This window comes from Anomaloglossus baeobatrachus, chromosome 8 (genome assembly GCF_048569485.1).
Source record: "Anomaloglossus baeobatrachus isolate aAnoBae1 chromosome 8, aAnoBae1.hap1, whole genome shotgun sequence".
NCBI classification, from domain to species: domain Eukaryota; kingdom Metazoa; phylum Chordata; class Amphibia; order Anura; family Aromobatidae; genus Anomaloglossus; species Anomaloglossus baeobatrachus.
In genome coordinates, this window is record NC_134360.1 from 218,451,503 (window position 1) to 218,522,713 (window position 71,211).

General features: G+C 48.4%; 3 protein-coding genes across 6 annotated transcripts in view; 2 read left to right on the forward strand and 1 right to left on the reverse strand.

Moving 5' to 3' along the window:
* Window positions 1-1,163: 1,163 nt before the first annotated feature.
* LOC142249447 (uncharacterized) lies at window positions 1,164-15,443 on the reverse strand. 3 transcript variants are annotated; one of them, XM_075321108.1, is made up of 3 exons: window positions 14,983-15,443; window positions 4,322-4,427; window positions 1,164-2,436 (listed from the first exon to the last, which is right to left on the reverse strand). In XM_075321108.1, the coding sequence occupies exons 2-3, from the start codon at window positions 4,326-4,328 to the stop codon at window positions 1,175-1,177; spliced, it is 1,269 nt and encodes a 422-aa protein (XP_075177223.1). In that variant the 5' UTR covers window positions 4,329-4,427; window positions 14,983-15,443; the 3' UTR covers window positions 1,164-1,174. The 3 variants fall into 3 exon arrangements, with proteins under 3 accessions (XP_075177223.1, XP_075177222.1, XP_075177221.1); XM_075321107.1 differs by having other exon boundaries at window positions 14,952-15,443; XM_075321106.1 differs by lacking the exon at window positions 14,983-15,443 and adding an exon at window positions 11,281-11,383.
* Window positions 15,444-37,998: 22,555 nt separating this feature from the next.
* Window positions 37,999-60,301, forward strand: MCOLN2 (mucolipin TRP cation channel 2). Its single transcript, XM_075321110.1, has 14 exons — window positions 37,999-38,215; window positions 39,090-39,249; window positions 40,219-40,392; window positions 41,018-41,168; window positions 41,971-42,061; window positions 42,138-42,234; window positions 42,439-42,538; window positions 43,702-43,814; window positions 47,239-47,388; window positions 47,594-47,695; window positions 49,967-50,089; window positions 57,017-57,223; window positions 58,312-58,448; window positions 59,878-60,301. The coding sequence occupies exons 1-14, from the start codon at window positions 38,154-38,156 to the stop codon at window positions 59,912-59,914; spliced, it is 1,704 nt and encodes a 567-aa protein (XP_075177225.1). The 5' UTR covers window positions 37,999-38,153; the 3' UTR covers window positions 59,915-60,301.
* Window positions 60,302-69,209: 8,908 nt separating this feature from the next.
* Window positions 69,210-71,211, forward strand: part of LPAR3 (lysophosphatidic acid receptor 3) — a 19,864-nt gene continuing 17,862 nt past the window's right edge. The window contains exons 1-2 of one of the 2 annotated variants that reach the window (XM_075320206.1): window positions 69,210-69,397; window positions 69,533-69,586. The gene's annotated coding sequence lies outside the window, so the exon portion shown is untranslated. The remainder of the gene's footprint in view (window positions 69,398-69,532; window positions 69,587-71,211) is intronic. The other variant, XM_075320205.1, reaches the window with a different exon arrangement.

Genomic DNA, 71,211 nt, shown 5'->3' on the forward strand with positions numbered 1-71,211 from the left:
GATGCAGGAAGCTGAGTATCAGGGGGATTATAGCAGCGGGGGGCCGCCATACAGTGCACGGACCTTATTGTCAGTGTAATATAACCTGTGGCCAGTGCGTCACGAGGCGCGGTCAGTGCATTACAGGGCGCGGACGGCGCGGTCGGTGAGTCCCAGGGCGTGGTCAGTGCGGTCAGTGCATCATGAGGCGCGGTCAGTGCGTTACAGGGCGCTGTCAATGCGTTACAGAAGGCACGGTCAGTGCATTACAGGGCGCGGTCAGTGCATTACAGGGCGCGGTCAGTGCATTACAGGGCGCGGTCAGTGCGTCACGAGGCGTGGTTAGTTCGTCACGAGGCGCGGTCAGTGCCTTACAGGGCACGGCCAGTGCATTACTGGGCGCGGTCAATGCGCCACAGGGCGCGGTCCGTGCATCACAGGGCGTGGTCAGTGCGTCACAGGGCGCGGTCAGTGCATTACAGAGTGCGGTCAATGCGTCACAGGGCGCGGTCAGTGCATCACAGGGCGCGGTCAGTGCGTTATAGGGAGTGGTCAGTACGTCATGAGGTGCGGTCAGTGCGTTACCTGGCGGGGTCAGTGCGTTACAGGGAGCGGTCAGTGCATCATGAGGCGCGGTCAGTGCGTCACAGGGCACGGTCAATGCGTCACAGGGCGCGGTCAGTGCGTCACAGGGCTCGGTCAGTGCGTCACAGGGCGCGGTCAGTGCGTCACAGGGCGTGGTCAGTGCGTCATGAGGTGCGGTTAGTCCGTTATCTGGCGGGGTCAGTGTGTTACAGGGAGCGGTCAGTGCGTCACAGGGCACAGTCAGTGCGTCACAGGGCGCGGTCAGTGCGTCATAGGGCTCGGTCAGTGCGTCACAGGGCGCGGTCAGTGCATCACAGGGCGCGGTCAGTGCGTCACAGGGCGTGGTCAGTGCGTCACAGGGCGCGGTCAGTGCATCATGAGGCATGGTCAGTGCGTTACCTGGCGGGGTCATTGCGTTACAGGGAGCGGTCAGTGCATCATGAGGCTTGGTCAGTGCGTTATAAGTCTTGGTGGGAGTATTATAATAAATAGGGTCCCGGTTCAGCACTCTCTGACCACTGTTAGTCGCATCAGCGGTTTTGCTGGACGCATTCATGGTTAGTCCTTCATCACGATATTGTGTCCATTGTTTTTTGGCCCTGGAGGCCGCTCAGGAGAGGTCGACGCTCTCATACTCACAGTGGTCAGAGTCCTCCAGCTCGATGTCTGGCACCAAACTGTAATAGTCCAAAGTCTGGTTCAGATAAAGCTTCTCTCGATCACTGGAGTCCTTCATCACATCGGTCACACTGACAGTTTCCACTTCCGGTTCATCTGGCATCATCTGCACTTCTTCCTCTTCTTCTTCCTCCTCCTCCTCCTCTACAGCCAACATCAGACCTGGACCTGCGTGGCCATCCTGTCCATCACCCACCAGGGAGTCGGCAGAGGTCCCCATTTTGATCTCCACCTCTTCGTAGAGGTCTCGGTTGCTCCCCAGAAGGGCGGCGGACGGTCTCAGGAGAATGGGGTCCTTGAATTGATGGGCATCGTGATCCCGCCGCTCTTTCTGGAAGTTGTCCCGGGGTTCATAGTGATGATATTCCCCCGTACTCCCGACTCCATTCCGATCCACGGTGACCAGGCTGCACTCGCGCCTTGTGCTGGGGTACGCACCTTTTTGTTTTCGGCAGCAGACGTACCAGCATGTCAGCAGAACCAGCACCACCAGTGGGATGCAGATCAAGGCAATGGTCAAACTGTGGGACCGGCAGAGGGAAGTTCTCGGGATATCCAGAATTTTCCACCCATTAGCGTCTTTTGGAGAAGCACAGACAATGTCATCCAGCAGGAGGCGGGAGTCGTTGTTGCGAATCCTGGGCTCCAGTTGGTCATAGAGGGCACAAGTGCAGTCCAGGGAATTGTTGAGGAAGCCAAAGATGGTGAGAGAAGGTCTCAGGAGGCTGGAGGGGAAGGATCTCAGGTTGTTGTGGCTCAGATGGAGCTCCTGGAGGAAGTTGGACACTTGTAAGAAGTGGGAAGGAAGGTGGTGCAGCTTGTTAAACTCAAGGTGGAGAACCCTCAAGTTGGGTGCGTTGCTCAAGAAGCCATCAGGTAGCTCCGTCAGATGATTGTGGTCCATGTACAACATCTCCACCAGCGTCTGGTTCCTTCCTCTCTCAGAATCAGTGATCTCAAGAATGCCAGAGTTGGAGAGGTCAAGGACCCTGAGGCTGGGGAGGGCAGTGAAGAGGTTCCACTCCAGGGCGCTCACAGAGAGAGTGATGTTCACACAGCAGCGATCAGACGTCAGCAGTGACCAGTCCACCTCCTCCTCAAGGACGATGCATGTACAGGGGTCTTCTGCAGAAATCCCAGCCAGGACCACCAGAAGAACAAACAAGGATAACCGGCATCCCTTGTGGAGAGGACCTGCAAAGACACAAGGGCCCTATAAGACCAATGACCTGAACACTGGAACATTGTATCTGTTCCTATCCGGAACCAAGAATACAATGGTAAGGGACATTGCGGCCCCGCACAGCTCCGGGGCCCGAGAGCAGCCTGAACATGTCAGATATAATGCACAAGGAGGTGTGAACTGAGAGATAAGAGGCATATGGTATGAAGTATGAGGTGTGAAATACGAGGTACAAGGCATGTGGTATGAAGTATGGGGTGTAAGGTACAAGGTACAAGGCATGTGCTATGAATTGTGAAATGAGAGGTATGAGGTACGAGGCATGTGGTATGAAGTGTGAGGTACAAGGTGAAAGGCAGATGGTGTGAGGTATGAGGTACGAGGTGCAAGGCATGTGCTGGAGGGGGGCCCTTCGACACCAGTGCCTACTTCAGCTGTATTATAGGGGGCGCTAAGACCGGCCAGTTCCGGGCACTGCAATATATACTTCTGGTCCATCAGAGGCCGGCAGCTGACATTGGCGTGCCCATCACGGGTGGCGCACGGCCTTGACGTCATACGCTGCCCATTGCTTACATGTCGGTCATTTACCGCCTTCTGCATCGGCTATAGAAAATGATGCCCCATGCCGTGGGAGCAGGAAAGGTAAGCAGAATAATTTTTTCCATTTGTTAGAAAAAAGACATTATACTATGAAGGGGCCCAGGATGGGGAAATGATTACTAGAAGGGACCCATGATGGAGGACATTATTACAGGAAGGGATCTATGATGGAGGACATTATTATAGGAAGGGGCCCAGGATGGAGGACATTATTACAGGAAGGGGCCCATGATGGGAGACTTTATTACAAGAAGGGGCAAGGATAGAGGACATTATTACAAGAAGGGGCCCAGGATGGAGGACATTATTAAAGGAAGGGGCCCAGGATGGAGGAAATTATTAGAGGAAGGGGCCCAGGATGGAGGACATTATTACCGGAAGGGGCTCAGGATTGAGACATTATTAGATGAAGGGGCCCATGATTGGAGACATTATTACAGGAAGGGGCCCAGGATGGGGGACATTATTACAGGAAGGGGCCCATGATGAGGGACATTATTACATGAAGGGGCCCAGGATGGAGGACATTATTACAGGAAGGGGCCCAGGATTGAGGACATTATTACAGGAAGGGGCCCAGGATGGAGGACATTATTACATGAAGGAGCCCATGATGATGGCCAATATCACAGGAAGAGGCTCAGGATGGAGTACATTACTACAGGAACGGGCCCAGGATGGAGGACATTATTAGATGAAGGGGCCCATGATGAGGGACATTATTACAGAAAGGGGCCCAGGATGGAGGACATTATTACAGGAAGGGGCCCATGATGGAGGACATTATTACAGGAAGGTGCCCAGGATGGAGGACATTATTACAGGAAGGGTCCCAAGATGGAGGACATTACAGGATGGAGCCCATGATGGGGGACATTATTACAGTAAGGGGCCCATGATGGAGGACATTATTACAGGAAGGGACCCAGGATGGAGGACATTATTACAGGAAGGGGCAGGATGGAGAACATTATTCTAGGAAGGGCCAATGATTGGGAACATTATTACAGAATAGGGGCCATTATTACATGTATGTCTTTTAGGATCTGGAACACTAGAAGGAGCCCTACATCTGAAGAATATACAAGTGGAGCCTACATTGGGTGTGAGGTACAAGGCGTGAGGTGTGAAGTTTTAGGCCTCAGACATGAAATGTGATGTAGAAGGTGTGCTCATAGACAGGCCCAGTAATATGTACAGCATTTTACTTCTGATAGAAGAAAAAGTTACGCAAAGCACATGTAGGTAATGATGGGAGTGATAGTTCATGGGTGCAGGGCAGCACACACTCACCAGACATGATGGGGTCACAGTTGGGGGAGGACAGATCTAGACGGAGGTGCTACACTGTCACCTTCAGCAGCCGATCGGGGGTCACCTGGAGCTTCTTCATTGTGAGCTGAAGAAGAAATGAAAGAGTTAATCCCAACAGAGTTCACTCAGTGCGTGGGAAGAAACCTGAACCCAGAAGACTGTAGGAAGGGAGAGGCTGAGCGTTCATCACTGCAAAATATAGACCTTCACAAATATCATACTGATATCAGCCCCTCTTATTACACTCCAGTACTGATATAACCCCAGACATTACATATGTGACTGATATCAGCCCCCTTATAACACGCCAGTACTAATATAACTTCCAGACTTTACATATGTTACTGATATCAGCCCCTCTTATTATGCTCCAGTGCTGATATAACCCCAGACATTACATATGTGAGTGATATCAGCCCCCTTATAACACGCCAGTACTAATATAACTTCCAGACTTTACATATGTTACTGATATTAGCCCCTCTTATTACACTCCAGTACTGATATAACCCCAGACATTACATATGTGACTGATATCAGCCCCCTTATAACATGCCAGTACTAATATAACTTCCAGACTTTACATATGTTACTGATATCAGCCCCTCTTATTATGCTCCAGTGCTGATATAACCCCAGACATTACATATGTGAGTGATATCAGCCCCCTTATAACACGCCAGTACTAATATAACTTCCAGACTTTACATATGTTACTGATATTAGCCCCTCTTATTATGCTCCAGTGCTGATATAACCCCAGACATTACATATGTTACTTATATTAGCCCCTCTTATTATGCTCCAGTGCTGATATAACCCCAGACATTACATATGTGACTGATATCAGCCCCTCTTATAACGCTCCAGTGCTGATATAACCCCAGACATTACATATGTGACTGATATCAGCCCCTCTTATAACGCTCCAGTGCTGATATAACCCCAGACATTACATATGTGACTGATATCAGCCCCTCTTATAATTTGGATGTAAAGTTTATCTTTTTCTCCCAGTTCTCTGATTATTGTGACAATAAAATGTGATATTAAAAACCAATAGACTTAATTCCCTGGAAACTTTGGTAATTTTGGCTGCTGTTATTGGGGTGGAGGTGAAGGGGGGGGGGGAGATCATCTTCCTCCTAATCTTTTGTATCCAGTAGTTTCCCTTTATACATTGGATCAAGTAATCTCTTAAAGGGACCTCGCCCTTCACAATCAGGAGTTTCATGTTTGTAAACAATCCTAGTTGCTGGGAGACAGCATTGTTAACCCTTTGTTGCCCTCCTGCCATCTCCTGACACAATATATATGTTCTGCAGATTTTCGGTGCATATTACGTTGTGCGCTCAGAAGGCCTCTATATGTGCGATTTGTAGGATTTGGTGGCTACAGTGGATCATCCGCTGATAATGATCCTATATAATCTGCAGAGATCGTCACCAGCTCTGCTGCATCAGGTGTCAAGATATCCATAGAGACCAGATAAACAGCCGCAGCCCCTGGAGAAGTCAGGAGGATCCGCACCACAGCAAGAGGCATCAGACCACAGCCCAGACTGGCAAGGAAATGTCATATTAAAGGGGTCCCTCGCTGTAAATCCACCAGTCTGCAGTCTAGAGGGGAAGGGACACAGAGGCGTGCACACATGGGGGGACACACAGATTGGGACACACAGAGTGAGGGGGGATACAAAGGAGGTGCACATAGAAGGGCACAGAGGGGGACACACAGAAGGGTAACACAGCGAGAGGGATTTACAAAGGGGACACAGAGGGGGGACACACAGAGGGAGAGACATAGAGGGGGACACACAGCTGGGGGGACACACAGAGGAGTCTCAGAGAGGGGAAGGGACACAGATTAGTGCACACATGGAGGGACACACAGATTAGGACACACAGAGTGAGGGGGATACAAAGGGGGTGCACATAGAAGGGCACAGAGGGGGACACACAGAAGGCTAACACAGCGAGAGGGATTTACAAAGGGGACACAGAGGGGGGACACATAGAGGGAGAGACATAGAGGGGGACACACAGCTGGGGGGACACACAGAGGAGTCTCAGAGAGGGGAAGGGACACAGAGGGGTGCACACATGGGGGGACACACAGAGGGAGGGACATACAGAGGGGAAACACAGAGGGGGGAACACACAGAGGTGTCACAGAGGGGAAGGATCACAGAGGGGTGCACACATGGGAGGACACAGAGGGGGAGACAGAGTGAGGGGGATACAAAGAGGGTGCACATAGAAGGGCACAGAGGGGGGACACACAGAGGGGTAACACAGCGAGAGGGATTTATAAAGGGGGACACAGAGGGGGGATACACAGAGGGAGATGGGCACAGAAGGGGGGGACATAGAGGGGGAGGGACACAGAGTGGGGACACATAGAGGGGGAACACAGAGAGATGGATTTACAAAGGGGGACATAGAGGGGGGATAAACAGAGGGAGATGGGCACAGAAGGGGGGGAATAGAGGGGGAGGGATACAGAGGGGGGGAACACAGAGGGGGGGCACACAAAGGAAGAGACACACAGAGAGGGGGGACACTGTACAGTGAACAGGTCGTACTGCTCCTCACCAATTACGTCTCTGCCTTCTGATGAAAACTGAACTTTCCAAATTTGTAAATAAAAAAAAAAATCTCATCTCAAAGAGATTTAATGTAATAATAATAAATCCTGGAATTTGCTACAAATGAATCCAGATTCCAACAGTTTGTGAAGAACAAAGCAATTCTCTCTTCTGATAGTTCGTTACAATGTGTCAGTCTGAGGTCGGGCTCTGAGTGGATTATCTCTACTGGCTACAATTGTAACAAACCCTCAGCTGTGCAGAGGAGTCGACTTCATCACATAAAGGAGAATGAGCCGAGATCATGAAACATAAATGGATTCAACAGCAAAGATTGAGCAGTGCCATGAAGCCGGAGTGACGGGAGCGATCAGGACATTTCATACTTTCCCCTCATTGGGGCAGGGGCTGCAAATCTTCCCAAATGTCTGCGGGAATGTGGTGATATCTACAGATTCTGCATCTGCTACTTTTAAGCTTCGACTTTTTTTCCCCCAGTAAAACAGAGGCTGCGGATTCATGTATTATATTATTAAGGACAAATTCCTCGTTCTATATAAGGGTCTCGGGACATCAGGTCCCTTCTTCCCAGCAGAATTATCTCCCCTGGGCTATTTTAAGGAGAAAATATTTTCACTGTTTATAAAGAAAAGTTCAGAAGTGAAGCCCAGAATCCAAATCCTATAATATCCACACACGAGAGATATAATTAATAGCAACCGCAGAATATAGCAAAATCATGAGGCCAAGAAAAAGGAAAGTGGTGACTACAGTCAGCACCATCACTACAAAGGTCTACAAAGAATTCAAAATGTGTCATAGATTCAGGTGCAAAATTAATACCAACCAATAATACTCCCCTATATGCAAGAATATTACTGCTATAATACCGCTCCTATGTACAGGAATATAACTACTATAATACTGCTTCTATGTACAAGAATATAACTACTATAATACTGCTCCTATATACAAGAATATAACCACTATAATACTGCCCCCTATGTATAAGAATATAACTACTATAATACTGCTCCTATGTACAGTAATATAACTGCGATAATACTGCCCCTATGTACATATATATAACTACTATATATATAACTACTATAATACTGCCCCCTATGTACAAGAATATAACTACTATAATACTGCCCCCTATGTACAAGAATATAACTACTATAATACTGCCCCTATGTTCAAGAATATAACTACTATAATACTGCCCCCTATGTACAAGAATATAACTACTATAATACTGCCCCCTATGTACAAGAATATAACTACTATAATACTGCCCCTATGTACAGGAATATAACTGCTATAATACTGCCCCTATGTACAAGAATATAACTACTATAATACTGCCCCCTATGTACAAGAATATAACTACTATAATACTGCTCCTTTGTACAATAATATGCCTAGGGCGGCACGGTGGCTCAGTGGTTAGCACTGCAGTCTTGCAGCGCTGGGGTCCTAGGTTCAAAACCCACCCAAGGACACTATCTGCAAAGGAGTTTGTATGTTCTCCCCGTGTTTGCGTGGGTTTCCTCCGGGTACTCCAGCTTCCTCCCACACTCCAAAGACATACAGATAGGGACTCTAGATTGTGAGCCCCAATGGGGACAGTGTTGCCAATGTATGAAAAGCGCTGTGGAATTAATAGCGCTATATAAATGAATAAAATTATTATTACTATAATACTGCTCCTATGTACAAGAATATAACTACTATAATATTGTCCACTATGTAGAAGAATATAACTACTATAATACTGACCCCTATGTACAAGAATATAACTACTATATACTGTGTGCAAAATTATTAGGCAAATTAATATTTTGATCCCATGATGCTTTTTATACATGTTGTCCTACTCCAGCTGTATAGGCTGAGAGCCAACTACCAATTAAGTAAATCAGGTGATGTGCATCTCTGTAATGAGGAGGGGTGCGGTGTAATGACATCAACACCCTATCACACAGGTAGAAGAGAAGACCGGGTTTATGCCGCGCTAAAAACCACTGATGCGTGTAAAAAGATTTCCTTTTTATTTGACAGTTCCTACGCTTTTCAGAGACATCCGTCTCCTTCCTCAGGAAAAGAAATCATTATGATTTATTTTCCTGAGGAAGGAGACGGATGTCTCTGAAACGCGTAGGAACTGTCAAATAAAAAGGAAATCTTTTAATTTACACGCATCAGTGGTTTTTAGCGCGGCATAAACCCGGTCTTCTCTTCTACCTGTGTGATACAAACTTCCTCTCCCGGGGCTGCAGCTAAACCACCAGGCACTCACAGGCTATCATAAGGGGTTGTGACTGGCACAACCTCACCAGGTGAGTGCTTCTTTGTCTTGTCTGTCTACCCTCATACCGGGTAAGACCCTATTGCGCTTTTTTCCCCCCTACAGTTTTATCAACACCCTATATAAGGTGTGCTTAATTATTAGGCAACTTCCTTTCCTTTGGCAAAATGGGTCAGAAGAGAGATTTGACGGGCTCTGAAAAGTCCAAAATTGTGAGAAGTCTTGCAGAGTGATGCAGCAGTCTCGAAATTGCCAAACTTTTGAGGCGTGATCACTGAACAATTAAGTGTTTCATGGCAAATAGCCAACAGGGTCGCAAGAAGCGTGTTGGGCAAAAAAGGTGCAAAATAACTGCCCATGAATTGAGTTAAATCAAGCAAGAAAATCAAGTGAAGCTGCCAAGGTGTCATTTGCCACCAGTTTGGCCATATTTCAGAGCTGCAATGTTACTGGAGTATCAAAAAGCACAAGGTGTGCCATACTCAGGGGCATGGCCAAGGTAAGGAAGGCTGAAAAACCACCACCTCTGAACAAGAAACATAAGATAAAACGTCAAGACTGGGCCAAGAAATATCTTAAGACTGATTTTTCAAAGGTTTTATGGACTGATGAAATGAGAATGACTCTTGATGGGCCAGATGGATGGGCCAGAGGCTGGATCAGTAAAGGGCAGAGAGCTCCACTCAGACTCAGGCGCCAGCAAGGTGGAGGTGGGTACTGGTATGTGCTGGTATCATCAAAGATGAACTTGTGGGACCTTTTCGGGTTGAGGATGGAGTGAAGCTCAACTCCCAGACCTACTGCCAGTTTCTGGAAGACAACTTCTTCAAGCCGTGGTACAGGAAGAAGTCGGTATCGTTCAAGAAAAACATGATTTTGATGCAGGACAATGCTCCATCACATGCATCCAACTACTCCACTGCGTGGCTGGCCAGTAAAGGTCTAAAAGATGAAAAAATAATGACAGGGCCCCCTTGTTCACCTGATCTGAACCCCATAGAGAACCTGTGGTTCCTCATAAAATGTGAGATCCACAGGGAGGGAAAACAGTACACCACTTGGAACAGTGTCTGGAGGCTGTGGTGGCTGCTGCACGCAATGTTGATCGTAAACAGATCAAGCAATGACAGAATCTATGGATGGTGGCTGTTGAGTGTCATCAGAAAGAAAGGTGGCTATATTGGTCACTCATTTTTTGGGGGTTTGTTTTTGCATGTCAGAAATGTTTATTTGTAAATTTTGTGTAGTTATATTGGTTTACCTGGTGAAAATAAACAAGTGACATTGGAATATATTTGTTTTTTATTAAGTTGCCTAATAATTCTGCACAGTAATAGTTTCCTGCACAAACAGATATCCTCCTAAGATAGCCAGATCTAAAACCCCCACTCCAACTTCCAAAAATATTAAGCTTTGCTATTTATGAGTCTTTTGGGTTGATTGAGAACATAGTTATTGATCAATAATAAAAAAAATCCTCTAAAATACAACTTGCCTAATAATTCTGCACCCGGTGTAATACTGCTCCTATGTACAATAATATAACTACTATAATACTTCTCCTATGTATAGTAATATACTGGTTGGGGGGCTGTTGGTCATGATAGCTGAATACAGGGGAGGTGACTTATATAGAGGTGGGTGAATTCGATGGTTTTGATTCTCGGCTCCATCATCACATTATCAGTTGCTTCTCTCTCAATAAGAGACATTAGCATCAGTGGATAAAATAATCAAATAAATAATAATAATAATAATAATAATAATATTGAGCAGACTGTGTTTCCGCCTCGGTCTCTCCCCCGGGATTTGCTTTATTATTCCTCCATGTCGCCACCAGTTGGTGTCAGTGTGCGGTATACGGATCTCCTGGGTTTCCCCGATCTGGTCGCTGGGATCCTTGGTGTCGGCCGATTCCCGGGGCTGACGTCCTCCGCGGTCGGTTCTCTGAGGAGAAGTTCAGCGCTCCGGGTTTCCTCGGTGGCTCAGTGGGTACGAGCTCCGGAGATAACGAATATTAGGGGAGTCCCTTTCTCTTACCTTGTCCCAGAGATCCAGATCGGGTAGAGATCGAAGAAAGATCGTGGATTTGCCCAACTCTTGCCCGGCGCTCCCAGCCTCCTCCCGCTGGTTTTGCCTTCTCTCTTCCTCCTTCCACCTCCCTCTGCCAAACCCTCCCTGTAACGTCCCCCAGCACCAGCAGTGCACGAGTTAAACTGTGCTGCGTCGTGGGAGGAAAGAGTTAAAGAGGAAGCATCGCGGTGACGCCCGGTGACCCGAAAAAGTTCATCATTAACCAGGAGAAGCCGCAGCCCAGGGGGAAGGGCGGTCAGAAGGAAAGGGGCGACATGCAGGTGTAATATACAGGATATGTGTGTAATATACAGGTGTAATATACAGGATATGTGTGTAATATACAGGTGTAATATACAGGATATGTGTGTAATATACAGGTGTAATATACAGGATATGTGTGTAAATATCCTGTATATTACACCTGTATATTATACACATATCCTGTATATTACACTTATATATTACACACATATCCTGTATATTACACCTGTATATTACACACATCCTGTATATTACACTTGTATATACAGGATATGTATGTAATATGCAGGTGTAATATACACGATGTGTATGTAATATACAAGATACTGTATGTGTGTTATATGCAGGATATGTGTGTCTAATATACAGGTGTAATATATAGGATATGTGTGTAATATACAGATGCAATATACAGGATATGTATGTAATATACAGGTGTAATATACAGGAAATGTATGTAATATACAGGATATGTGTGTGTAACATACAGGTGTAATATACAGGATATGTGTGTAATATACAGGTGTAATATACAGGATATGTGTGTAATATACAGGTGTAATATACAGGAAATGTATGTAATATACAGGATATGTGTGTGTGTAATATACAGGATATGTGTGTAATATACAGGTGTAATATACAGGATATGTGTGTAATATACAGGATATGTGTGTAATATACAGGTGTAATATACAAGATATCTGTGTAATATACAGGTGTAATATACAGGATATCTGTGCAATATACAGGATATATGTTTGTAATATACAGGTGTAATATACAGGTTATATGTGTAATATACAGGATATGTGTGTAATATACAGGTGTAATATACAGGATATCTGTGCAATATACAGGATATATGTGTGTAATATACAGGATATATGTGTAATATACAGGATGTGTGTAATATACAGGTTATATGAGTAATATACAGGATATACAGTATGTGTAATACAGGTGTAATATACAAGATATCTGTGTCATATACAGGATATGTGTGTAATATACCGGTGTAATATAGAGAACATATTTGTAATATACAGGGATAATATACAAGATATCTGTGTAATATATAGGATACATTTATAATATACAGATGTAATATAGAAGATATCTGTGTAATATACAGAATATGTGTGTAATATACTGGTGTAATATAGAGAATATACTGTATTTGTAATATATAGGGGTAATATACAAGATATATGTGTAATATACAGGATACATTTGTAATATACAGATGTAATATACAAGATATCTGTGTAATATACAGAATGCGTGTAGTATACAGGTGTAATGTACAGGATATGCATGTAATATACAAGATATAAGTGTAATATACAAGATATGTATACAGATGTAATATACAGGATATGTGCGCAATATACAAGATAAGTTTGTAATGTACAGAAGTAATATACAGCATAAGTGTGTAATATACAGGTGTAACATACAGGATATGTTTGTAATATACAGGATATCTGTGTAATTTATACCGGTAAGTGTAATATACAGGATGTGTGTGTAATGTACAGGAATAATAGGGAGGATCTATGTGTAATATACAATATACAGTATATGTGTAATATACAGGATATATGTGTAATTTACAAGAGAAATATAAAGGATATATGTATAATATACAGGTGTAATATATAGAATATCTGTGTAATATACAGGATATAGGTGTAATAGACAACATAAGTGTGTAATATACAGGTGTAATATACAAGATATATGTGTAATATACAGGATGTGTGTAATATACAGGATTTGTGTATTGTACAGGTGACATAGATTACATGAGTGATATGCAGGATATAAGTGTAATATACAGAATATATACAGGTGACGATCATACAGATTGCACTGGTGATATACAGGATACAGGTGTAATATACAGGTGATCTTTTCCTCCCTGCAGAAAGTCAATATCATTGGGGCGGGGCGGACAGTAAAGAGGCGGAGCCAAGTCCAGAACTCTCTATATAACTTATATGGGGGTAAAAAAGATGCAGAAACGTGTCCGTCTGACACCGGCGGAGAGGAGTACATATCTGTCACCTACCAGTAACCAGCAGCCCTTATATCATTTACTTGCCCGGCTCCTCGCCCTGGGGCGTGTTGTGCTATCCCCAGTGGTTGGCAGAGGAATGTCGACATGCGGGTTCTGTGTCAATAGCTGAAAAGGAGTAACCAGCTCACCTTGTACCAGTCTCCACAGCCTGGGGCGGCGACATCTGCAGAGCAAACCGCCATACAGCAGTCCTACCTTCATTACACTCCAGAGCTGCACTCACTATTCTGTTGGTGCAGTCACTGTGTACATACATTACATTACTGATCCTCAGTTACCTCCTGTATTATACTCCAGAGCTGCAATCACTATTCTGCTGGTGCAGTCACTGTGTACGTACATTACATTACTGACCCTGAGTTACATCCTGCATTATACTGCAGAGCTGCAATCACTATTCTGCTGGTGCAGTCACTGTGCATGTACATTACATTACTGACCCTGAGTTACCTCCTGTATTATACTCCAGAGCTGCACTCGCTATTCTGCTGGTGCACTAACTGTGTACATACATTACAATACTGATCCTGAGTTACCTCCTGTAGTATACTCCAGAGCTGCACTCACTATTCTGCTAGTGCACTTAGGGTATGTGCGCACGTGTGCGTATTACATGCAGTTACGCTGCGTTCTGCACCGCAGCGTAACTGCATGCGTCCTGCGTCCCCTGCACAATCTATGGAGATTGTGCAGGGGCCGTGCGAACGTGGCATGTTAGAACGCAGCGATTCGGCTGCTTGCCGAATCGCTGCGTTCTAAGAAGTGACATGTCACTTCTTTCGTGCGTTCTGCATGCTGCATGCTGTCTATAGGGAGAGGCAGCATGCAGAGCGCACGAATCTGCCGGCACCATGCGCTTCAGAACGCAGCTTTTCAGCTGCGCTCTGAAGCGCACATTTTCCTAGCCTAGCCTAGCCGTGTACATACATTACTGATCCTGAGTTACCTCCTGTATTATACTCCAGAGCTGCACTCATTATTCTGCTAGTGCACTAACTGTGTACATACATTACAATACTGATCCTGAGTTAACTCCTGTATTATACTCCAGAGCTGCACTCACTATTCTGCTGGTGCAATCACTATGTACATACATTACATTACTGATCCTCAGTTACCCCCTGCATTATACTGCAGAGCTGCACTCACTATTCTGCAAGTGCACGAACTGTATACATATATTACAATACTGCTCCTGAGTTACCTCCTGTATTATACTGCAGAGCTGCACTCACTATTCTGATGGTGCAGTCACTGTGTAAATACATTTGCATTACTAATGCTAAGTTACCTCCTGTATTATACTCCAGAGCTGCACTCACTATTCTGCAGTCTTCAGAGCTGAAATCTCGCAGCATACCCTGCTTGCTCAGTGAGTGCACGGTTTTCTCTGCTTTCTGTGGCCACTCTGCCGCAGTCTTCCTCTGATATTTCGGCAGGAGTTCCTGTCCCTGAGGTGAATGAGTCCGGAGATGCTGGTAGATTCCTCTGTCTCTTCCACAGAAGCCGCGTCCTCTCCTATTCGTCTTTCTGCTCTGTCGCTCTGATCAATGGCTCCTGTTTTGTATTGTCACTGTCTCCATTACTCGTTTATTAGAGGTAGAAGCTGCCATGTCCGTCCCCTCTGCTTTACACTGCAGCACTGCTTGTTCGGATTACCTACTGTATTAAACACAAGTGCAGCAATGACTGAATATAAAATGCGACCGTCTGTAGCGGCAGCTCTGCGCGGCTGGATGCTGAGCTGATCCTTTCCTGCTGCTTCGGAATCTTAGGTGGAGTTTCCCTTTAAGAAAACTGGCGAATAAGTGAAACAATTCAGATTTCTCGTCCTGGAGCCGACATGTGACCTTCCCCAACCAATCACAGCAGAGTCCACGCACAATTCCGAAAAAATGAGAATATCCAGAAAATAGAGAAGTCTGCAGGATGGAGACCAGAATCTGCAGAGCATCGCTCCTCCACCTCCTGACAGATATATAGATATATCCTGCAGATTATTACACCACTGACCTCTCTGTAGAACATCCGCTCCTCCACCTCCTGATAGATACATAATGATATAGTCTGCAGAGTATTATACCACTGACCTCTACAGATCTGCAGAGCATCGCTACTCCACCTCCTGACAGATACATAGTGATATATCCTGCAGATTATTACACTACTGACCTCTCTGCAGAGCATCGCTCCTCCACCTCCTGACAGATACATAGTGATATATCCTGCAGATTATTACACTACTAACCTCTCTGCAGAGCATCGCTCCTCCACTTCCTGACACATAGTGCTATATCCTGCAGATTATTACACTACTGACCTGTCTGTAGAACATCCGCTCCTCCACCTCCTGACAGATACATAATGATATAGTCTGCAGAGTATTATACCACTGACCTCTACAGATCTGCAGAGCATCGCTACTCCACCTCCTGACAGATACAGTGATATATCCTGCAGATTATTACACTACTGACCTCTCTGCAGAGCATCGCTCCTCCACCTCCTGACAGATACATAGTGATATATCCTGCAGATTATTACACTACTAACCTCTCTGCAGAGCATCGCTCCTCCACTTCCTGACACATAGTGCTATATCCTGCAGATTATTACACTACTGACCTGTCTGTAGAACATCCGCTCCTCCACCTCCTGACAGATACATAATGATATAGTCTGCAGAGTATTATACCACTGACCTCTACAGATCTGCAGAGCATCGCTACTCCACCTCCTGACAGATACATAGTGATATATCCTGCAGATTATTACACTACTGACCTCTCTGCAGAGCATTGCTCCTCCACCTCCTGACACATAGTGCTATATCCTGCAGATTATTACACTACTGACCTCTCTGCAGAGCATTGCTCCTCCACCTCCTGACATATACATAATTAAATATCCTGCAGATTATTACACCACTGACCTCTCTGTAGAACATCCGCTCCTCCACCTCCTGACAGATACATAATGATATAATCTGCAGATTATTATACCACTGACCTCTACAGATCTGCAGAGCATCATTCCTCCACCTCCCGACAGATACATAATGATATATCCTGCAGATTACATCACTGACCTCTACAGATCTGCAGAGCATCGCTACTCCACCACCTGGCAGATACATAATGATATATCCTGCAGATTACATCACTGACCTCTACAGATCTGCAGAACATCGCTACTCCACCACCTGGCAGATACATAATGATATATCCTGCAGATTATTACTCCACTTACCTCTCTGCACAGCATCGCTCCTCCACCTCCTGACAGATACATAATGATATAGTCTGCAGATTATTACACCATTGACCTCTCTGCAGAGCATCGCTCCTCCACCTCCTGACAGATACATAGCGATATATCCTGCACATTATTACACCACCGACCTATATAGATCTGCAAATTATTGCTTCCTGTACATACTATCACATTTCTTAACTGATAGTTTATGTCCATTAGGTACATACCTTGTGGTTTGCCTCCCCCTGGTGGTGAAATATTAGAATGCAGTGGCAGGAGGGTGGATCCAGGTAACTACCGGCCAGTAGTCTGACATCAGTGGTGACCAAGATTTTTTTAGGGCATTTTTAGGCTATTTTTACACACGTTGCGTACAGTCACTGCAGAAACTTCTGAAGAGCACACGTGCGCTTCCAATCGCTGCAGAAAATGTCCGTAGTGGAAAAAAAACCCCCGATTCCATGCGCTCTGCCTGCAGCTCCTCCCATAGACAGAGCAGGAGCTGCCGGCAAAGCGCACGGAAGAAGTGACATGTCACTTCTTAGAACGCGCGCTTCGGGCAGCAGCCGAAGCGCTGCATTCTAAGACGCCACGTGCGCACAGCTCCTGCATAATCTCCATAGGTTATGCAGGGGACGCAGGACGCATGCAGTTACGCTGCGCTACAAAGCGCAGCGTAACTGCATGTAATTACGCAACGTGCGCACATAGCCTAACAGATGACATGCAACAACATATTTCAGAAAATAATATAATAACTGACACAGCATGGATTCATGAAAGATAAGTCATGTCTGACCAACATGTTGGGGTTCTGTGAGGAGGTAAGTGCAGATCTGGATATTGGTAATGCAGCTGATGGGATTTATTGGACTTTGCAAAGGCATTTGATATTGTACCACATAATAGCCTTATACTAAAGCTCCAGAAGCTGCGACCGGGCGAAACTATAAGCAGATGAGTAACAAATTGGCTAAAAGATAGGAAACAAAGTCATCATAAATGGTACATTCTCTAATTGGGCTATAGTCAGCAGTGGAGACCGCAGGGATCTGTACTGGGAGCAGTGGGGACCGCATGGATCTGTACTGGGAGCAATGGGGACTGCATGGATCTGTACTGGGAGCAGTGGGGGACCGCAGGGTTCTTTACTGGGAGCAGTGGAGACTGCAGGAATCTGTACTGGGAGTAGTGGGGACCAGGGATCTGTACTTTGAGCAGTGGAGTTTGCAGCAATCTGTACTGGGAGCAGTGAGGACCGCAGGGATCTGTACTGGGAGCAGTGAGGACCGCAGGGATCTGTACTGTGAGCAGTGGAAACCGCAGGGATCTGTACTGGGAGCAGTGGAAACCGCAGGGATCTGTACTGGGAGCAGTGGGGACTACAGGGATCTGTACTGTGAGCAGTGGAAACCGCAGGGATCTGTACTGGGAGCAGTGGGGACTACAGGGATCTGTACTGGGAGCAGTGGGGACTACAGGGATCTGTACTGGGAGCAGTGGGGACAACAAGGATCTGTACTGGGAGCAGTGGGGACAACAAGGATCTGTACTGGGAGCAGTGGAAACCGCAGGGATCTATGCTGGGAGCAGTGGGGACTACAGGGATCTGTACTGTGAGCAGTGGAAACCGCAGGGATCTGTACTGGGAGCAGTGGGGACTACAGGGATCTGTACTGGGAGCAGTGGGGACTACAGGGATCTGTACTGGGAGCAGTGGGGACAACAAGGATCTGTACTGGGAGCAGTGGGGACAACAAGGATCTGTACTGGGAGCAGTGGGGACCGCAGGGATCTGTATTGGGAGCAGTGGGGACTGCAGGGATCTGTACTGGGAGCAGTGGGGACTGCAGGGATCTGTACTGGGAGCAGTGGGGACTGCAGGGATCTGTACTGGGAGCAGTGGGGACTGCAGGGATCTGTACTGGGAGCAGTGGGGACTGCAGGGATCTGTACTGGGAGCAGTGGGGACTGCAGGGATCTGTACTGGGAGCAGTGGGGACTGCAGGGATCTGTACTGGGAGCAGTGGGGACTGCAGGGATCTGTACTGGGAGCAGTGGGGACTGCAGGGATCTGTACTGGGAGCAGTGGGGATCGCAGGGATCTGTGCTGAGACATCCTTTTTAATCTCTTTATTAAGGACCTTGTGGATGGGATTGATAGTAAAATATCAGTCTTTGCTGATAACACCAAACTATGTAGGATATTAAAAACTGACCTTGATAAAATATTACAGAATAATCTGGATAAGATGTGGGAATGGGCAGACAATGGACAGAGGAGATGTAATGGTGATATATGTAAAGTAATGCACCTAGGATGGAGTAATCCTATAGCTGCGTATACATTAAATGGAAGTAAACTCCAGACTACAGAACAGGAGAAAGAGCGGGGGATTCTGGGTACAAGTAACTGAACAGCAGCACTCAATGTCAGGCAGCCGCTGCTAAAGGGAGGAGAAAAAGAGAGATCCCGAGTTCCCAACATATTGTTCCCCCTTTATAAATCACTGGTAAGGCACATCTGGAATATGGGATCCAGTTTTGGGCTCCACATTTTAAAAAGGACATTCAGAAGTTAAAGTCAGTTCAAAGGCGGCAACTAGATTATTGCAAGGAATGGAGGCCGTCCGTATGATGAGTAATGGAGGCCGCCCGTATGATGAGAGGTGAAAAAGACGTCTCAGAGGAGTTCTCATTATATGTATAAATACATGTGTGGTCAATATAAAGGACGGCACAGGACTTATTCCTTCCAAAGACAATACTAAGGACCAGGGGGCACTCACTGCGAGTGGAAGAAAAGCGATTCCAGCAGCTGAATAGGAAAGGGTTCTTTACAGTTAGAGCAGTCTATATGTGGAATGCCGACCACAAGAGGTAGTAATGGCCGACACTATAACAGCTTTATATCAGGGCTGGATGATTTCTCAGTACAAACATTGTTCGTTATAAATGATTTAGAAACAAAATATATAATTGATCGAGGAAGAGGGAACTAGACAGAGTGAGGGCTTTATTCAACCTATGTAACTGTAACTATTAATCTGAGGGCACATTTATATGATATTGCCGATTTATCTGTAGCAGATGGTCCACATCCAGGTCCCCCCCCCCACGGTAGTGACACTCAGAGTCCACATTACTGGTATAATGGCAGACAAAGCTTTTCCACAGAAATCCCACCAACGCAGTATACCAAGATCCAGGGGTTCCTACCTTACCCCCAGGGCCGGCACCAGGTTTTCTTGGGCCCCAGACAAAGGAGTCTTAATAGCCCATATGCACACACAGACACGCACATACACAGATACGTACATATATTATTATTATTATAGCACAATTTATTCCATGGCGCTTTACATGTGAAAAGAGGCATACATAATAAAAATGGGGACAATAATCATAAACAAAACAAGGCACAGACTGGTACAGGAGGAGAGAGGACCCTGCCCACGAGTATCACAATCCACAAGAAATGGGTGAGGGTAGAGGAGGACAGAGGACCCTGCCCGTGAGGACTCACAGTCTACATGGGATAGGTGAGGCTACAAGAGGACAGAGGACCCTGCCCGTGAGGATTCACAGTCTACATGGGATGGGTGAGGGTACAGGAGGAGATAGGACCCTGCTCGCGAGAATCACAGTCTACAGGAAAGAGGTGAGGGTACAGGAGGGGTGAGGACCCTGCCCGCGAGGGCTAACAGTCTACAGGTGATGGTTGAAGGACAGGAGGGAGAGGACCCTGCCCGCGAGAGCTCACAGTCCACAGGGGATGGGTGAGGGTACAAGAGGAGAGATAAGCCTGCCCGCGAGAGCTCATAGTCCACAGGGGATGGGTGAGGGTACAGGAGGAGAGAGGACCCTGCCCATGAGTGCTAATAGTCTACAGGGGATGGGTGAGGGTACAGTAGGTGTGTGTAGAGCTGGTCGTGCGGCACTATATCAGACTGAGGGTGACTGCAGGTTGTAGGTTTGTCGGAAGAGGTAGGTCTTCAGGTTAATTTGATGGTTTCCACGTTAGGTGAGAGTCTAATGTGTTGGGGTAGAGCATTCCAGAGTATGGGGGAGGCACGGGAGAAATCTTGTTTGTGATTGTGGGCCGAGGAGATAAGAGGGGAGTAGAGAAGGAAATCTTGTGAGGATCTGAGGTTACGTGCAGGTAAATACCGGGAGACTAGGTCACAGATGTATGGAGGAGACAGGTTGTGGATGGTTTTGTATGCAATGGATAGGGTTTTAGATTGAAGTCTTTGGGCAATGGGAAGCCAGTGAAGGGATTGGCAGAGAGGAGAGGCCGAGGAGTAGCGATGGGAAGGTGGATTAATCAGGCCGCAGAGTTTAGGATAGATTGTAGGGGTGCAAGAGTGTTGGAAGCGAGGCCACAGAGAAGGAGGTTGCAATAGTCTAGGCACGAGATGATGAGGGCATGCACTAGTGTTTTTGCAGCTTCTTGGGAAAGCAATGTATGAATTCAGGAAATATTTTTGAGTTGGAGTCAGCAGGAGTTGAAGAGGGCTTGGATGTGTGGCTTGAAGGACAGAGCACAGTCAAGGGTTAATCTGAGGTAGCAAGCATGCGGGACTGGGGAGAGTAAGCAGCCATTGACTTTGATGGATAGGTCAGGGGGGGTGTATTTGCCTGAGGTAGTGGAACGATGATGAATTCTGTTTTGTTCATGTTTTGTCGATCTTTTGCTCCTCTCTCTCCCGCTATCTCTTCCTTCTTTTTGTCCCGCTATCTCTGGTTCCTCTTTCTCCCGCTATGTCTGGGTTCTCTTTCTCCCGCTATGTCTGGGTTCTCTTTCTCCCGCTATGTCTGGGTTCTCTTTCTTCCGCTATGTCTGGCTCCTCTTTCTACCGCTATCTCTTGCTCCTCTTTCTCCCACTATCTCTTGCTCCTCTCTCTCGCTATCTCTGGCTCCATTCTCGCCCACTATCTCTGGTTCCTCTTTCTCCCGCTATCTCTGGTTCCTCTTTCTCGAACTATCTCTGGATCCTCTCTCTCCTGCTATCTCTGGCTCCTCTTTCTCCCGCTATCTCTGGTTCCTCTCTCTCCCGCTATCTCTGGCTCCCCTTTCTCCTGCTATATCTTGCTCTTCTCTCTCCCACTATCTCTGGTTCCTCTTTCTCCGTTATCTCTGGCTCCTCCCTCTCTCCCGCTATCTCTGGCTTCCCTTTCTCCTGCTATATCTTGCTCCTCTTTTTCCCGCTATCTCTTCCTTCTCTTTGTCCCGCTATCTCTGCTTCCTCTTTCTCCCGCTATCTCTTCCTTCTCTTTGTCCCGCTATCTCTGATTCCTCTTTTTCCAGCTATGTCTGGGTTCTCTTTCTCCCGCTATGTCTGGGTTCTCTTTCTCCCACTATCTATTGCTCCTCTTTCTCCCACTATCTCTTGCTCCTCTCTCTCGCTATCTCTGGTTCCTCTCTCTCCCGCTATGTCTGGCTCCTCTTTCGCCTGCCATCTCTGGCTCCTCTTTCTCCCGCCATCTCTGGCTCCTCTTTGTCCGGCTATCTCTGGCTCATCTTTCTCCTGCTATCTCTGGCTCATCCTTCTCCCGCTATCTCTGGCTCATCTTTCTGCCGCTATGTCTGGTTCCTCTTTCTCCCGCTATCTCTGGCTCATCTTTCTCCTGCTATCTCTGGTTCCTCTTTCACCCGCTATCTCTGGTTTCTTTTTCTCCCACTATCTCTGGTTCCTCTTTCTCCCGCTATGTCTGGCTCCTCTTTCTCCCGCTATGTCTGGCTCCTCTTTCTCCAGCTATCTCTTGCTCCTCTCTCTCCCGCTATCTCTGGCTCATCTTTCTCCCGCTATCTCTGGTTCCTCTCTCTACTGCTATCTCTGGTTCCTCTTTCCCCCGCTATCTCTGGTTCCTCTTTCTCCTGGTATGTTTGGCTCTTCTTTCTCTCACCATCTCTGGCTCCTCTTTCTCCCGCTATCTCTGGTTCCTCTCTCTCCCGCTATCTCTGGCTCCTCTTTCTCCCGCTATCTCTGGCTCCTCTTTCTCCCGCTATCTCCTCTCTCTCTCGCTATCTCTGGCTTCTCTTTATCCCGCTATCTCTGGTTGCTCTTTCTCCCGCTATCTCTGGTTCCTCTTTCTCCTGGTATGTCTGTCTCCTCTTTCTCTCGCCATCTCTGGCTCCTCTTTCTCCCACTATCTCTGGTTCCTCTCTCTCCCGCTCTCTCTGGCTCCTCTTTCTCTCGCTATCTCTGGCTCCTCTTTTTCCCGCTATCTCTGGCTCCTCTTTTTCCCGCTATCTCTGGTTGTGCTTTCTCCCGCTATCTCTGGCTCCTCTTTCTCCCGTTATCTCTGGCTCCTCTTTCTCCCGCTATCTCTGGCTCCTCTCTCTCCCGCTATCTCTGGCTCCTCTCTCTCCCGCTATCTCTGGCTCCTATTTCTCCCGCTATCTCTGGTTCCTATTTCTCCTACTATCTCTGTTTTCTCTTTCTCCCACTATCTCTGGCTCCTCTCTCTCCCGCTATCTCTGGCTCTTCTCTCTCCCGCTATCTCTGTTTCCTCTCTCTCCCGCTATCTCTGGTTCATCTCTCTCCCACTATCTTTGGCTCATCTTTCTCCCGCTATCTCTTGTTCCTCTTTCTCCCACTATCTTTGGTTCCTCTTTCTCCCGCTATCTCTGGCTCTTCTCTCTCTCGCTATCTCTGGCTCCTCTTTATCCCGCTATCTCTGGTTGCTCTTTCTCCCGCTATCTCTGGTTCCTCTCTCTACTGCTATCTCTGGTTCCTCTTTCCCACGCTATCTCTGGTTCCTCTTTCTCCTGGTATGTCTGGCTCCTCTTTCTCTCGCCATCTCTGGCTCCTCTTTCTCCCGCTATCTCTGGTTCCTCTTTCTCCCGCTCTCTCTGGCTCCTCTTTCTCCCGCTATCTCTGGCTCCTCTTTTTCCCGCTATCTCTGGCTCCTCTTTTTCCCGCTATCTCTGGTTGCTCTTTCTCTCGCTATCTCTGGCTCCTCTTTCTCCCGTTATCTCTGGTTCCTCTTTCTCCCGTTATCTCTGGTTCCTCTTTCTCCCGCTATCTCTGGCTCCTCTCTCTCCCGCTATCTCTGGTTCCTGTTTCTCCTACTATCTCTGTTTCCTCTTTCTCCCACTATCTCTGGCTCCTCTCCCGCTATCTCTGGCTCCTCTCTCTCCCGCTATCTCTGGCTCCTCTCTCTCCCGCTATCTCTGGCTCCTCTCTCTCCCGCTATCTCTGTTTCCTCTCTCTCCCGCTATCTCTGTTTCCTCTCTCTCCCGCTATCTTTGGCTCATCTTTCTCCCGCTATCTCTTGTTCCTCTTTCTCCCGCTATCTTTGGTTCCTCTTTCTCCCGCTATCTCTGGCTCCTCTCTCTCTCGCTATCTCTGGCTCCTCTTTATCCTGCTATCTCTGGTTCCTCTTTCTCCTGCTATCTCTGGCTCCTCTCTCTCCCGCTATCTCTGGTTCCTCTTTCTCCCGCTATCTCTGGCTCCTCTCTCTCCCGCTATCTCTGGTTCCTCTCTCTCCCGCTATCTCTGGTTCATCTCTCTCCTGCTATCTTTGGCTCATCTTTCTCCCGCTATCTCTTGTTCCTCTTTCTCCCGCTATCTCTGGCTCCTCTTTCTCCCGCTATCTCTGGCTCCTCTTTCTGCCGCTATCTCTGGCTCCTCTTTCTGCCGCTATCTCTGGCTCCTCTTTCTCCCGCTATCTCTGGCTCCTCTTTCTCCCGCTATCTTTGGCTCCTCTTTCTCCCGCTATCTCTGGTTCCTCTCTCTCCCGCTATCTCTTGCTCCTCTCTCTCCCGCTATCTCTTGCTCCTCTTTATCCCGCTATCTCTGTCACCTCTTTCTCCCGCTATCTCTGGTTCCTCTTTCTCTCGCTATCTCTGGTTACTCTTTCTCCCGGTATCTCTTGCTCCTCTTTCTCCAGCTATCTCTGGCACCTCTTTCTCCCGCTATCTCTGGTTCCTCTTTCTCCCGCTATCTCTGGTTCCTCTTTCTCCCGCTATCTCTGGTTACTCTTTCTCCCGGTATCTCTTGCTCCTCTTTCTCCCACTATCTCTGGCTCCTCTTTCTCCCGGTATCTCTGGCTCTTCTCTCTCCCGCTATCTCTGGCTCCTCTCTCTCCCACTATCTCTGGTTTGTCTTTCTCCCGCTATCTCTTGCTCCTCTCTCTCCCGCTATCTCTTGCTCCTCTTTCTCCTGCTATATCTGGGTCCTCTTTCTCCCGCTATCTCTTGCTCCTCTCTCTCCCGCCATCTCTGGCTCTTCTCTCTCCCGCTATCTCTGGCTCCTCTTTCACCCAGTATCTCTGGCTCCCGTCTCCTCTATCTGCAGGGACACCCACGTTATGCTGCCTTGTCGGCAAACCTGCCCTTAGGGGTGCTTCACACACAGCGAGCTCGCTACCGAGATCGCTGCTGAGTCACGTTTTTTGTGATGCAGCAGTGACCTCATTAGCGATCTCGCTGTGTGTGACAATGAGCAGCGATCTGGCCCCTGCTGCGAGATCGCTGCTTGTTACACACAGCCCTGGTTCGTTTTCTTCAAAGGCGCTCTCCCACTGTGACACACAGATCGCTGTGTGTGACAGCGAGAGAGCAACGAAATGAAGCGAGCAGGGAGCAGGAGCCGGCGTCTGGCAGCTGCGGTAAGCTGTAACCAGGGTAAACATCGGGTAACCAAGGTGGTTACCCGATGTTTACCTTAGTTACCAGCCTCCGCAGCTCTCACGCTGCCTGTGCTGCCGGCTCCGGCTCTCTGCACATGTAGCTGCTGTACACATCGGGTTAATTAACCCGATGTGTACTGTAGCTAGGAGAGCAAGGAGCCAGCACTAAGCAGTGTGCGCGGCTCCCTGCTCTCTGCACATGTAGCTGCATTACACATCGGGTTAATTAACCCGATGTGTACTGTAGCTAGGAGAGCAAGGAGCCAGCGCTAAGCGGTGTGCGCGGCTCCCTGCTCTCTGCACATGTAGCTGCATTACACATCGGGTTAATTAACCCGATGTGTACTGTAGCTAGGAGAGCAAGGAGCCAGCGCTAAGCAGTGTGCGCGGCTCCCTGCTCTCTGCACATGTAGCTGCATTACACATCGGGTTAATTAACCCGATGTGTACTGTAGCTAGGAGAGCAAAGCTAAGCGGTGTGCGCTGATAACTAATGTAAACATCGGGTAACCATACCCGATGTTTACCTTAGTTACCAGTGTCCGCAGCTTCCAGACGCCGGCTCCGTGCAAGCGCAGCATCGCTTGCACGTCGCTGCTGGCTGGGGGCTGGTCACTGGTCATTGGTGAGATCTGCCTGTTTGACAGCTCACCAGCGGCCATGTAGCGATGCAGCAGCGATCCTGACCAGGTCAGATCGCTGGTCGGATCGCTGCTGCATCGCTAAAGTGTGAAGGTACCCTTAGATCTGCTGTCGTCACACGCTGGGCCCTATCTGATGCTCCACAGGAAACCATCACTCTCCCGGCTTCCTAGCCACTCCCTATGGGCCAGTCCCAACTATTAACTACACCTGACCACACTGTCAGCACAATACCTACAACATTGCTACATGGCACAAATCACACGACACATTACTGCCACAATCACGCAGGACATCATTTACATTGCACTACATGGCAATAATGTGACTGGTGTCTTAAAATGGAACACAAGTCCACAATGTTGTGCAGGAGGTATGTGCAGTATCCACATGATGTCAGCAGCATCACCCTGACATGCTGCAGAACATCGCGACATCATATTGCAGAACATCAATCTGACAAACTGCATTACATTACACTGCTACACTGCAGAACATTACCCCATCACACTGCAGAACATCGCACCGCAGAACATCAACCTGACACGCTGCAGGACATTTCGCCACTACACTGCAGGCCACTGCCTGATAACCCTGCAGATCCTCGCCCCTCGCTCTGCCTCTGCTGTCGGCTTGTCTTCTTCCCATAGTGCATTCTGGTGCCATCTTTTCGCTTCCCAAGCACCCAGCCGTCCACATGATGGATACGGGAGTCCTCACACCTGGCACCTTCCTCCTTCGCTAACTGGTCCGGGTATGAAGATCATCTGTTTAGGTATTGAATAGGGTCAGCACGGTCAATCTGACCAGTCTACGGCTACAGTGCCCCCATACATAGCAAGCTGCAATGCTCTGCCACGTTTTCATCATAGCCGCGATGCTCTGCGTGTTCTGACACCTTTCTATCATAGCTGCAATGCTCCTGATTGCTTTCCATCATAGTTGCAATGCTCTGCAGGTCCTGATCTCTTTCTATCGTAGGAATTCTCTGACACGTTTCCATCATAGCCGCGATGCTCTGCGTGTTCTGACACCTTTCTATTATAGCTGTGATGCTCCACGTGTCCTGATCTCTTTCTATCGTAGCTGCGATGCTCTGCTGGTTCTGGCTCCGTTCTATCATAGCTGTGATGCTCTGCAGGTGCTGATCTCTTTTTATCATAACTGTGATGCTCTGTAGGTCCTGATCTCTTTCTATCATAGCTGCGATGCTCTGCAGGTCCTCATCTCTCTCTTTTATAGCTGTGATGCTCTGCAGATCCTGATCTCTTTTTATCATAACTCTGATGCTCTGTAGGTCCTGATCTCTTTCTATCACAGCTGCGATGCTCTGCAGGTCCTGATCTCTTTCTATCATAGCTGCGATGCTCTGCAGATCCTGATCTCTTTCTGTCATAGCTGCGATGCTCTGCAGATCCTGATCTCTTTCTATCATAGTTGCAATGCTCTGTAGGTTCTGATCTCTTTTTATCATAGGTTTTTATCTACAGGGGTTTTTTTTCATATCACAGCTGCGATGCTCTGTAGGTCCTGAATATTTTTTTTTATCACAGCTGCGATGCTCTGCAGATTTTCTTTCTATCATAGGTGCGATGCTCTTCAGGGTTCCCCCCATCACAGCTGCGATGCTCTGCAGGTCTTGATCTCTTTTTATCACAGCTGCGATGCTCTGCAGATTTTCTTTTTCTCATAGGTGCGATGCTTTGCAGGGTTTTTTTTCCCTATCACAGCTGTGATGCTCTGCAGATTTTCTTTCTCTCATAGCTGTGATGCTCTGCAGTCCTGACTTGGTTTTTTTTCTATCACAGCTGCGATGCTCTGCAGATTTTCTTTCTATCATAGGTGCGATGCTCTTCAGGGTTCCCCCCATCACAGCTGCGATGCTCTGCAGGTCTTGATCTCTTTTTATCACAGCTGCGATGCTCTGCAGATTTTCTTTTTCTCATAGGTGCAATGCTTTGCAGGGTTTTTTTCCCTATCACAGCTGTGATGCTCTGCAGATTTTCTTTCTCTCATAGGTGCGATGCTCTGCAGTCCTGACTTGGTTTTTTTTCTATCACAGCTGCGATGCTCTGCAGATTTTCTTTTTCTCATAGGTGCGATGCTCTGCAGGGGTTGTTTTTCCCTATCACAGCTGCGATACTCTGCAGATTTTCTTTCTATTATAGGTGCGATGCTCTGCAGTACACTTTGCACAGTTTGCATTGTAACTTCATTAGTTTTTGTATGATTAGTGCCGCTCCAGACTCGGCCCCTTCCCCCTCCACTCCTGGCAGACCCTCCCACACTCAGCGAAGGCTTCTCCTGCAATCATTATAGGTGTTTCCCTTATTGGCAGCCCCCAGACGAGGGCTCTGTCCCATGGATATCTCCCTGAAGTGTGTGCGGTGCGACCCTCCTGGGTGAGTGACCCCCGCGGCGTCCCGTTACCTGCGCAGGGTGAATGCGTCTCTGGAGCAGGGTCCTAATGTGGGGGGGCGCCCCCATATCCACTGTGCGGAGGTGACTGGAGCCCCCATATGGTGCGGGATCCGCCGTTATACGGCCATGAGCCGCCCGCAGACTTCCCGGGGATCTGGATACATTGGGAAATGCCGCGGGTTTCCCCTGTGGATTCCGCGCCGGTGTGGTGATGGTTCCGTGGCACCGGCGCAGCTTTGGGTCTGTGCTCGAAGCTTCTGTGAGTGTGACTGGGTCTCTTTGCTGTTTTCGGAGCAGAAACTCCTCGTTTGCTGTTATTTTCCGCTCAGTGATAAGTGAGCACTCAACCTCCTAATGGTTCTCTGCCTAAACCGACTGACAGCCGGCGGCCAGTGTGCACAAGCCCCAAGCAGCGCCCATCCCCCCCACAAGGCAAGGTAACAGCACCTGTGGGAATCACATGGGGAGAACTTTCCAAAAGGTCACAGTCTGTACAGACCTGTAATGGAGGGGTATGCAGGACCCCGGAGGATGCATATGTTGGGGGGAGACCACAAAGGGGTCTTCAGGGACACAGAGACGGATTCCAAATCAAATTTGCGCAGATGTATGTATGAGGAAAAATGACCACACAGAGATGTCTATCCGGGAGAGGCTCAATGCTCCTCTAACCCCACATACTGTGGTGTGATTCTGGAGAGCTCCGCCATAAAGACGCATGGAAGGGAAAGCTGCATAAAAGTTGGTAAATGTAAAGTTTTGCATCTGGCGCTGATGATCTGCAGGAATTGTATGATGTACGGGGGGCAATGGCGGGATGTGAGGGAACAGTGTGCGAATCTCCATCTAGGAATGTGCAGCGTCACCAAAGCTTTTACCACAGAAAACTGGGGCGAAACTTTAAAAGTCTCAATTTGTGTAATGTTTGATGTTTTCATGCCAGTTTTAGGCGGCGCGGGCGCAGGGGCCATGTCCGCCAGTCAAAATTGTCAAAGGGGCCGGCGTCTTATACTCCAGTCCATGACCCGGAGGTGCCGAATCCATTGAGTGTCGTGCAGCTCATAGTGAATTTGGCGCCTTTTACTCCAGCAGGACTGATGTAGTGTGAGTGTGCACTCCGCCAGCCTCGATGAATTGTACCCAGTGTCAATAATCTGCATCTAGAGCCGGCAGGATATTGTGGTGTGACCGGACAGGCTCGGGCTCCCGGGATACAACATATCAGCGCGGTCACGTATGGAACATACAGGTGCGGTCTGGGAATCCTCTACAAGGAACGGCCACAAAAGGCTCCCGAGGGTCTGAGGAAAGATTAAACTGTATCCAATATTTATGCACGGTAAGGCTGCTTTCACACATTCGTTTTTTGCTGTGCGGCACAATACGCCGCTTTGCGGGAAAACCGCATCCGTTTTTTGTGGTTTTTTTGGGTTTTTTTGCCGCTGGGTGCGGTTTTTCCACATAGACTTTTATTAGCGCGGATTGTGCCACATGGCCTTGCGTTGCGTCCTGTTTTTGCCGGATGCGGCTTATTTAGACGTTGCGGCGGCCGGATGAAACGTTCAAGTGAACGTTTTTGCCTGCAGTGAAAAAAACGCGATGCAGCGCAATTTTACAATGCAAGCCTATGGACGCCGGATGCGTTTTTTTTGAACTGCGCATGTTCAGTATCAAGCCGCATCCGTCAAACGGACGGGCCGCATGGAAAAACTTATGCAATGGATCCGTTCTTTTTGCCGCATCCGTTGCATAGGTTTTTGGAGCCGGATTGTGCCGCACTGCAAAAACCAGATGTGTGAAAGCAGCCTAAAAGACCCCATTCACGCATCAGTTTTTTTTTCCATCAGTCACAATCAGTTTTGTGACTGATGCGACTGATCCGTCGTAATACAGAGAGAGACTTTTTATGACCAGCAGTGAATTTATTAAGGGTACTTTCACACATCCGGATTTTTGCTCTGCGGCACAATACGGCGTTCTGCAGAAAAACCGCAAGCGGCTTTTGTAACGCCGGTTGCAGGTTTTTTTTGCATAGACTTACATTAGTGCCGTATTGTGCCGCAGGGGCTTGCGTTCGGTCCGGTTTTTGCCGCATGCGGCAGATTTAGCCGATGCGGCAGCTGGATCGAACGTTCCCTGCAACGTTTTTTGCTCCGGCAAAAAACACCGCATCGCGCCGCATCCAGCCGCTGCGGCGCATTTTTCAATGCATACCTATGGAGGCCGGATGCGGCGCGATGCGGAAAAAACCGCATCCGGTCGCCGCATGCGTTTTTTTCCACTGCGCATGCTCAGTAGCATGCCGCAACCGGAAAAAAACGGACGGGCCACATGTAAAAACGTATGCAAAGGATGCGGTGTTTTCGCCGCATCTGTTGCATAGTTTTCACAGCCGGATTGAGCCGCAGTGCTCAAACCGGATGTGTGAAAGTAGCCTTATCCTCGCAAACTCAGTTAAAAAAAAAAAAAAAAAGGATCCGTTGCTGGAATCCGTCATTTGACGGTTTACAACGGATCCTGCGCCCATAGGCTTCCATTCTAACAAATGACAGATGGCGACGTATGCGTCGCCGTACATTTTTTCGATGCAAAGAAGGTTACTGTGGATATCCTCTCCGCAGCTCCTGACGCTCGGGGAGGGGGTGTCTGGGCGGCTGCCGGCTCCTCACGCTTGGGGGTCTCAGTTTCAGTGATATATAGATGAGTGTAAAGCACTGTGTCTGAACGGAGCTGCTCCTTTACACGTGGCTTTTAGTTTACCGCTGTTCCAGGCTGTATATAGGACCAGGTTCAGACCAGTCTCCATCTTCACCATTGTGAAATAAATCAGACTGTACTCATATGTCAGCCGAGTGCGCTCCGATGTTTTCCATGGACTCATTGATTTGCATGGCCAAGTGCAATTCTATTATCGGATCCAAATTGTTCATGCTGTGATTTGAAGATTAGCCATGAGCGCAGCCCCATAGACTAACATTAGCCGGTGTGTGATTTGATGTTTTGAGAAGTTGCACTTGGCCTAAAAATACAGATGTTGCCTGCACTGACACATTGTAGCAAACAGGTCAGGAGAGAGATTTGTGCAGTTGATGTTTCCGCTCACAGATTTTGCCTGGACTGGATACCATTGTAACAAACTCCAATCTGTGAGACATATTTGTATTATGCAGGATTCAGACTTTGTATTTCCACTTTTTGAGAGCAAGCAGAGATGAAGTGCAAAGAATATAACTCCCCCCATAAAGCCACTACTGGCCCAGTCCTGAATCCGTGGTACCCCCCCCCCCCCCCGAGACTCCGCGTGGATCCGTTTATTCTTGGCGTCCTCACTTGTTTTCCCGGTTCTGAGCTGGATATAAATATCTGTATCCCTGATACAACGCTCCTCTTTATACGTCTGTCGGAGCGCGGCAGTTTTATGTTCCTCCAGCTTTGAGGTGAGGGCTTGGAGAGAAGCCATTGCAGGACACGGCAGGGATAGAGGCGCCATTGAGCCCATGAATGAACCACACACGCCAGAGGCCATGGCTTCATCAGCAGAGTACAGAATAAATGATCCATGGTCTAGAGCCGGCTGGTAATGGGCCGCTGACCCTTGTTTTCCATGGGAGTGTGGACCAGGACATTTTTTTTTTTTTTGTGGCGCCATTTACTTTTCCAAAATCTGCTTTCAATAGTACCCATAATAATGTCTTTCACCACCCTTGGGTATGCGAGGCTGCTGCAGCGGGGTGCCCATGTCTTTTCTCTGTGGGGGTATGCGACTGCTGGATCCAGGGGCCCGTGTCTTTTCTCTGTGGGGATAAGCGGCTGCTGCAGCTGGGGGTCCGTGTCTTTTCTCTGTGGGGATAAGCGGCTGCTGCAGCTGGGGGTCCGTGTCTTTTCTCTGTGGGGATAAGCGGCTGCTACAGCCGGGGGTCCGGGTCTCTTCTCTATGGGGATAAGCGGCTGCTGCAGCTGGGGGTCCGTGTCTTTTCTCTGTGGGGATAAGCGGCTGCTGCAGCTGGGGGTCCGTGTCTTTTCTCTGTGGGGATAAGCGGCTGCTGCAGCTGGGGGTCCGGGTCTCTTCTCTATGGGGATAAGCATCTGCTGCAGCCGGGGTTCCGTGTCTTTTTTTTTCCTCTGTGGGGATAAGTGGCTGCTACATCTGCTGCAGCCGGGGGTCCGTGTCTCTTCTCTGTGGGGATAAGAGGCTGCTGGATCCAGGGGCCCGTGTCTTTTCTCTGTGGGGATAAGCGGCTGCTGCAGCCGGGGGTCCGGGTCTTTTCTCTGTGGGGATAAGCGGCTGCTGCAGCCGGGGGTCCGGGTCTTTTCTCTGTGGGGATAAGCGGCTGCTGCAGCCGGGGGTCCGGGTCTTTTCTCTGTGGGGATAAGCATCTGCTGCAGCCGGGGGTCCGGGTCTTTTCTCTGTGGGGATAAGCATCTGCTGCAGCCGGGGGTCCGGGTCTTTTCTCTGTGGGGATAAGCATCTGCTGCAGCCAGGGGGCCCGTGTCTTTTCTCTGTGGGGATAAGCGGCTGCTGCAGCCGGGGGTCCGGGTCTTTTCTCTGTGGGGATAAGCGGCTGCTACATCTGCTGCAGCCGGGGGTCCGTGTCTCTTCTCTGTGGGGATAAGAGGCTGCTGGATCCAGGGGCCCGTGTCTTTTCTCTGTGGGGATTAGCGGCTGCTGCAGCTGGGTTTCCGGGTCTTTTCTCTGTGGGGATAAGCGGCTACTGCAGCCGGGGGGCCCGTGTCTTTTCTCTGTGGGGATAAGTATCTGCTGCAGCCGGGGGTCCGGGTCTTTTCTCTGTGGGGATAAGAGGCTGCTGGATCCAGGGGCCCGTGTCTTTTCTCTGTGGGGATAAGCGGCTGCAGCAGCCGGGGGTCCGTGTCTTTTCTCTGTGGGGATAAGCGGCTGCTGCAGCCAGGGGGTCCGTGTCTTTTCTCTGTGGGGATAAGCGGCTGCTGCAGCTGGGGGTCCGGGTCTCTTCTCTATGGGGATAAGCATCTGCTGCAGCCGGGGGCCCGGGTCTTTTTTTCTCTGTGGGGATAAGCGGCTGCTACATCTGCTGCAGCCGGGGGTCCGTGTCTCTTCTCTGTGGGGATAAGAGGCTGCTGGATCCAGGGGCCCGTGTCTTTTCTCTGTGGGGATAAGCGGCTGCTGGATCGAGGGGCCCGTGTCTTTTCTCTGTGGGGATAAGCGGCTGCTGCAGCCGGGGGCCCGTGTCTCTTCTCTGTGGGGATAAGAGGCTGCTGGATCGAGGGGCCCGTGTCTTTTCTCTGTGGGGATAAGCGGCTGCTGCAGCCGGGGGTCCAGGTCTTTTCTCTGTGGGGATAAGCGGCTGCTGCAGCCGGGGGTCCGTGTCTCTTCTCTGTGGGGATAAGAGGCTGCTGGATCCAGGGGCCCGTGTCTTTTCTCTGTGGGGATAAGCGGCTGCTGCAGCCGGGGGCCCGTGTCTCTTCTCTGTGGGGATAAGAGGCTGCTGGATCCAGGGGCCCGTGTCTTTTCTCTGTGGGGATAAGCGGCTGCTGCAGCCGGGGGTCCGGGTCTTTTCTCTGTGGGGATAATATATATTTATTTATTGCCTCTGTCTGTCTGTCATGCTCCAAAATTGTGTCCTTACGGTGACACAAAGCTGATTGGCCGCTGGGCTCGCCATGGCCCCGCCCCCCCACACGGATTGGCCGCTATGCTAGCATAGTTACCAGCACATCAAGGTCCTGCAGCGGCGGAAGATCCACACGCACACACATAACAGCACACACACACATACACACACATCAGATCACACTCACTCTCACAAACACCTCACACACACCTCACACACACATCGCATCCACACACTCACAACATCCTGGGATATCGCTTGCTTCTCGGCCTCGATACTGTGCTGTTGTGACCTTCCAGGACCTGCCGGAGGATCACATGGCCAGAAGCATGTGGTATCTCCGGATGTTGCGAGTATGAGCGCGTATGTGCAATATCGTCAATGTGTGTGTGAGTGTATGCGATCGGGTGTGTCGGTGTGTGTGAGTGTATGCGATCGGATCTGTGAGTGTCGGCAGAGGAGCATGGCGTGCTGGAGGAGGCTGGGAGGAGAGAGGCTGATCCTGGGGAAGGCTGGGATGGGGAGGCTGATGCTGGGGACAGAGAGGCTGATGCTGGGGACAGAGAGGCTGATGCTGGGGACAGAGAGGCTGATGCTGGGGACAGAGAGGCTGATGCTGGGGACAGAGAGGCTGATGCTGGGGACAGAGAGGCTGATGCTGGGGACAGAGAGGCTGATGCTGGGGACAGAGAGGCTGATGCTGGGGACAGAGAGGCTGATGCTGGGGACAGAGAGGCTGATGCTGGGGACAGAGAGGCTGATGCTGGGGACAGAGAGGCTGATGCTGGGGACAGAGAGGCTGATGCTGGGGACAGAGAGGCTGATGCTGGGGACAGAGAGGCTGATGCTGGGGACAGAGAGGCTGATGCTGGGGACAGAGAGGCTGATGCTGGGGACAGAGAGGCTGATGCTGGGGACAGAGAGGCTGATGCTGGGATGAGAGAGGCTGATGCTGGGATGAGAGAGGCTGATGCTGGGATGAGAGAGGCTGATGCTGGGATGAGAGAGGCTGATGCTGGGATGAGAGAGGCTGATGCTGGGATGAGAGAGGCTGATGCTGGGATGAGAGAGGCTGATGCTGGGATGAGAGAGGCTGATGCTGGGATGAGAGAGGCTGATGCTGGGATGAGAGAGGCTGATGCTGGGATGAGAGAGGCTGATGCTGGGATGAGAGAGGCTGATGCTGGGATGAGAGAGGCTGATGCTGGGATGAGAGAGGCTGATGCTGGGATGAGAGAGGCTGATTCTGGGATGAGAGAGGCTGATTCTGGGATGAGAGAGGCTGATGCTGGGATGAGAGAGGCTGATGCTGGGATGAGAGAGGCTGATGCTGGGATGAGAGAGGCTGATGCTGGGATGAGAGAGGCTGATGCTGGGATGAGAGAGGCTGATGCTGGGATGAGAGAGGCTGATGCTGGGATGAGAGAGGCTGATGCTGGGATGAGAGAGGCTGATGCTGGGATGAGAGAGGCTGATGCTGGGATGAGAGAGGCTGATGCTGGGATGAGAGAGGCTGATGCTGGGATGAGAGAGGCTGATGCTGGCGCACGTTGGGGAGTGCGCAGCATGGGGGATGGAGCACGTTGGGGAGTGCGCAGCATGGGGGATGGAGCACGTTGGGGAGTGCGCAGCATGGGGGATGGAGCACGTTGGGGAGTGCGCAGCATGGCGGATGGAGCACGTTGGGGAGTGCGCAGCATGGCGGATGGAGGACGATGGGGAGTGCGCAGCATGGCGGATGGAGGACGATGGGGAGTGCGCAGCATGGGGGATGGAGCGCGTTGGGGAGTGCGCAGCATGGCGGATGGAGCGCGTTGGGGAGTGCGCTGCATGGCGGATGGAGCGCGTTGGGGAGTGCGCTGCATGGCGGATGGAGCGCGTTGGGGAGTGCGCAGGATGGGAGATGGAGCACGATGGGGGGTGCGCAGCATAGGGGATGGAGCACGATGGGAAGTGCACACCTCCCCCCAACACACACACACACACACTGGGAACCACAAACAACTGCCCTACACAGACACCCACACACAGACAACGCTGCACACACAAATATACGCACATACCGCACAACACACACATTGCACAAAACATACCTCCCCCCAAAACACACCACACACACACAAACCGCGCAACACACACACAACGCTACAGACACACAGCGCTCCACAAACAACGCAACACACAAACACCGCTCTCACCCCCCATCACACCCAGACAACACCCAGAACATGTACAGCGCCTACACAAACACTTGGTAACTACACACAACATCATAGATAGATATATATATATATATATATATATCTATCTCTATCTTTTTATTTTTTTTTTGGAAACAAAGGCTCAACGTACCGGCATTCATTTGCTTTGTAGTTTTATTTTTTAGATATTGTTGTCACCATTTCCAGCAATCACAGCCAGGGGGTGCTCCAAGTCAAGACTCCATTGAGCTCTATAATAAACCTCTGGTGATAAATATATCATTGACTCTGTCTCTGCAGAGGGTTTGTTGCTCTGTCACAGAATCCAGCTCTGACGGCTGCCAACAGTGGGAAAACTGCAAAGGGTTAAAAAAAAAAAGTTAATTTTGTTATTAAAAATCCTCTGTTCTCAAGAATAGGAGCTGTAACTTTTCTTTTTTCACTGCTCGTTGTTAAGGTTACCAGCTACCTCTGCAGTCTCAGCAGTGGCCGGTCTCCGTAGAGATGAGTGCAGCATTGATGGACTCTTTTCTGTGTAGCTGGTAAGCGCTGCTCGGGCACCGGCCGAATCTGACCCTACTCCAGTGTTGCAGAGGGAAAGCTGCCCCCTGCTGACAGCACAATATAGGGCAGAGGCACAACCCTGCAGCTGCTCCGAACTGTCAATCATAGGAGCGGACAACAAGGAAGCTGAGAGGCCGGGGGTCCAGATAATACATCGCAGACTGTCCCTTTAAGAGTATAGCACATGCTGAAGGAATAGACGCCCGGCAGTTTATAGGGGCAGCCGGGCTCTTCCTTGATGACTGTTGCAGGGGAGATAACGTATTGTTGTTTGTGACCTCCCTGTTCCTTGGCTCCCTCAGATGAGCGGAACCAGATCTGCTTTTAGCTGTGGTCGCAAGCACGCTTCAATGACTGATACCTCTATATACAGTAGATAACCCAGGATCCACTATTCACAATAATGTCACAGCTCACCTCCTCTCCCTCCTCAGTTCACCTTTGCACACGCTCATTAGATGCTTCAATATAACAACTTGTTGCTAATGTAGATGTAAAATGGATGAGGCTTCATAATTCCATGATACAGATCCAGGACACAGTGATACATAAATGTGTAAGAAACAGCAAGAAGACAAGACTGTGTGGAGGGGAAAGAGGAAGAAGAAAAGAGAGGAAGCTGCATTTCTTCATAAAGCCGCACAGTGAGACCCCACACTCAGACGGACGGACGCCGGGTGTGGAAGGGGAACCCGTGATCATCCAGTTAGCGTGACTGGAGGACTGCACTCCAGGATGGGGTCTTCCCACTGTGACGTGCTTGCAGCGTTCACTGCACATCTGATTTGTTGGTTTTCAGCAATGACAGGACAGAAAACGTCTTTAAATCCGACCAGAACCGCAGCGCACAGATCCTGCTTGCCTGGTGCACGCAGCGCACAGATCCTGCTTGCCTGGTGCACGCAGCGCACAGATCCTGCTTGCCTGGTGCACGCAGCGCACAGATTCTCTGGAGGGACAGAGCCGCTTCTGCTTCCTTCTACTCATAAAATATCCGGTTCTGCGACGCTCCTGACTCGTCACCTTTGCACAGAATAGGAGAGGCCATCGTCTGTGCCAAGATATTCCGGCCCTTTAACCCCAGAGATCCGCGTCCTCCTGGAAGGTTTCTCCACGTCTCTCCCCGGAGATAACCGGGGTCCTGGCCGTTCCCTCCGCTCCTGGACTGGAACCTTAAGGAGGATGTTTACTTTCCCTATAACGAACGCCTCGTCTGTTCCTGAAGATGATGAAATGTTGGAAATGTAAGTAACAGACTCCCCGGGACGCCCTGTAATCACCTGTGCAGCGGTGATTTCCCCCCCCCCCCCCCCGTCCCTCCTCACCGGGGCATGTAATTATCTGCACTATGTAAAGGGGTCTTCTAACTGCTTTAGAGTGACAGCAAAACTCCCATGGTCACAGCAGAATATACTGGGCTGGGATGGTTTAGCGACTATTATATCTGTTTATAATTACTGGGTACTGCCGACCAAGGGACCCCGCTAATTCTGAGAATAAAGGGTCTGCAGCACTGGTTTAGTGCAGTGTCATCCTAACGTATTTTCACGACATCACTTGTGGTCACCGGGCTGTGCAAGGACGGAAGCGTGCTGCAAAATGGGATCTGTGGGGGTCCCAGAGATGTCAACCTCCCCCATACTCATAATAAAGTGGTGACCTATCCTAACAATGGAACCTGGCTGTATCAAAAGGAAATCCATCTTAGTAGTATAGTGTGTGTGTGTGTGTGTGTGTGTGTGTACACACATATGTGATGGTCTAGGGCAGGTATGAGTTCATTTCTATGATCCAGGACAGAGTGGTGGAGGTCCTGATCTTGGTTAGCGCTCTCTTCTGTGGTTTTCCGGGGGCAGCGCCGTGCACGCAGCAATGCCTGTTCCTGGTACTGTAAAGCGTTGCCATCACGTGTGCCAAAAACTCTTCCATCAGATATGGACAGCCCAAGAGTAAACACCTCTAATGGTGACGTCCGGGGTACAGCTTGTCTAATGTCCCTGGTGGTGAGGGAGATTGCTAATGTCAGTAGGCACCCAGTGGCTGAGATCACGTTGCGGTATAGTGTGAGGTCCAGGCTGCCTGTGGATAATCACACGTTTCTTCTATTCTCCAATCTAGAGGATCAGCAATGGAGTCGGAGGTAGAGCGAGAAGCCGAGAAACTACGCGAAGATCTGAAGTTTTATTTCATGAGTCCCTGTGACAAGTACCGAGCACGGCGGCAGATCCCATGGAAACTTGCCCTCCAGGTCCTGAAGATAGTCATGGTGACCACGCAGGTGAGCGGCCTGTGTACGGTGAGATCTGGGGAGCATGTGCCAGCCTGGGTACGGTGAGATCCTGGGGAGCATGCGCCGGCCTGGGTACGGTGAGATCCTGGGGAGCATGCGCCAGCCTGGGTACGGTGAGATCCTGGGGAGCATGCGCCAGCCTGGGTACAATGAGATCCTGGGGAGCATGCGCCGGCCTGGGTACTGTTAGATCCGTTCTAGGGGAGCATGCGCCAGCCTGGGTACTGTTGGATCTGTTCCAGGGGAGCATGCGCCGGCCTGGGTATGGTTAGATCCGTTCCAGGGGAGCATTCGCCGGCCTGGGTACGGTGAGATCCGTTCCAGGGGAGCATGCGCCGGCCTGGGTACGGTTAGATCCGTTCCAGGGGAGCATGCGCCGGCCTGGGTACGGTTAGATCCGTTCCAGGGGAGCATGCGCCGGCCTGGGTACGGTTAGATCCGTTCCAGGGGAGCATGCGCCGGCCTGGGTACGGTTAGATCCGTTCCAGGGGAGCATGCGCCGGCCTGGGTACGGTTAGATCCGTTCCAGGGGAGCATGCGCCGGCCTGGGTACGGTTAGATCCGTTCCAGGGGAGCATGCGCCGGCCTGGGTACGGTGAGATCCAGGAAAGCAAGCGCCGGCCTATGTATCCGCTCAGACACCTGGGGAGCGAGCGCCCGCCATCCATCTTATCTTTATCATGGTTGTATCTGTGCCATGTTTTGTTGTTTCCCTTTTTTTCTTTCCCAACTTAACCCGTTCTTGCAAAAAAAAAAAAATAACACTATATATTGTAGTCTACCTGTCTGGGTCACTGTACATGTTGGTGCTCAGTCTGCCCCATCAGCAGAATGTGTCGGTGCATCCAGAGCTTCCTTCGATCATGGCCATGTAACCCCTTATATGCTGCAGTGACGGTGGCATCTACGTGGTTGGATGGAGGGATCGTCTGATCGTTTCTTATTCTTTTCTTTCAGCTCATTCTCTTCGGGCTGAGTAATCAGCTGGTCGTGTCCTTCAAGGAGGAGAACACTGCGGCTTTCAAGCATCTTTTTCTTAAGGGTTACACCGGCGTCGATGAGGATGACTACAGCCGCACGGTCTACACGCAGAAAGACCTGTACGACGGCATTTTCTATGTGATTGACCAGGTACAGTGGTGATGTAGGATAGTCTCGTATACTCCATATTAAATGTAATGTAATAGGGGATCCTGCGTGTACTGGACCCCACTTATGAGCGGAGTCATAGGCACCTTCTGGTCTGTAGGACTCGGCATTTACTGATTTCTATGGTTACCTGTAATATTACATTTATCCGGTGGAGGCGCTGCAGGGGTAATAAACCAGTTCCAGGCGATCTCTGGGGTGACTATGACTGACCGCCATGATCTGACCATTCCCTATACTGGGAAATCTGTGACAGACCTGACACGGAGGATGGCTGCTGACAAACCCGCACGGGAGACTGTTGTCAGAGCTTTATAGCCTCCCGTCTAAAATGCTGAAATGGCCGCGCTCCGACACCTCGGAACTTGGATATTCCTTTTTTCTTATCGCTCATTTTACTGCGCTGGTGCTTTTGCTGATGGCCGGCGAGGTGGCTCCGCAGCGGCACCAATTTTCGCTTTTTCCGCAGCTGCACAGATTCGCTTTTTCTGCGTCGCTGTAGATTATCCAGATTTTTTCCATTGATTGGGTGCAGCTTCTCTGCTGTAAATCTGGAGCGCAGACCAAATTATCAGGAAACCTCATCCATTGCTGCTTTTTCTTTTAGTACTGCCAGATCGGCAACCTGTCGCTTGGTACAGTCAGCTATGAAAGTGAGGAAAAGAGAAAAGGTCTGAAGATCTGTAAACAGCATTACCACCGGGAGCGAATATACTCTTCCAATGATACCTTCTACATAAACCCTGCAGTGGAAACAGGTACCTATTGCACCCCAGTGTTTAAGGGAGCTGAGATGATTTTCCTGATCTGCAGCAGCAATGCACCCAGATTTTATCAAGGTTGTTAGACCGGGGGAATGCGTTATACGTACATGAAAGGCATCTTTACAGTTAGAGCAGCGTAATTATGACATGGGGTAATAATCACAGACATTCATTATTCTTATTGCAAACGGCACTGAAAGTGACAATGTAGACAGTGATGAATGGTGTTCAGTACAAATGATCCAGCTCTTGTGCAATCGGGAAGGAGTATTTCCCACCCGTGGTCATTCACTATCGCTATGGTGTTTTGTTTTGTTTTTTGCTATGGAGTTATATCTGCCCAGTGTGAATAGCAGGGACGTCACTAGATTGGGAAAACCAGGTGAGAATCTGTAGTGGGTGAAATCGGACATGGAGGAGATTGGGTGAAGCCAAAATGGTCACCTTCTCCCTTTATGGGAAGAACACTATCATTAAGGGCCGACAGTACTTGGAGCTCCTGCTGGAGATCTTGTATTGGGCCCCCATGAGCTTCATACTAGGGGCAGCAATGGGAGGGGGGTTGGCTGTGTCCCAGTGGAGCCAATGCCAAATAATCCTCCTATGATGGGATTACGCTGAGGAGCCATCTGGTGCTGGAACTGGAGACGCCAGTAGTGGTGGGTATTATGTGGGTGCGCAGTCTTGGCGCCATGTTGGGCACTGCCTCGTGGGTCCGCTGTGTATGATCCGGAGGAATGTGTCTTGTGTGCTCGGCCGCCGCTCTCCGGGGACTGAAGGGCTCTTGTGTTTTTAGAGTGTTTACACCTGGAGCAGGAGCTGCTGGCGAACCGTCCGTCCTGCGACCGCAACGTGAACTCCTCTTTCTTCAATCTGGAGTTTTACAGGTAATTTCCACTGTTGAGCGTCCGACCGGATAGTTGTGGTTTTATACATCTTGTTGTGTTTTGTTCTATATTTCAGGCTCATTAAGGTTGAAATCTCCTTCAGACTGAAGGGAATTGATCTGCAGACGATCCGAGTGCGAGAGCTGCCGGACTGCTACACCTTCCACAATAAGGCAGGTGGCTTCATTACATCGGCTCATGGGCGACATTTCTGGGGAATTTACAGTGACTGTTCCTTGTGTGGATGGAGCCATCACTGCGGCGTTCATTGCCGGTGTCTGGCCTCCGGAGAGTGGTTGTAATTGACTCTAAATATATGACGCAATGGAATCCATCTTGGAAGCAGTTATTGGATCTGATTAATCTTCTCTTTCCAGATAACGTTCAATAACCAGGCACACAGCGGGAAGGTGAAGATTTTCTTTGAGAGCGATGCCACCATCCAAGACTGTAAGGACTGGCACATATCCGGCTCCAGTAAGTCACCTGCACCTGGCCGGGGCCGCGCCATTCCAGGGTTACTTCATCTGTGGGTTTTTGGTTTGTTTTTTTTTTGTTTTGTTTACATCTGTTCACTTCACTGGATCTGTAATAACTGGATTCTGCATGTTGTAGTTCCCCATCTGGTGGGGACAGCGGTCACTGTCTGGCAGCTCCCGGACTCTGCCCTCAGTATGGGTAAAGGGGCTTTTGTCCCCCACCTGCCGCTTCTGAGGGTGAAGTGCCCGGGGTACAGGATCCAACGTGACATTTTACGACCGTTTCCTGTGAGATTTTTCTGCTGCACGATTTCTCCAGCTGCTTGTGCTGCAGAAATGCTCAGGATTGGAACAGAGTATTTCACAATTTTCAGTGTAGAAGAAGGAAATGATCCCCCATGAATCTGCAGTTTGTCCTCATAAGGCCCAGGACTGAGTCCATGTATACAGTCCGCTGAGCACTGCATCAGGGTGTTCATCTAAACCTCTGAGAAAATGGCGGACGCAATAGCAAGATCATCTATGGAAATAAATAAATTAAATATTTGGTGTTAATTAAAAAAAAAACTGCTTGACTTCACACATCCCTCCAAGCCGAAATGCCTCAGAGGCGTGGCTCCTAGTGAATGGCAGCCCTCAAGGCTTTCACTCCGGGCCTTTTTTGTTTCTGACGGTCTCCGGGCCTTTTTTGTTTCTGACGGTCTCCGGGCCTTTTTTGTTTCTGACGGTCTCCGGGCCTTTTTTGTTTCTGACGGTCTCCGGGCCTTTTTTGTTTCTGACGGTCTCCGGGCCTTTTTTGTTTCTGACGGTCTCCGGGCCTTTTTTGTTTCTGACGGTCTCCGGGCCTTTTTTGTTTCTGACGGTCTCCGGGCCTTTTTTGTTTCTGACGGTCTCCGGGCCTTTTTTGTTTCTGACGGTCTCCGGGCCTTTTTTGTTTCTGACGGTCTCCGGGCCTTTTTTGTTTCTGACGGTCTCCGGGCCTTTTTTGTTTCTGACGGTCTCCGGGCCTTTTTTGTTTCTGACGGTCTCCGGGCCTTTTTTGTTTCTGACGGTCTCCGGGCCTTTTTTGTTTCTGACGGTCTCCGGGCCTTTTTTGTTTCTGACGGTCTCCGGGCCTTTTTTGTTTCTGACGGTCTCCGGGCCTTTTTTGTTTCTTCGCAGTTCAGAAGAACACTCATTACATCTTGGCCTTCGATGCATTTGTGATCCTGACGTGTCTGACGTCCCTCATACTCTGCTCGCGGTCCATCGTTCTGGCCATAAAGCTGCTGAGGGTAAGTAAATTGTTGCTGCCCCCTGATGTTTTTGTCACAGAAGTATCACGGCACCCAGCAATCGCCTATATTATGGTTTTCCTCTTATGTGGTCTTTGGGCCTCCATATTAGTTATGTCCCCCCTTCAGCTCCAGCCACGGTCAGACATTTGTCAGCATCCTGACTTGTGACTGCGGTGCAGGCCTCAGCAAGTATGATTACTTTGCCTACACTACTTCTCGGTAGCCGGTGATACAGTCCAACTACCACCCCCACCCCACTTCCCTCAGGTCTATTACAGAAGTCACTAGAACTGTGACAGATGCTATAAGACCAATCCTGCTGCCTGTACCCTCTGTAACCGACCCAAAGTGTCAGGAATCTCGGCCACATCTAGCAATACCTGCCATGAACCGCACCCTCAGATTTCTGCCCAATCACCCAAAACGTAAAGTGAAACCCCTACAACTCGGCTGAGCTGTGGCGCGGCCCCCCGGACTGCGGTCACCATTTATACATACTCGTACATTTGTACGACTGTACATCTGACCCTAAGGGGCCCCAAAAGTTCTTTTCTTCTATATCAACAGACCATTGTAGTTTAAAGGTAATCGGTCAGCAGGTTTGTGCTATGTAATCTGAGGAGAGTGCCGCAACCTCCAGCAGGAATGCCGGGCCTCAGAACTCGAAGCCTAATCCTGTCACGGTGCCTCTGTACCGCCCTGAGAGGGCTCGGCTGCTCCCTTGCCGGGCCGAGACGCTCGAGGTCCAGGCTCGGGGTGTCGGTGGCTCGAGCGCCTCCGGACCGGGGGCCACGTCGCTCTGTTAAGGAGAGGCAGTGGGGTGGTGGTGTGGGACGAGGTTCGCAGCCGGGGGCTGCGTTGTCATTGAACGGGTCGTGACGCCACCCACGGGTTGTGGTGACGGGATGCACCACCGCTGCGGCGGGAGTGAAGATGGCTCCCGGGATCGGTGTTGAGGGCGCAGCTTAGATGTTAGCCCCTCCATGGGTACGGGCGGTGTGTCCCGGGGCCCGGTGGGACGGGCGATGGGGTGCAGGGTGTCGTGCCCGGATGGCACTGGTGTACTCACTAGTAATTCACACTCTGAGTCACTGGTAAACCAAAGTTCGGGTATGGTCGGGTCCCGCAGCCGGCTGCTTGTGTCCCTTGTGAGGCTGATGGTGGCCCCTTTCCCTTGCACCGTTTCTTTTGACTTTTGGCTCCCCTGCCTGGGCAGTGGTAGCCCGCTCCCCGGCGTTTAGCTGCCGGAAGAGCCCTCAGTTGCCCGCAGGCGCTGGCCAGTCGGATGTTTGGCCCTTGGCGGTGGCTCTCACCCGGTATCGGTGGGCTGTTGCCTTCTTTCGGGACTTTGGGTGAGGATGAACCCGTGAGGTCCAGACTGCAATCAGTGAATTTGCCTAAACTTAGCGGCTTCTAAGCTAGGACGGGGTCTGAGTACCTGGTTACTGGTGCTCCGGATAGCTGTTGCCTCCCCGGTTCAGGTCCGGCAGGCTCCAACCCTGACCCGGTCCTTACGGTTCCGCCGGTTGCTACACCGGTACTCCTGTAGACGGCCACCGTCTGCCTGCCTGACGTTACGGGGATCCCAGGCTCCAACCCGGGTACCTGACAGCTTCTCTCCTCCACACCTCCTGTCAACTCCAACTCTCCTCAGAACTCTACTCAAACTCAACTCAAAACTCCACTGTATTTCCTGCCTCAGGGCAGTAGTCTCCTCTGTGGGCATTCCTTTCCGCCTGACTTCGCCCACCTGGTGTGCCCTACTTGCCCTGGGGGAGGCATCAGGTCTCCCTTTCGGGTGACGGGTGTGTCCTCACAAGGGATGGGGGTGTGTGTGTGGTGTGGTGGGTGTTGTTACCTGTGACCCCTGGGGTCCAGGGCGTCACACCTACAATGGCTCCGGCAATCCACAGGTTTGTAGGCAAAAGTAACAGGGAATACAGGAGTAGGGAAAGGTAAGTAGTTGGTCGCAGGGGCTGATTCCGTAGTCCAGCTGTGTATAGTGGCTTAGCTCCCTGGTCTGGTGTGACTTTCATGTGGTTCCTGCCATGCACAGACACCCAGATCATATTGCATGAGGTAACAAGAAACGGACACCGGAGGTTTCATGACAAAGAGAAGGAACTTTTACTCCACAAACTCCAGTGATGACAATGCACGCTGTAAGCCGGTCCATATAGCAGTCTCCATATATTAGTTTTTTCCTTATCAGCAGGAGTAACTCTCTCCCTCTTCTGAGCTCTGAGAGGATCTTACCATAAGACATCTAGACCTGTCTTGGCTTTAAGCAGTTTGTGGCTTTCTGGATCTCGCTATTGTTCGGGGCCTACCATGATTTAGAATAAATGGCAGCCTGGATTTTCCCTTTCCAGAGTTTCCTTCTCCTTACCAGACAGTCACTAGAGGATAGAAGTGACTGGAAGCAGCCACCGATCCTAGCGTTCATACACCTCTCCCACCAAACTCAGCCCTCACCTCCAGACGTCTCTATTTTATTTTTCCTGTTCGAAAAGGACCTGCAAATTTCCCCACTGCAGCTTCACTTGCTTGTACCATATAAGGCAGGGGTAGTTTTGAGAACGGCCAGCAGAGGTCAGTGTAGATGCTACAACTCTCAGAGCTAGGCTTCAGAAGGCACAGATAATGTCCCAGCACTATAGAGACACATACAGCCATCAGGGGACATGGTAGTAGTGACAGTAGACACTACTACCAAGAGTATGTTGTAGGGGTCAAAATACATAAATCAACGATGTCTCATGCCACCTCCTGTGCGGTTTACTTAAAGTGCGTGTTTTATCACTGGGACATTATCATTGCTGTGAGTAGCTGGCTCCTGCCATGTTGTCTGACTCCGCCAGCTCTTGTGATTAGCAGCTCACTGTCCATGTAAAATGTCTATAGAGAGCCTGATGCGGGCAGGGGCAGCTCTCTCAGCTCTGCTGCATTGATAATTGTAAAAACTGTCAGAACTGCTGCTCCCAGTGATCAAAGTGACACATCGCTGGAATCAGGGTCTCTGCCCCTATATTATGCCGCTCTCAGATGAAGGAGCAGAGAGCTGCTGACAAATTCCCCTTAAAGACTTGCAATAATTGGTGGCCCCCGTTGGAGCTTTTGCATTGAGGCCCTTGGGTTACAAGCTGCACTGCTGAATGCTCCTCACAGGTACAGACTTGGTTCTTCTCCATCTAAACTTAGTAATAAAGGGGCTACTATAGACGTTGCGTGTAATGTATGGTGGTCTCGGGACGTTCCACGTTGCAGTTCTCAGGTCTTTGCATTATGGGGAACCGGTAGATCTCTCACTCGCACCACACGGGGGCAGCGTACACCTTGGATTTCTGGGAATCTGCAGGTCTCGCCGGCACCACACGGAGGCAGCACGCACCTTGCACTGAAGTTTCCTTCTTTCTTGCAGAGATTTGTGCGCTTTTTCCTGAATAAATACAATCGACACGTGAGCTCTGCCGACCGCCTGGAGTTCATAAACGGCTGGTACGTGATGGTCATTATCAGTGATTTGATGACGATTATCGGATCTGTGATGAAGATGGAGATAAAAGCCAAGGTATCGCTAGAGGATTTATGGGGCAGATGTGTCATTCCAGGGGGACTAATGTGACCGGATGTGCGCGGGTCTGAATCTGTCTGGATTCACTTACCGCATTGTGTCTTAGTGGAACTCCCCTTTAAGTGACTTCACCATGTTGCCCGCCCCTTTATCTACAGTTTGTCTGTGTGGACTAATCCTGCGTTCTCCTTTTTGATTGCAGAACCTGACGTCTTACGACGTGTGCAGCCTCCTCCTCGGCACCTCCACATTGCTGGTCTGGGTCGGCGTCATCCGATATTTGGGATATTTCCAGAAGTATAATGTGAGTGTAAAAGCTTCGCTTATCGTAGCCGTGAATGTGACCCCCCCCCCCCCCCCCAAATGTGGAATGAAACCACATTAATAGTACAAAGTCCCCCCCCCCCCCCACACCTTTTTTCTCGTCTGCAGCTGTAGCGAGAAAAGTGGGAGTGCCGGGGTATTGTGAAAAATGAACCCTAATTACCAGGGGTTCTGTCAAACCATATGTGGAGACACGGGGCTCAGTGGGTGCTCTCGTCCGCTAAAACCCGCCGCCTTTAGAAAGCGTGGCTCAGGGCTCGTTCCAACTGAACGCCGGCCTCCTTAACCGTGGGCGTAACACTACTCAGACAACACAGGGTGAGGGAATCACAATAATTAGACTTTATTGGATCCCCAAACAATTAACGTCACATAACACATAACCAGCAAAACACACAAATGTAACAGGCAACAGAGTCTCACCCTTCCTCTGGCTCACCAGGGATTTAGAATGTCCATGCCTCAGAGGTCCCAGGGCTATTTACTCCAATCCAGCAGCACCCCGCTTTTGGTGGGCACCCACCGAGAAAGGAATAATGCCAGATTTAGGAAGCTGTGTGAGGTCTGCAAAGTCTGTAGCAGGTGACTGAACTGTCCCAACCTGAGTGTCCTTTTTAGGTAGTCCTGGTATGATGATATAATCCTGGCAGCCGGAGTCGAAATCCCTAGACTGTGGATATGGTCTCCAATCGGAACCGGAGTCCCTAGATTGAAGCCACAGGGTATCCTGATCCTCTAGTCAGCTCCTAAGAGCTTAGACTGGATCCATCAGCATCCATCAACAACCACCTGGTAGCTTAAAGAAATCCCTTTTATAGCCACAGCCTTCCACTTGGATACACTGCGTCCTCATCGATTGGTTGGACAAGATCGCCTCTCCCATTGGATGAATCTCAAGCTGCATGGACAATGTTCATCCAAATGATGTCTACAGAAAGACTGAGGGAGGGTATACGTGTAGTCTGGAATGCACAGACTAGACCATGACTACTAAGGTAATTACATTAGCAATACACAACTACAATACAATGATTACTGGAAGGGTCTGGAGAAACAATAGCTAAGCAAACATGACTTAGCATACATAAGAACAGTTCGTCTGGCTGAATGTTAAGAAACTTTAACCCATGAGAGGCATTGGGTGTCCATGTCGTCACACCATACATTACCTTAAAGAACTTCCCTGACAGGACTCCGCCCAAACATGGTCCAATGACTATGGAAGGGACTCTTCTGCATCTGAAGATATGGGATTCTAACTAGGGAAGGAAAAGAGGCAAAAAGTGAGGGATAGAGACCCTGTGGGGTCGGGGGAGGGGGGGGGGTGCAGCGCTACAGAATGGCTGCGTTCGTTCAAGAGCCGGCCTATAGAAAAGGGCGCAGGAGAGGGCCGAGGTAATGAGCCTGAGTGCACACTGCAAGAAGTGTACTCCGGAGATCCCAGCCGGCTGCAGCCACCTCCCAAAGACTGCAGCGGCAGTCAGTGTCCGTAGCAATGAGCAGTTACTAATACAACAGAGATAAATGGAAAAAAGCAAGTAATGGAAAGCTCGCTTATTTTCCCACTGACCTCCTGACTATCTCAATTATTATATAACGTGGGATTTGCATTCTCACATCTGGGACATGTATATCAAACTGGACCCCTCACGCTGCCAGGCATGGACGGGGTGGCTCTGTTGTGCCTGCGCTGCCAGGCATGGATGGGGTGGCTCTGTTGTGCCTGCGCTGCCAGGCATGGACGGGGTGGCTCTGTTGTGCCTGCGCTGCCAGGCATGGACGGGGTGGCTCTGTTGTGCCTGCGCTGCCAGGCATGGACGGGGTGGCTCTGTTGTGCCTGCGCTGCCAGGCATGGACGGGGTGGCTCTGTTGTGCCTGCGCTGCCAGGCATGGACGGGGTGGCTCTGTTGTGCCTGCGCTGCCAGGCATGGACGGGGTGGCTCTGTTGTGCCTGCGCTGTCAGGCATGGACGGGGTGCCTCGGTTGTGCCTGCGCTGCCAGGCATGGACGGGGTGCCTCGGTTGTGCCTGTGCTGCCACCTTCATTAGTTATTACCGGAACAGAAAATTGCTCCCGTCACTTGCATAGTCTTCTGTTGCAGCCATGAACTGGAGCGGAGTCAGAACCAGAACCTATTGTGAGGATGCACAGAAGCTCCGATCTCCGCTCTTGTGTTTTCTGAGCCAGTGATAATCTCTTGCTTTTGTAGAAATTGAGACATGCTAACCAACCCTCCGGTTCGTTCTTCTAGGTTCTGATATTGACCATGCAGGCTTCTTTTCCCAAAGTCTTGAGGTTCTGCTGCTGCGCAGGAATGATTTACCTCGGATACACGTTCTGCGGCTGGATCGTGCTGGGACCGTACCATGAGAAGGTAGCGTGGCTCTGTAGTCAGACTCCTCTTTAGCAGGAAATGTCTACCGTTCTGCCATTTAATCATGACTGGGGTTTTTTTTAAACACTAAATTTTATTCCAAATTTTCATGTGCATTACATCTTATTAAACAATATAGCAAGTATGGATTCACCATGTCCATTAACAGGTTATTGGCAATTAACTATTCCTCCTGTTTCCCTTGTTTTCCCCCCCTTAACTATGTTTTGTCTCCCTTCTATTCTAAAATAACCCCCCCAACAACTTAGCACACTTTTCCTCCTGTCTAGCCCACACGAAGAATACCCAACCATGCCACATTTTGTCTTTTTTTTTTTTTTCCTCCACCCCATGCCTCTAGATGAATCATTTGCCTTCTTATCACACCTTCATATTATGGCTGTTTTTAATTTCCCCAATGTTCCCTTAATGTCTTCTAGTAGATACCACTCTGTGTACGTGAAGGGGGTAACTATTGTTTGTATTTCTGTAGCTTCACATTGTTTTTCAATGAATTTTCTCCATTTTTTTAAAGAATATGTCGGTCAAACCGTCTTTGTTTGTTTTTTTTCTGCTGTCCTCTGTTCAATTCCAAGTAGCATTTTAATCTGCCTCATTACCCCGTCTTCTGACGGAACGTTCCCTTTGAGCCATTTGCCCAGCAAAGCCCTTTTTCCTATTATGGCTATACTATGGAACAGCTTTGGTATTCTCTCTTTTTTTCACTCACTCTTGCCATTTGTTCAACATGGTCATCATGAAAAATCCATATCAATGGGTCCATCGCCACCTCTACCCCCCCATATATATTAGTTATTAGCGCCTGCATTTTTTTCCAGAATTTTTGACTCTCTGGGCATTGCCAAATCCCATGTAACAGATCCGTGTTTAGCATCCTACATTTGGGACAATCTTATTAACCTTCTGTTTGTTTGGTATGTTGAAGCCATAGATCGCCCTGTGCATCAGTCTAAAATGTGTGTCCCTCCAGCCCTCATTAACCACCTCTTTTCTCATTCTCATCCATCCTCTTAGTATCCTGTCCCCTGCTGTCTCATCTCCCAATTGTCTCGCCCATTTTCCCAGGATCTCGTCCGTGCTTAAGGGAACTAACACCTCTCGTAAAGCTTTGTATAGTGAAGTTATGTTAATCTCCCGCTGCTCCTACATAATAAGTTGGTCCATGTCATTTATCTCTTGTTCCTTCCCGACATCTCTCAGTAGCTGCATTATACCTTTCTCTATCTGTTTATATTGTATAACTTGGAATGGAGAGAGCCCGTATTTTGTCACAATTTCTTGACAGGACAACCATCTATTTTCCGTCTCATGAAGTAGATCTTTCACCCCTTTTATACCTTTTCTCATCCATTCTATAAATAATTTGTTTTCCCTGCCGGCTGGGAATTCCAGGAAACTCCATATGTTTAAGTATTTAGATATTCTCCAGGATAAGTTGAATTTTTTTTCTCACCGCCTTCCACGCCATCACTGTATCTCTGCATAGTAATGAGTTTTTAATGTGCCGTGGTATGTTAGCAAGTGACGTATGCAATATTGCCCCCAAATCCCAGGGTTTACAGAACTCGCCTTCCAATCTCACGTCCGAGTAACCGTTTGTCTTCCTTAACCAGTCTATTACATGTCTCATGAGGCACGCCAAATTGTACCCTCTAATGTTTGGCATTTTAATACCCCCCTTCTCCAGCGTCTGCATTAATTTCTCAGCCTTTATTCTCGGCCTTTTTCCCCTCCACAAGAAGGTCGAAAATGCCTTATTCAGCCTGTTTACGTGTGTGTGTGTGTTTTAATAATATAGGGATAGTCTGCATTGGGTATAATAGTTTTGAGAAACTCATCATTTTTAGAAGATGGTTCCTACCCAGTAGGGACAATGGAAGCCCCTCCCACATCTTCAATTCCCGTTCTATTTTCGTTATCAGTGGTTTAAAATGTAACTCGTATATCGATGCAGGTTGGCGTCCGACTTGGATTCCCAGATATTTAACGTGGGTTCTCGCTATTGGTATCCCATGGACATTGTCTCCCATTCCCCTAGCTGCCAACACCGCTGTGTTCTGTTGGTGTAGAAACAGTATTTCACATTTTGTCTTATTTAATTTAAAACCTGCCAAGTTTCCAAATTCCTCTATCCGTTGTAGTGTCCTTGGGAGTTCCTTCTGGGGTTTATTCATAAACAATATAATGTCGTCCGCGAACAGGGCTGACCGTAGCACCTCCCCTCCAATGCTGATACCTTCAAAGCAATTTACCTCATTCAACATTCTTGATAGGGGCTCGATCGCCAGGTTGAACATGAGGGGGGACAGTGCACTGTCTAGTCCCTTTTTGTCAATGGGAAAGGTCTCGACAGAAATCCTGGTGTCGCCACCCTGGCTTTAGGATTCGCATATAATATTCTAATGAATGTATGACAAAAAAATACTGTGCTTTACCTTCCCTCCCCCGGTCCAGCACAAAGTTTCCACTGTTGTTGCAGGTATCTGTTATTGTCTGCAGTGCTGATGTTGCTGTCGATTGGTTGTGAACTCCGTGGCTCTGCACACATAGACACCACGAGTCAATGATTGGCTGCAGCAATGTAGACATCTAGATCCAGGGAGGGAGAATAAAGCACAGTTGTGGCTTGTTTTTTGTTTTGTCCTGCAACACAATCCACTTATCTGCTCAGATCCATGTACTCATCCGTAGGGGGACAGATGTATGGCGGAGGCAGGCTTTGGACGGCTTTGTAGGTCATGGTTAGGGTTTTATATTACGAGTCTTTGGGCAATGGGAAGCCAGTGAGGAGATTGGCAGAGAGGAGAGAGGTGGATGAGTCGGGCCGCAGAGTGTAGAATAGATTGGAGGGGAGTGAGTGTGTGAGAAGGAAGACCCCAGAGCAGGGGGTGACTGACTGAGGAGGGGGAAAGATGATTTCTGTTTTTGTCCATGTCAAGTATTTGAAATTGAGTAGGCTGATATAGCAGACAGACATTGTGGGATTCTGGTTACTTGGAAGGTGACGTCAGGTCCAGAGAGGTAGATCTGTGTAACATCAGCTCAGAGGTGACACTGAAAGCCATGGTCCTCCTATGAGCTGTCCCAGGCCGAAGGTGTAGATGGAGAACAACAGGGGTCCAAGAACTGAACCTTGGGGGTGGGGGGGGACACAGACAGATAAGGGACAAGATGAGGAGGTGGTGTGAGAGGGGGAGACACTGAAAGTCTGGTCTGTTAGGTATGAGGAGATCCAAGATGGCGCCAATTCTATGATACCCAGAGATGAGAGAATCTGTAGTGGGAGGGAGTGGTCCACTGTGTCAAAGGCAGAGGACAGATCCAGGAGCAGAGGACAGGTCCAGGAGGAGGACAGAGTAATGTAGAAGGCAGAGGACAGGTCCAGGAGGAGGAGGAGGACGACAGAGTAATGTAGAAGGCAGAGGACAGGTCCAGGAGGAGGAGGACAGAGTAGAGTCACTTGGTTTTGGAGAGATAACGAAAGAACATTGATTGTTTTGTGTTTCACAGGCAAACGCAGAAATCTCTGGAAGGGTTAATCCCGGGATCTGTGTTTTTATAGTGAAATCCTTTCCGTCCTCGTCTCGTGTCCATTACTGCAGTAATTGTCTATCTGCACACGGAGTGGTAAACCTTACACTTCTTTGTCCGGACATTTAGTGATCCGTACATTTCCTCCACCCACTTAGTGCACAGATTATCGCTAAAAGCCGGCTCTTGGGGACGTTACAGGGGATTATAATTGCTTATTATTTCTGTTAAGGAAGCAACAAGGAAACAGTCTCCATCCTTCAGGTCCAGAATCTAAAGGCGAGGATGAGAAAATCAGATGACATGTAATAGGTTTACATATCCCCACATAGCATTGAAACCAGCTACGTAGCCCCAGTGGATAAATAACCTCCGGACTGGTGCCTTCTAGAGGAAGGCTACTTCAGACCGGGTCTAGTAGAATGATGAGATAAAGGAAACTGGTTTTGGGATTAAATACATAGTGTACCCTTTAATAAATGTATTCTGCAGTTATTGTCACCTTTCTGCAAAATTGAGGGACAGCTCACTGTATTCTGACTTCAATGGGATCGGTATGATCCATATGTTATGAGCTCCCTCTAGTGGTGCGTGCACAAATCCGTATGTATTGAGCTCTTTGTAGTGATGACTGTATAAATCCCTGTGTTGTGAGCTTCTCATGGTGGTGGTTGTGGGGAACTTTGTGCTGTGAGCATTGTATTTTATTTATTCCCCCCCCCCCCCCGAAATGTCTTGGCTTTTTTTTTTTCTTAGCATTTCAGGTCGTCTTTGTTCTGGCGTCTTCCAGCATTTATTTATTTCTTCATTCAAAAAGGAAGAACCATTAGTGGTTTCTGAAGTGCAAACACCAGAAAGGCTCAGACCGCGTCTTATCAGCTTCCCATTGACTTGTATTGTAATGAGCATCTTCAGAACAAAAAAACGCCCCCATGACCCGATCAGATGCGTCTTTTACCACTTGTCCTTTTTGGAAACTTGAAGCGATTACGGTATAGACTCTTCAAGCCTGAATGAGGTGGATGCGTCCTTCCTTAGGGTTACTGATGATACCTTTCTGCATTTTTGGAGCATGTTTTCAGGCTTTGGAGCGGGTCTGCTGGAGTTTCACGATGCATCTACGTTCCTGTACAGAGTGGCAGATATATAATATAATATATAATATAAAATGTAAATATATATATATATATATATATATATATATATATATCAGTGCCTACAAGTAGTATTCAACCCCCTGCAGGTTTACACATTCGGAATTAACTTGGCATTGTGACATTTGGACTGTAGATCAGCCTGGAAGTGTGAAATGCACTGCAGCAAAAAAGAATGTTATTTCTTTTTTTTTTTTTTTTTTTTTTTTTTTTTAAATTGTGAAAAGTTTATTCAGAGTGTCATTTATTATTCAACCCCTCAAACCACAAGAATTCTGTTTGGTTCCCCTAAAGTATTAAGAAGTATTTCAGGCACAAAGAACAATGAGCTTCACATGTTTGGATTAATTATCTCTTTTTCCAGCCTTTTCTGACTAATTAAGACCCTCCCCAAACTTGTGAACAGCACTCATACTTGGTCAACATGGGAAAGACAAAGGAGCATTCCAAGGCCATCAGAGACAAGATCGTGGAGGGTCACAAGGCTGGCAAGGGGTACAAAACCCTTTCCAAGGAGTTGGGCCTACCTGTCTCCACTGTTGGCAGCATCATCTGGAAGGGGAAGGCTTATGGAACTACTGTTACGGCCTGGACAGCCTTTGAAAGTTTCCACCTGTGCCGAGGCCAGGCTTGTCCGAAGAGTCAAGGCTAACCCAAGGACAACAAGGAAGGAGCTCCGGGAAGATCTCATGGCAGTGGGGACATTGGTTTCAGTCAATACCATAAGTAACGTACTCCACCGCAATGGTCTCCGTTCCAGACGAGCCCGTAAGGTACCTTTACTTTCAAAGCGTCATGTCAAGGCTCGTCTACAGTTTGCTCATGATCACTTGGAGGACTCTGAGACAGACTGGTTCAAGGTTCTCTGGTCTGATGAGACCAAGATCGAGATCTTTGGTGCCAACCACACACGTGACGTTTGGAGACTGGATGGCACTGCATACGACCCCAAGAATACCATCCCTACAGTCAAGCATGGTGGTGGCAGCATCATGCTGTGGGGCTGTTTCTCAGCCAAGGGGCCTGGCCATCTGGTCCGCATCCATGGGAAGATGGATAGCACGGCCTACCTGGAGATTTTGTCCATGAACCTCCGCTCCTCCATCAAGGATCTTAAGATGGGTCGTCATTTCATCTGCCAACAAGACAACGACCCAAAGCACACAGCCAAGAAAACCAAGGCCTGGTTCAAGAGGGAAAAAATCAAGGTGTTGCAGTGGCCTAGTCAGTCTCCTGACCTTAACCCAATTGAAAACTTGTGGAAGGAGCTCAAGATTAAAGGCCACATGAGACGCCCAAAGAACCTAGATAACTTGGAGAAGATCTGCATGGAGGAGTGGGCCAAGATAACTCCAGAGACGTGTGCCGGCCTGATCAGGTCTTATAAAAGACGATTATTAGCTGTAATTGCAAACAAGGGTTATTCCACAAAATATTAAACCTAGGGGTTGAATAATAATTGACCCACACTTTTATGTTGAAAATTTATTAAAATTTAACTGAGCAACATAACTTGTTGGTTTGTAAGATTTATGCATCTGTTAATAAATCCTGCTCTTGTTTGAAGTTTGCAGGCTCTAACTTATTTGCATCTTATCAAACCTGCTAAATCTGCAGGGGGTTGAATACTACTTGTAGGCACTGTATGTATATATGTGTGTGTGTGTATGTATGTATGTATGTATATGTATGTGTATATATATATATATATATATATATATATATATATATATATATATATATATATATATATATATATATATATATATATATATATATATATATATATATATATATATATACATCACACATACATATATACATAATATATATATATATATATATATATATATATATATATATAATATATGTATGTATGTGTATAAAATTTATATTATATTTTATATTTTTTTACAGTAGATCTATCTATGCAGACGTCAGCTTTCCTCGAGGCGTCATGTATCCTGAAATAACAGCCTGATTCAGTGCTGCTCTGTCGGGACAGGTTTCTGCTATACGTGTCTGTGGCCGCCCAGTGGTTGTGATGTGAATTTCAGCCTGTGTTGGGGACTCTTCTGTAGTGTAATGGAAAATGGCCCCCATTGGAGGCTCCGCACGGCGGGCGATGCACATCCGGGTTGTTCTTTTGCTTTGTCTCCTGCTCATTTTCCAGTTTACAGAATTTCCAGCCCCCTGAATCCTCAATGCTTCTTTATTACAGTTCGAGGACCTGAACACTGTGGCCGAATGTCTCTTCTCACTAGTGAATGGTGACGACATGTTTGCTACTTTTGCTCAAATCCAGCAGAAGAGCACGCTGGTGTGGCTGTTCAGCCGCCTCTACCTGTACTCCTTCATGAGCCTGTTCATCTACATGGTCCTCAGCCTCTTCATTGCCCTCATCACTGACTCCTATGAAACCATTAAGGTGCGTTCATCATAAACTGGGGAAGCTAATGCCGTCTGCACAGGGCTACAGCTGGGGGAAGCTAATGCCGTCTGCACAGGGCTAGAGCTGGGGGGAAGCTAATGCCGTCTGCACAGGGCTAGAGCTGGGGGGAAGCTAATGCCGTCTGCACAGGGCTAGAGCTGGGGGAAGCTAATACCGTCTGCACAGGGCTAGAGCTGGGGGAAGCTAATGCCGTCTGTACAGGGCTAGAGCTGGGGGAAGCTAATGCCGTCTGCACAGGGCTAGAGCTGGGGGAAGCTAATGCCGTCTGCACAGGGCTAGAGCTGGGGGAAGCTAATGCCGTCTGTACAGGGCTAGAGCTGGGGGAAGCTAATGCCGTCTGCACAGGGCTAGAGCTGGGGGAAGCTAATGCCGTCTGTACAGGGCTAGAGCTGGGGGAAGCTAATGCCGTCTGCACAGGGCTAGAGCTGGGGAAGCTAATGCCGTCTGTACAGGGCTAGAGCTGGGGGAAGCTAATGCCGTCTGCACAGGGCTAGAGCTGGGGGAAGCTAATGCCGTCTGCACAGGGCTAGAGCTGGGGGAAGCTAATGCCGTCTGTACAGGGCTAGAGCTGGGGGAAGCTAATGCCGTCTTCACAGGGCTAGAGCTGGGGGAAGCTAATGCCGTCTGTACAGGGCTAGAGCTGGGGGAAGCTAATGCAGTCTTCACAGGGCTAGAGCTGGGGGAAGCTAATGCCGTCTTCACAGGGCTAGAGCTGGGGGAAGCTAATGCAGTCTTCACAGGGCTAGAGCTGGGGGAAGCTAATGGCGTCTTCACAGGGCTAGAGCTGGGGGAAGCTAATGCCGTCTGCACAGGGCTAGAGCTGGGGGAAGCTAATGCCGTCTGCACAGCTCTACAGCTGGGGGAAGCTAATGCCGGCTGCACGGGGCTACAGCTGGGGGCGCTGTTGCACAGGTTTCTATTGGTGGTGACTGTGGTGGTACTATGATGCGATATCATCGTCTCTGGGGAATATTGGGCCGTGAATTCTCATTAGTAGCACGGATCTGCAGCATTATATATTGCAAGTGACGTTATATACAGGATAATCTGTATTATTCTTGTAGAACTACCAGCAGAACGGTTTTCCCACCACGGACCTTCAGGAATTTCTTCGTGACAGCGATGTCGTATTTGGGACCCGGACCCAGAACTGCGAGAGAAGATGGCCGGACGCTGCCGCCCTGATCTGCTGCTGCCCCCGGTGGGTTTCTGATTCATCCCCCATTAGTTATCTGTATCTTAACCACTTAACAGCCAGCGATTCGCCTCTTTATGGCGTCCGGCCATACGGTGCTGCGCTTGTCGTAGTAGAATGCGCCACGGACGTCCTATGTATCCCTAAATGGGACGCTCCGCAGCGAGGCTCCTGTTCTGACCGCTGTGGTTGGAGGATTCTCCAATCACGGCCATCTAGCCATTGTCTGCAGTCGTGGGATGATCGACATCTGATGAGTAAATCGTGTGATTATAATGCCGCGTAATATAACAGCAGTATAGCGGTACAATAAACGCATGAAGCCGTAAAATAGAAAGTGAAGGCGGAAAAATCAAAACAAATGAAAATGTTGTGTCCTGCTGTTCTCCTGAATCCAATTTTTGTTTTTCTCTCTCTTCCTGAGGGAGAACTTATAATTTCCTGTATGTAAAGCTGGTCTTGTTTAGGCAAGTGGGTGTGGTCTGAAAATCTTTTTGGCATCATCTTGGGGGACCGTTTTCACTTGGCTAATTAAATGAAAATTATATAAGGAGAAAAAGGATCATTATCACAAGAACTGAGAGGCACAAAATGGAAACTAACAGATTCAGGAGAACTGCAGCATTTACACCAGGTAAAAAAACAATGCATAATTTATGGCAAGTGACGGATCAACAGTACTACTTGAACACCCCCCCTTTTTTTTTCCCCAAGCTTTGTACCCTCCCCCCCCCCCCCCAAATAAAACACACAATCTACTCTCCGGTGGCAGTCCAGCGGCGTCATCGCTGCCTCTCCCGGGGATCACGTGACATTATGCCAGGCAATCCCTGCAGACAATCAATCTGCGCTGCCTTCACTGTCTCCTCCTTCACATACATCGAACACCTCAAGGAAGTAAGAGAAGTTGCAGCTCTCGTGTCCTCCAAATGTCAGGTATGTCTGAATGGTGAGACAGTGAAGCCAGAGCTGATTGTGTGCAGGGGTTGCCTGGCATAATAATGTCACATGATCCCTGGGAGAGAAGGTGCTGACACCACTGGACCGGCAGCGGAGGGGAGTATGGGTGTTACCACTTCTTTATTTGGGGCGATTTATTTTTATGACTTGTACTGATTGAGAAGTCGTTCTCCGAGTAATGCACAACCCTGTTTAAGAGGTTAAATCACAAAGATTGCACCCATTGGGTGTCTGAATCCACAGGCTTCTGGGTCTGTGCAGTGATCCAGTGTGGGAACCACAGGCTGCTCCTGGGTCTGTGCAGTGGGAACATTTGTGACGACGTTGAGAGTCTGGCACCAGAGGGTCACCAGTAAGATTTTGGGGAGGGCAAATGCCAGAATCTACAAATCGCTCGGAGAAATTCTGTCCTTGATGTAAATTGAGTACGGACAGAGGAATCGCTGATCACACTCAAATTCTGTTTTATTTTCAGGAACCGAGGAGACGACGACTCGATCCTTATAAACTGATGCAGGATTCCATATCTCAGGACGCTGCTGCGATGTTTACACGATGGTGGCGCCGGCTGGATCCGATCCCGCGCCTCCGTCAGATGTCCCGATCTTTGCTCCACATGGTGGCCCACACTCCAGTAATGCACCGGTGTCTTCTCCCTCCGGACCAGTGATGTTTCCAGTCGCTGGAGCGTTTGATCTGTGGCTTGTAAGCGCCAGTAATGCATTGTGTGCGGTTTCGCCGTGTCTTCCTCGCCGTCAGCTCTGCTCGGTATTGAATTCTGTCATTTCCAGAGAAACCTCTTTATTTTTATGACATGAATTATTTATAAAAGTGATTTATTTTCATACAATGTGTTTACCTCCTAAGAGATGATAACCTATAGTAATAAAAGTGCTTTATACGGAGCGTGTGGTGGCGGCTTTACTTTATTATACTGGCGTTTCCTAATTGCGTAAATAACTGGATCTTGTCCATGTACCAGATGGGCACCGTAATGGGGGCACTCATAGGTCATACATGTCTGCCACTAGGACCCTTTAGCGTGGTCGCTCCCTCCAGAATGGAGCAGAGACTCCCACGGACATCAAGGTGCAGCTAGATCAGACCTAAATCTGCCGGAGGCTCCCGGCACTGCGGATGCAGTCCGTATAGAAGACTAAAACACTGATGGCCATACCAATAATGAGGATTCTGGCCGCCAAATGTGATGCCAGAGAAAAGCGGGCTGGAAATGTCCTGCACTTCTTTTCTCAGACATCGGATGTCTGTACAGGAGGGACTGGCACTGAGATTGGATCCATCCGGCACACAGGGTCCCTCCTATGATCTCTGTATTCTGGAGGGGGGGCCGCTGGTGTACAGCACTGAGATTGGATCAATGCAGCACTCGAGTCCCCCTACTATGAAATCTGTGTTTTTGGAGGGGGTGGGCGGCAGCTGGTGTACGGCACTGAGATTGGATCCATCCGGCACGCAGGGGGCCCTCTATGATCTCTGTATTCTGGAGGTGGGGGCACTGACATTGGATCCATCCGACACATAGGTCCCCTTCTATAATCTCTGTATTCTGGAGGAGGGGGCATTGAGATTGGATCCATCCGGCACACAGATCCCCTCCTATGATTTCTGTATTCTGGAGGGGGGGGCACTGAGATTGGATCCATCCGGCACGCAGGGGCCCTCCTATGATCGGATCTGATCTCTGTATTCTGGGGGGGTTGGACAGATGGAGACCTCCCAATAACCAGTTTTTGTTAGTGACCTTCATTTATATCGTCTCGCTCTGATCTTTGTCTCTTTTAATGCCTCTTTGGTTCTTGTTTTATATGGCGGGTTAACGTATTGACGAGGTGCTGGTGGCCGGTATCTTGGGCTCGGCCGCTGTCATTCCCATTAACTTATTGACTAAATGATGGCACAACATCGGGGGTTGCATATGGACAAAGCCTCGGAGCCGCCGCTGGGCCTGGGCCAAGGACTGATGAATATTTAATGGCCGCTCTCTTACATTCAGCAGGATCCACATTGTCCATTATAAACCGCCGATATCTCGCGGAGCAGCGGATACAGACGAATCCATTATAAACCTGAAGGTCCTAGCAGATCATTACCGCCTCGTCCTGCACAACATGTATTGTACATTAAGCGTCTGGTTATCCCGCGGCCCCATGATGGAGGCTGGAAAGGACGAAGCTTTTACCCCGCGCTGGATTTACCTGACCTCGGTTTGCCAGTCAGCGCTCGCTTTTATTAGCATATAATAAAATATCGGCTTCGTATAGCTTCACTGTATAGAAATCAGACGTTACACAGACTCAGAGGTTAATGCGCCGCCGACCGCAGAGTATCTCACTGCGATGTGCTGCATGTAGGAAACCCAGGGACTAAGTAAAGACTTCAGAAGCCAAAGTAAGAAAATATTTGGTCTTAATGAAAAAATATCCTTTTATTTGTGGCCACAGCTCTCTACAGACCCGATGTGTTTCCAAGGTAACAAACTGCAGACAAAGCCTGCTCCAGCCGTTCAACACATCAATAGCGGCTCTGACTACACAGGGGTTGTTTGTGGTCTGTTACCATGGAGATGAAGGAGCTTTAGGAACAAGATGATTTTTAATCAACAACGGTTACAGTTTGACCATTTGAGACCCCTTCCCCGCCCAGTGTCTGGAGGGGCTTTACACCGCAGACACCTACCCCCCAGGAGCTGCTTTGCTCGAAGATAGCTCAGATCGCAGCACTTTAACCCCTTAGATGCCATGGTTGGTGTTCAGCCCGAGGTTGTTATGGGGGGGCCCCCCTGTCACCCCATCGGCTGGCCACATAGTAAGATCCTCAGGTTGATGTTGGACGCAGGGCGCCTGCTGTCTGTTTATTGCTTGTGACTAGTTATTGCCTCGTCCCAGTGTTGCACATGAAGCCGCCAGAGCTTCTAGATATATCTAGGTAAAGTATCCGGATGTTTTGTCTGCAGCAGGAGGTGAGAGTCTGAGAATTACATGTGAGTAGTCGTCAGTAACCCGATTATTCACACGCCATTACCGCACTGTATAATGTATTATCAGGATACGGCGGAGCCTCCACCGGGCGCACGGCACAAATCCACCCGGAACATCCGCACAACTGGGCATGAATGATACATGAAATTCTGCAACCTTCCAATACAAGATCCCTGCTTGCTGTCACTCACTGAAAATATCCTCCTTTACAGTCAGTGCTAAAGATGGTGTAGAGCTGCTGCGTCTCACGTCTGAGGGTTTGCTACAGTTATATTCAAGCTTTGTTTTCCAAATGCATTCGATAGGAGAATATTACATTACCAAGCACTGATTGCTCAGATGCAACTGTGATGAAATCTCAGCTGTGGAAGCTCTCGGTCTTTACAAAGTCCCACAATCTGAAATGTAAAGGAAACTGGAGAATCGTGTTTTACGGGCGGCGTGTACAGACCTGCGGCGTGCGTAATCCGAATCCTTCCCCGCCACATTTATGCGTGATCCCTTCCACATGGCGAGCGCTTTCATGTCATCTCGGACCCTAATGGGCATGTACGGGGTACTGCGGCATTTCTGTGAAATCGCGAGAGACAAAGTGCTGCAATAATTATGGGGTCACAGAGTAAACCTTTCTATATAATATAGAGGAGCTTGTGTGTGTGTGTGTGTGTGTGTGTGTGTGTGTAATTATATATATATATATATATATATATATATATATATATATATATATATATATATATATATATATATATATATATATATATATATATATATATATATATATATATATAATATATAATATATATATTATATATATATATATATATATATATATATATATATATATAATATATATATTATATATATATATATATATAATATATATATTATATATATATATATATATATATATATAATATATATATATATATATATATATATTATATATATATATATATATATTATATATATATATATATATATATATATAATATATATATATATATATATATAATATATATATATATATATATATATATTATATATATATATATATATATATTATATATATATATATATATATATATATATATAATATATATATCTCTATTTCTGTCTCTTTTCCCCATCTGTCTCTATCAAGGTCTGTGTCTTTCCCCATCCATCTTTGTCTGTCTCTCTGGCTGTCTCCTCCTTCCCTGTCTGCCTGTCTCTGTCTGCATGTATGTCTGTCTCTTTCCAGGTCTGTCTCTTTCCAGGTCTGCCTGCCTCTGTCTGTCTCTTTCCCCATCTGTCTCTATTTCTCTGTCTCTTTCCCCATCTGTCTTTGGCTGTCTCTCTGACTGTCTCCTCCTTCCCTGTCTGCATGTCTGTCTCTGTCACCGGACATCTTATTACTTCACATATAAGCTTCTTATACTATGAATGTGTTTTGTTCCTATAGCAACCAATCACAGCTCCTACTAATAATCTGTAGTTCCAGGCTCCATTTACTTTAATGGAGGCATTTTTTTTGGAGAGTAACTGTAAAGCGCGGGTTAAATTTTCCTGTCAAAACATAGTCTACGACATTCCCTGGGTCACATTGCAAAATTTCGTGATTGTAAATGCGGAGGTGTGGATACACTTTTCATTTCACTTTTCCCCATTATGTAGATAGGGGAAAAATTGATTGGTAAATTTTAATGCGCGGGGTTAAAATTTCGCCTCACAACATAGCCTATGACGCTCTCGGGGTCCAGACGTGTCTGTGTGCAAAATGTTGTAGCTGTAGCTGCGATGGTGCAGATGCCAATCCGGACACACACACACACACACACCACACACACACACACACACACACACACACACACACACACACACACACACACACACAGCTTTATATATTAGATAGATATCTATCTATATTACTGTGTATATAAAATAAAGGAGGTTTTATCTATGTAATATATAATATACAGGAACTCCTATATAATAAACGGGCTCTTCTGCATATAAAATATATAGGAGCTATTATGTGTAATATATAATATGAGGCGCTTGTAAACATTCTGGCTGCCTGCATTTGCCACTAGGTGGCGCTCCCTGTACACATGAATACAACTAGCACTGACTTCAATGACTCATACTCAGTGGGCTCCATCTAGTGGCGGCTCCAGGTAACACATTTTATCACGATTTTCCCATCATGGACCAGTTGTGGTGATCCTGACTCTGTGGGAGATCCACCACTGCTTACTGTAATGGAATGAACATTAGCCTGTATCTTTTTCTTTTGACCTGCAGCACTGGGACCTTGAGTCAGGGACTGAATCTGGGGTTCTTTGCCCATCCTGGGTTCTTTTGAATTTAGGGACAGTTTTATATCAAGCCCCCACTATAACCTGTATGGGGGGCATACACTGATACACTGTTTGTCTACGGCTGCTCGCTATTCACACTTCCTTTTCTTATGGTTGGCGTATGCAGCAGCGTAATCTTCTGACTTATACCAAAAGTTAATTCAATAGCCCCCAGTCTGTGTACCCCCCTGTCTGTGCCCCACAGACTGTGCCCTCTTGTCTGTTCCCCTCGGTCTGTGCCCTCTTGTCTGCGCCCCTAGGTCTGTGCCCCTTGGTCTGTACCCCTCGTTCTGTGTCTGTGCCCCTTGGTCTGTGCCCCTCGGTCTGTACCCTTCTGGTGAAGATCAGGGCAGACTGGGTGAGATGATGATACAATGTCTATTACAGACTGCAGATGGGTGAGAACGTGATGGGATGTTTGGGGTTGTAGTAGGAGGAGTGCACAGGACATGTAATCACAGATAAGACCTGCAGGTGGGTATATCTATATATACAGCATGATGTATGATGACAGCGGATTCCCTGTGGAGCATCGCGGGGTCTTCGGAGGGTAAATATGGCGATAAATATCTGATTGTATATACCGTAACCAAACAGGAGGACGAGAAGCTACAAGAGTGTTTACACTGGATGCGGCAGTGTATATACCAGGAGATAATACGTCACGTAGGGGGATAGCCATAAAATAAATACCGCCATATATAAACCACAACACATTACAACGACGTAGAGAGGCAGTAATACCCAGGAATGGCGGGTATAAATTACACAGCCATATTATTATAGATGACCTAGCTGTACCTGCCATAGGAGTGAATGGACACGTGAAGGCTGTCATATGGATGCCCTATGTTAGACACCCCTCCACACCCCCCACCTATGTCAGACCACACTCCCAACCCCCACCTATATCAAACCACCCTCCCGATGCCCAGATGCCCATCTGTATCAGACCACCCTCCCCACCCCCATCTATGTCAGACCACCCTCCCTACCCCCCATCTATGTCAGACCACCCTACCACCTATGTCACACCACCCTACCACCTATGTCACACCACCCTATCTACCTCCCCATCTACAGTTAGGTCCAGAAATATTTGGACAGTGACACAATTTTCGCGAGTTGGGCTCTGCATGCCACCACATTGGATTTGAAATGAAACCTCTACAACAGAATTCAAGATTGTAACGTTTAATTTGAAGGTTTGAAACAAAAATATCTGATAGAAATTGTAGGAATTGTACACATTTCTTTACAAACACTCCACATTTTAGGAGGTTAAAAGTAATTGGACAAATAGAGCAAACCCAAAAAAAATATTTGTATTTCAATATTTTGTTGCGAATCCTTTGGAGGCAATCACTGCCTTAAGTCTGGAACCCATGGACATCACCAAACGCTGGGTTTCCTCCTTCTTAATGCTTTGCCAGGCCTTTACAGCCGCAGCCTTCAGGTCTTGCTTGTTTGTGGGTCTTTCCGTCTTAAGTCTGGATTTGAGCAAGTGAAACGCATGCTCAATTGGGTTAAGATCTGGTGATTGACTTGGCCATTGCAGAATGTTCCACTTTTTTGCACTCATGAACTCCTGGGTAGCTTTGGCTGTATGCTTGGGGTCATTGTCCATCTGTACTATGAAGCGCCGTCCGAGCAACTTTGCGGCATTTGGCTGAATCTGGGCTGAAAGTATATCCCGGTACACTTCAGAATTCATCCGGCTACTCTTGTCTGCTGTTATGTCATCAATAAACACAAGTGACCCAGTGCCATTGAAAGCCATGCATGCCCATGCCATCACGTTGCCTCCACCATGTTTTACAGAGGATGTGGTGTGCCTTGGATCATGTGCCGTTCCCTTTCTTCTCCAAACTTTTTTCTTCCCATCATTCTGGTACAGGTTGATCTTTGTCTCATCTGTCCATAGAATACTTTTCCAGAACTGAGCTGGCTTCAGGAGGTGTTTTTCAGCAAATTTAACTCTGGCCTGTCTATTTTTGGAATTGATGAATGGTTTGCATCTAGATGTGAACCCTTTGTATTTACTTTCATGGAGTCTTCTCTTTACTGTTGACTTAGAGACAGATACACCTACTTCACTGAGAGTGTTCTGGACTTCAGTTGATGTTGTGAACGGCGATCATCCACCACTGTTGTCATCCGTGGACGCCAGGCCTTTTTGAGTTCCCAAGCTCACCAGTCAATTCCTTTTTTCTCAGAATGTACCCGACTGTTGATTTTGCTACTCCAAGCATGTCTGCTATCTCTCTGATGGATTTTTTCTTTTTTTTCAGCCTCAGGATGTTCTGCTTCACCTCAATTGAGAGTTCCTTAGACAGCATGTTGTCTGGTCACAGCAACAGCTTCCAAATGCAAAACCACACACCTGTAATCAACCCCAGACCTTTTAACTACTTCATTGATTACAGGTTAACGAGGGAGACGCCTTCAGAGTTAATTGCAGCCCTTAGAGTCCCTTGTCCAATTACTTTTGGTCCCTTGAAAAAGAGGAGGCTATGCATTACAGAGCTATGATTCCTAAACCTTTCTCCGATTTGGATGTGAAAACTCTCATATTGCAGCTGGGAGTGTGCACTTTCAGCCCATATTATATATATAATTGTATTTCTGAACATGTTTTTATAAACAGCTAAAATAACAAAACTTGTGTCACTGTCCAAATATTTCTGGACCTAACTGTATGTCAGATTACCCCCCCACCCCCAACAACAGAACGATGACAAGGTGTTCAAAGATTCATCTACTTATGGAACCACAGAATATTCAGACCCGATCTGAGTCCATGGATGATACTGTACATTTATACTGCGCTGTACTTCACTGGTAAGAGCAGAAGTATGTGCTCCAGAGCTGTGCTTCCTTCTGTGAGCTGGAACCAAAGTGAAGCTCGTGTAATGAGATCCTGATCTGCTCCATATGGGGTAGAAATTGTCCAAAATAGAGCTTTAATATAGCAGTGCCCCGAGTGCCTGCAGGTCACATATACTGGAGTAATGGGGTCTGAATATAGAGGCGGCATGGCATCATATTATGGAGGCATCCCGCACAGAAGAGGCCTCCACTCCGTTCATTATCTATTTCCATTAGTGCCATAGACAATGAATGGAGTGATGGTGCACATGTGCAGCCTTCACTCCATTCATTGTCTATTGTCTATTTCCATTAGTGCCATAGACAATGAGTGGAGCAAATGTTGTGCATGTGTGGCCTCAGCTCCATTCACTGTCTATGGGACATACAAGTGCTTGTCTATTTCCATTAGAACCATAGACAATGAGTGGGGTGGAGGTTGTTTATGTGCGGTCAGCACTCCCTTCATTGCCTATGGGACTTATGAGTACTCGTCCATTTACATTGATGCCATAGATAATGAATGGAGCATTAGTACACATGTGCGGCCTCCATCACAACATCTGCTCCACTCATTGTCTATGGCACTAATGGAAATAGACAATGAATGGAGTAGAGGCCGCACATGTGCACTAATGCTCCAATCATTATCTATGGCATCAATGGAAATGGACGAGTACTCATAAGTCCCATAGGCAAAGAAGGGAGTGCTGACCGCACATAAACAACCTCCACTCCACTCGTTGTCTATGGTTCTAATGGAAATAGACAAGCACTTGTATGTCCCATAGACAGTGAATGGAGCTGAGGCCACACATGCACAACCTCTGCTCCACTCATTGTCTATGGCACTAATGGAAATAGACAATGAATGGAGCAGATGTTGTGCATGTGTGGCCTCAGCTCCATTCACTGTCTATGGGACTTACAAGTGCTCATCTATTTCCATGAGTGCCATGGACAATGAATGAATGAAGCAATGGTGTGCATTTATGGCCTCCACTCCATTCATTGTCTAATGTCTATTTCCATTTGTACAATGGACAATGACAATGAATGGAGCAGAGGTTGTGTCTGCAGACCCCCGTTCTTTGAATCACTGGGTATCACAGTGGCGGGACCCCCAGAAAGTTGTTCTCTATCCCTCGGATAGTGGTTAAGTTGATTTTTGGGGCATTAACCCATTAAGCTGGCCATAAACAGTGCTTGAACACGCTCCCACCCCTCCAAGATTTCAGCAGGTACAACTTTTCAATACTTTTCCATGGGAGGGATGCCGCCATCAGAAGTGTTTGGCAGTTGCTTTTCCCCTCTTACCATTGGAACACATGCACGCTCATATGCACTGGTCATGCATTAAATGGAGGCGAGGTCAAGGGAAATTTTTGTTGGCGAAGCAAGTGTTCACTCAGTGACAGCCATCTGACGTATGTGGCCCCTTCTAGAGACGATTGCAGGGTGCATTGGGTGCAGTGGATGTGCACTGCAGTGTACGGATGCTCCTGGTGATTTATAGGGCTGAGCATATGATGAGTTAATCTGGGAGGGAGTGGAATGCTCTTCTTTGCGTGGGGTGGGACAAGAAGAAAGCATGCAAACTGCCTGCAAGTTGTAACCAGCCACTTTCCCACTGTAATCTGCTTCTCACACAGCAGGATCCCATCTGCGTCCATACAGCACCATGACCGGGGCGGCTGATCCCATAGACCAGGTGCTGTCGCTGCATCTACCTGCACTGGACACCTGCGAGGACCACCAGGGCATCTGATCAGACCCCGGTCCAGTGGTGAGTACCCGCTGCCCCATTCCATGTCAGGGAGCACTGATCCCGTGACCCTCACTTATTAGGCTTCATGGGTCTTACTGAAGGGGGGGGGTTAGTAAAAACTTCAGGACTCTCTGATTTTATCTCCATCAACAGGTTGGAATTGGGGGGCACTGCCATGTCCACAGAGATCCAGCACATCTGACCCCGGTACTGTATACCCACACATTTCAGGGAGCGATGGGCACTGAACCTCCAGGCTGGAGGGGCATCTAATGGGTATTTGTGAGGAGAGGGAGGAACAGGGAAGAAAAGCCTCAACCTGCGGGAATATGACTAATACAAGCCGACATAGTGATACAAGAGAAAATAGGTGGAGGTCTCCCCACCCTGATGGATCCGGGATCTAGCTGTGATCTGTCATTGGATCTATTGCATGAATTATTCATCCATTCACTGCTGCTACGTGAGATCTGGAGACCAGTGAGTCACCCAGAGGACTTGTATAGATGAGTGACATGAGGGCGAGTGACTGAAGATCCGCAGTGACGTCAGGATTGTCCTCCCCGGTACATTACATACGAGCTATATACTGTATACATGTCCCTTCCTGGTGGCAGTCATTGGCTCGCGGTGTCACAGGGAGGTTTAACGTCGACAAACGTGAGATTATCCACGTGAGGAGGGAAATCTGTGGACGTGTGGGCTGTCAGCTCCAGGGGGAGGTATCTGTGCCCCCACTCAGGAACCATCGCTTCCCCGTCCCATCCAACCGTCCAACACTGGACCCCATATTCCCCGAGCATTGGACCCCTATCCCCCCGAGCATTGGGCCCCTATCCTCTCGAGTATTGGACCCCTATATCCCCCCGAGCATTGGACCCCTATCCCCCCAAGCATTGGACCCCTATCCACCCAAGCATTGGACCCCTATCCCCCCAAGCATTGGACCCTATCTCGCCAAGCATTGAACCCCTAGCCCCCCAAGCATTGGACCCCTATCCCCCCAAGCATTGGACCCCTATCCCCCCAAGCATTGGACTCCTATTCCCCCAAGCATTGGACCCCTATCTCGCCAATCATTGAACCCCTATCCCCCCAAGCATTGGACCCCTATCCCCCCAAGCATTGAACCCCTATCCCCCCGAGTATGGGACCCCTATCTCCCCCTGAAAATTGGACCCCTATCCCCCGAGCATTGGACCCTTATCCCCCCGAGCATTGGACCCCCTATCCCCCGAGCATTGGACCCTTATCCCCCCGAGCATTGGAACCCTATCCCCCGAGTATGGGACCCCTATCCCCCAAGCATTGAACCCCTATCCCCCCGAGTATGGAACCCCTATCTCCCCCTGAAAATTGGACCCCTATTCCCCCTGAGCATTGGACCCCTATCCCCCGAGCATTGGACCCTTATCCCCCCGAGCATTGGACCCTTATCCCCCCGAGCATTGGAACCCTATCCCCCGAGTATGGGACCCCTATCCCCGAGCATTGGACCCTTATCCCCCGAGCATTGGACCCCTATCCCCCGAGCATTGGACCCCTATCCCCCGAGCATTGGAACCCTATCCCCGAGTATTGGAGTGTAATTTAGGGAGATACTGATGTAATGTTTGTGCTTTAACCTCCTATTTTTCTGCTTTTTTGTAGAAATCGGACACAAATTTTAAAACTAAACAGTTTCTGTATTTTTATCTTTTTCACTTCCTTATTTTTACTTCTGTCAGGATGTTATTACCCTGTCCCTAGACTTAACACTATCCCTAAGCTTCGCCCTAACCTCAAATTTAGCCCTAACCTGGCTGACCCTAACTCTAGTTAGTGTTAGAAAG

Bases quoted from the DNA above. Each gene is read 5' to 3' on its own strand.
- MCOLN2 (XM_075321110.1), top strand. From the start codon at position 38,154: ATGTTTACTTTCCCTATAACGAACGCCTCGTCTGTTCCTGAAGATGAT. The intron at 42,062-42,137 runs GTAATTTCCACT...TCTATATTTCAG, and splicing joins TTCAATCTGGAGTTTTACAG to GCTCATTAAGGTTGAAATCT. The intron at 57,224-58,311 runs GTGCGTTCATCA...TTATTCTTGTAG, and splicing joins ACTCCTATGAAACCATTAAG to AACTACCAGCAGAACGGTTT.